Raw genomic sequence first — 72,089 nt, 5'->3', positions numbered from 1 at the left:
AATTCGTCGAATACAAGTAGAGTCGACGAGCTTTCACATGTGCCCGCAATATTTCTTGCCAGCCTGCTTCCGGACACAGGGATGGTGTGGCAGAGCTCCTCCCTATGCGCGCTCCGTGAAGTTCAGGAATAGTCAGGGCTGGGTCAGCTTATTCTCCCGAGCTTTAAAATCCAGCGCGCTTCATGTAGGTTCGAATAGTGCAGGGATTTAGGTCGGCTTCTTTTTTTAATGCGCCAGATTTGCTAAGCAGTCACAATTTTTATCACGAAATTTAGGACAGAACTTGAGATGTAAAAAGTTGAGAGCATGCGTATATATGTGTAGTTTAATTTTTTTATTCAAAGTGCATATGTGTGGTTCTTTTCGCACTGAGAATAAAGCCGCTGAGGTTGAAAAATGTTAGATGACCACTGCCTTCCGCTTCGCAGTAGATTAAATTTATGGTTTGGTTTACGGGGGTTTAACGTCCCAAAGCGACTCAGGATATGAGGGACGCAGTATATAAGGGTTCCGGAAATTTAGAACGCCTAGAGCTCTTTAACGTGCAATGACATAGAACAGCGCACGGGCCTCTAGAATTTCGCCTGAATCTAAATTCGACCGGTGCGGCTGGGATCGAACCCATTTCTTTCAGGTCAGCCGCCGAGCGCCATAATTACTGAGCCACCGCGGCGCCTTGCTTCGCCGCAGTGTAGACCACAAACACGCCCTGCTTGAAACAATTATTACAGTAATATGTGGGGTTCAGCATCATGGAGGGACCCATAGGCTATGGGGTTCGCGGTAGTCTATAGGTGAGAATCTATTTAGACCACCTGGGGCTCTTGGACGGGCGCTGACATACATCGCGCAGCACAGGGGCGTTTATGTCGCTTCCATCGAAATGCGGCCACCACAGCGGGGGTTTGATGGCAGAACCTTGGACTCAGATGCCGAACGCTGCAGCCACTGAGTCACCAAAGGGTGTATCTTCTAGTGTTACATTGCGTCATGGCCATCTACACTCGTCTAGGAGGTGTAAGATGAGTCATCTACTACTACCCACGGATACCCTTCACATCGACCTCGCATGTTACATAGTACTTGCGCTATGTCCCCCACTTGCTCTGTTCCCTTCGAGCCTTGCCTTTCGGTGCGCATCATATCTGCAAATAACAGCCGTCTAAACACTTAATTAACAGATGGGGGCGAAATGCGGCTACCGCGGCCTGAATTCCATGCTGTCACCATGAGATCAACAACTGGGCTCAAATCCATTGGCGCATCGCATAAGCTTGAAAGAAACCGCTTACACCAACACGTGCTCACCGAGGGCAGCGATGGTTCGGCGATTATAGCTGGAACTTCATGTTGGTAGCGTCGTGATGTCGATGCGTAAGCTTGATGGCCTTGAAATGCAAGAAATCTGTGGCATACGGTGACAGAGCGACGGCAATGTGGTTCTCCAGCAGCGTTCACGATTGTAACGCAGTGATTTCGCCGCTCACCGCAGAACCGTCATTCTGACCACAGGCCTGCTTGCTAATTGCGGCTTTGTGCAAGCGACGTCGTAAAGTTGGGACGGTTTGAGAGTGCTAACGTCCTAAGGCGGAACCACATAACGTCATCCATCCATTGAAGTCTCACGTTTCTTGTTTTTTTTTTTACAAGTCGTGAACCACTATGAAGTTCTTTTGAGGAACACTACTGAAGTGGGCATTTCTGAACATGCTGAATAGCATTTGCAACAAAGATTCTTTGAAATAATTTGCGACAGAATTATTTTATTTAGCTTTGTTAATTTACTAATCACGAGCTTAAGAAAGTTAACGGGAGGGGTGGGTGGAGGCCTCATGGACTGGTGCTCTGGTGCTTACGTGCTGCACCAAAGACAAGTTCGCTGAATTAAGAAATGAAATACAAAAACCATTTTTCTGCGAGGATTAATGAACCTACGAGGTCCTGTTCTGCAGCGGCGCGTATGAACGGCGGTGGGTGTGCCGCCACTACTTACAAGCTGCTATCTGAGCTGTTGTTTTACAAAATTACCAAATACCGCCGTTACCATTGTGAGTAGCGATAAATATGCGGTCCCTACTCCGAATGGTCTTTGCACCCCGCTGGCTCTCTATTGTTCTTAATGCTACACCTTACCACGGCTCAAAGTGCATTTGCTAGCATCGACACACATTGCTAACCATCTGGCATATTAAACAAATGGCCCAACTGCCTGCTCCTAATACATTACTGAGTCGCTCTGAACAAAGTGATATTGTTCCCCTCCACAGCCTGAAGCATCTCTCGTTCTATGCAGGCTACACGGCGGAAATGGCTCAACCACCCGCGGCGATTGAGGTGGCTCTGAGGTGACGCAGCGGACTGATGGTCCTGGTTTCACTTTCTTCCTTTGAGAAATTTTCAGTCATACATTTTATACATAGTTTAATAAAACATGTCAAACAACGCGTGTGTTGCCTTTTAACATTCCGATGGCCACATTTTCCGCACACGTACCCATACTGATTAAGTCACCCTCCAGGCGAATTCTCAAGGTTGACATTTATAGTGGATGTGTCTCGCTATCGTCGTACAGCGGCTTCCAATCGACGCTGCACTGGAATGTGTAGTTAGCGAATTTTCATTTAAAAAATTTACTCTAATAAATTGAATTTCAAATAAACATTCCTTCGCCCCTTCGTTCCCGCAATATTTATTTTATCGCCACACACCTCTTTACGCCAACGCAGAGAGCAGCCTGAGAATAGAATCAAAACCGTTGTTGAAAAACAAAACTATAAATTCCCAAAACCTCCTATAGAGGGAAATGTGTTTCCAACAGTGACGGAGATTGTTACAGAGCAATAAACTTGCACACGGGTCTCAGAGAAGTTCGACGCACTCCTTACACACACGCTCTTTCGCAAGGGTGTGCTCCAAGGACATCTAACTCGCGCTGTTACGGCTCGTGAAAGTCTAGCGTTATGAAAATGTTATGAAAGTGTAGCGCATAGGCAGCCTTAGATACAAGCGGGGAGGCATCCAAGCAGCGTAACCTTTCGTGCCGCACCGGGGCGTTTTTTCATGTAACTTCCTTTTAACGCAAGAGTGTTAAATGGCTCGGGAGGCGGAAATGACGGCGTCGCCACCTAGCCTTTAGCAGCTGTTCATGGCTTCACCGTCATCGCGGTCGACGCACAGTATCGGCGCCCCACTCCCTTCTCTTCCACGAGCGAAGGCGGCCGTTGGCGGCTGCTGTTGAGCAGCGAACCAGCAACACCCTCTCCACTGCTATGCGTACAGGCGTCTGCTAGTAGTTGCTTTTAAAAAGCGGGGGACCGATAACGCTATCGACTTCTACTCTCAACCTTTCTAGGCCCAGTTATTGCAATTGAAATAACCAAGTGTAGATGCCACCGGTGTTCAAGTTATCAAGAAAGTCCGACTACTTTTGCCGCAGTTCCAACACTGAGGCCTTCGTCAACTATTTTTAAAAGCCTCTCACCTCGCCGACATATGCAAGTAGTTAAGAAAGGCAAGTAGAATATGCGTACGCTTTGATGTTGTCATCGGCTGCACATCTTCATCTCTTGCATCGTGTAGAAGAAAGAAAACCATTTCTGTTTTTCTCTAATGATGTGAATGAGTGTAAGTAAGCTTCAGGTTCCTCCTTCGAAATAAATACTTTTTGTGAAAGACATTTACAAGTGCTAAATACTTCACACAAAATAATGATTCCAATCACTAAGACCTGGAGGCCGCATCGACTAGGCACCGCCGTAGTACTTGAGTTACATGTGACTGCTTGTGCCGTGTATGAACCGCATCTTACGCAGAATATATTTAACAATTAATGTTCCTTCCTAGAAACAAGATATCTATATTCTGCGCAAGAACTTTTCTACGAAAGTAACAAGTTTCGAGAGCGGTCCACCACACGTGTGGAGGTGTTCATTTATCCGATGGACAAGTAATAACTTTCTTTGTACAAACACGACGACAAAGAATAAGATCAAAGCATTGTACCTCTGGGAACACCTCCCATGGAAGCAAGTTGAAAACAGGACTATGCAGAACCTAGTGGAATTGCAACTACGCCGAAGGTTGAGAGACATCCAGCTTTCAACCTTCGAGAAGACAGCCAACGTGCTGTGAATCCAAAAAAGTCACCAAAGGAAGAAGTGTTTTTTGCGGGCAACTTTAATCCCCTGAACAAGATATAAATAAAAAATACGACCCCCACCTCCTGGGAGCACCTTCACTGAACAAACACATCGAAAGCTTCTGCACGTATCCAATCTATGAGAATTCCCCATTATAATGTTTGGTCACCCTGCTTCTTACTTGCTGCCTGCCAAAAGCACCATTGCTTGCTTTCAACCTATTCAAGAATTGCTCTTACAAAGGACCGCAGAATTGACACCCAGAACAAAAAAGAATAACAGAGGTACAGCCACCCTGATTTTTAATAATATAGCGCGAGCGTCGACCGAACTGCTGGTCAGCGCCTTATAACGGCGATAAGCGTGCAACAAGGCGAGAGTTCGCGCACGCGCACGAAGGCAGAGCGTCGTCTGCTACGCTGTTCCGAGCACGAGGACACACGCCCTGCCGCAGTATCAGTTCGCAAGATCCCGACAAGTCGTAGAGCGTATGCGCATGATTAGTATGTGAGACTGCAAGAGACGTGCCTTTTTATACCGTCGAGACACTGCAAGGCTGATTAAGGAGCTGGTTGGAACCCCGTTTATCGCGATCCAGGCAATGGTTTCGATATGCTGCTATATTTATTTCCTTTTATTTTTTCTTATCATAACTTTGCATCGCCAGGCTGGCCTCCCGTAATAGACAAAAAAAAAGAGAGAATGAAATCACGTCTCATGCAGTCTCACATACTAATCATGCGCATGCGCTCTACGGCTTGGCGAGATCTTGCGAACAGATATTGTGGCAGGGCGAGTGTCCTCGTGCTCGGAACAGCGTAGCAGACGACGCTCTGCTTCGTGCGCCTGCGCGAACTCTCGCCTTGTTGCACGCCTATCGCCGTTCTAAGGCGCTGACCAGCAGTTCGGTCGACGCTCGCGCTATATTATTAAAAATCAGGGCGGCTGTACAAGCTATGTGTCATGTTATTGCCGCGTTTTCTTTGTAAGAACTGTGACACACGCCCATTATACAGCAAAGACAACCGCGGTTCAAAAGCACATAATATTAAGTTCTCAAAGAAATCGCCCTACTAAGCATTTTTCAACCACTGAGCCCCAGGAATTCCATTCGGAATCATGCATAAAAACTTTTAAAGAAGTAAGAAAACTTTTATTTCCGGTTCTTGTCGAATGAAGCGCCTCCTAGATTTGCTAATCTCTGGAGATAAGCATGACCCTGTATAGATGGAAAAAATTTGATTCTGATAGAAGTCGCCTTAAGAGATTTCAAAAGGTATTGTTGTATTGTATGAAGCCAGAGCAAGACGCTTTAGAGCATGCGCCAATCAAAAGAAGTGTGAAAAATATGATTATTCGTAAGGAGTGTCGGGTAAATCTGAAGGGACAACCATATTGTGCCTGAAACTTTAACTAGACGAAGAGAGAGAATAGCTTTATTTCAAACACAAAGCAAGTGCCCGACAGATACGTCGCAAAGACTTATCGTCTAGCGGGCAACGGCCCGCTGGTCATTTCAGCGTAAGCTGTAGACATCAACAAAACACAGTTGAAGGTATATTGGTTAAAAGCAACGGACTTACCTAAGGGCAGATATTTTTAGTTAATTTTATTACAGCTTGAAAGTTATAAACATTTCTGCTGGAAAGAGGTATGCGCTCTGTAATAGCCCTTGTTGAGGTCAAGCGAAAGGTTCAGAAGACAAGAAAAAAAGTCCGACATTGTTGCGCTTGTCGTTGCCCTTTGTGAAATGAGACGTTGTAGCAATGCACAGATCCTCCCAGTCATCTGTAATCATTTCTTTCGAAATTTTTTTTTCCGTTTCGAAAGGTGTGTTGGTCTGTCTTTGATACCTGAAAGGATTCGTTGTTCCCGCTGCACAACGAGATGCATCTTTTTTTCGAGAACTTCTTGTTCCTTTTTTGGCCAATAACAAGTGAAACTTTCCGTGGAGTACCTCAAGGAAGTGTTGCTCATTTAGGAACATATAGTTTGCGAGGCATTTAAAAACGCGCCTGCGGAATTTAAATACAAGTTTGCCCTTTTCTCGCGTCCCAGCACTGAGATTATCCAGGAGAGAGCATCACTCATGGAAATAAAATTAAAACGCTCGCTTCAGCACCGCTGATAGATAAATCGGAACGATGCGGAATCGGAATGCGTAAAAATATTAAGGTTGAATTTCTTTACCTTTCTTATCGCTTCTTTCCATCGAGTGAAATGGCTTGTAATCAGTCGAGGACACAAGTCATCGAAAGATTTAAAAAAAAAAGCACTCAAAATGGCAGATTTGTAAAATGTGAGGCTGCTGCGGCGCATAATATGTTAAAGTTTTCATGTTTTCTGGGCGAATTTTCAACTGTAGGAAGACTCATTACGAAGAAGGTTATTTTGATTTTTACGTACATACGGAAAATTTTTCTTCTTCTATGCCATGTGTGGATTATTAGTGGGCGCATCTGTTTTGTTATATTTCGCGTGTAGTGGTGCCTCTGAAATTCTCCCAGTAGGATTCCCAGGGAAAGCTCCCCGAAGTAGAGTCGGAGCACAATGGAGAATCGCTGCCACATTTTCGTTCTGACTCCCTCCTACCCGTCTCTAATACGCCGAGAATTCTTACTTTCCTGATCAGTGGTCATGTATTGTGCGCCTCTCAGAGGTGTTCCCACTGGTCCTCCCCTGACCAAATCGGTCTAATGGCAGGGGTTTCTGCCTGCAGTACGTTGGCGTGAAAATGCCGAGCAAGGATTGGGGTCCTGATGCGGAAACTAAATCCCTAGCGCGGCCTCCTCGAACTGGTCAACCTCACGGTACAATTCATCAACTCGGCCAGGGGCGTCATTGTCTCAGTTCGGATATGCGACGGAGAACACGGAGGACAGGGAGGAGGAGAGGCATACTGGTGCAGCGCACTGGATGACTGCAAGCTTCCAGGCTGCAAGCGCGGGAAAGCGCCCATCCTGGCAGAGCCGTCACCCACTCTTCCTGCAACACACGAGGATTTGCCACCCAAACTTTCTGCGGTCAGTCTTCTGAAGGCTTGAGACTCACCAGCACGTTTTGACGAAATTGCGTCCGCGATCGTCGTTGTTGAGCCCGAGAGATAGTCCCAAAAAGATGACGTCGCCACAGCCGTCGTCTAGCCACCGAAGCGAGTGCGACGACGGCATGCGCAACAGATACCACGAGCAGCCACCGCTTCCTCTGTCCCGCTCCACCCACCATCTCCCACGCGCCATTTGCTCGTACGGCACAGCTGACGGACTTCCATGAGCCGCCAGTTGTCTCGACATTGAATCAATATTTTAACGGATCACTTCGTTGTACAGCGTTCCGAGTGATGTCATACGATTTTTGGTTGAGCATAGCATACATCTCCTAGGCAAGTTTCAGGCTACCTTTTGACAGGGATTCCAACGGACGACATCTCGGTGGGCGGCTGTGGTGCCCCCCGAGATTTGACACAGTTACTGCGCCATTTGCTTTCCTCAATAACCATATTTCTTATCAAAATCTTGATGCAAGCTTTCATCGTACAGTGTTCCGAGTGGTGTGATATGATTTCTCGTTTCATATACGATTCCTCACTTAGTCAATTTTCAGGCTAGCTCGCGACGGGAATTCAACCCGACGACATATGAACCCCCTTCGCCATAACTAACCTAACAGCAGGTTTTTTCTTGTGAACCATATAATGGAGGTTTTACGGCACCCCTAAAGACTGAAAGGTGTCAGATTTTGAGGACAAAGGTTCATCCTACTTTACACATATTCACAGCATAAGGGCTGCCATAAGTGCTTCGTTACGCGTCTAAAATACAAACCACCGTTGTCCAGTTTCTTTTGGCAAAGGCGTTAGCTTCAGGCATATGCCTTCTCCGACTTTCCTTTCACTATCACAAACCGTTCGCCATACAACAATCCAGCTCGTGTCAAACGATTTCTCGTTGCAGATAACATACAGCTTCTAGTTTTGTTGGAGGCTAGCTCGCGACAGGGATTACAACCAACGAGATAAAAACTCACGATGAGACATTTATGCCTTCGCCTTTACAGCGCAAGCTGCCCTTCGTATTATTTCTTAACGCGCACAAACATAAAGAAATTATTAATTCTGGTATTTTTGTGACAGAGTTTTCACAACAAGGCAAATTAATCTAAAATGCCAACATGCTGGAGCAATTAATACGTGTTCTGCTGTAGTGTGTTTTCTTGGTTTAGAAGCCGTTTCTGCTCCCTCTGATCATCCACAGATATGTTATAAGCACTCGCTTGTCTCCGTCAAACCGATGGCCCTCACAGACGGGCAAAATCTGATCGCTGAAGCCCTTTTTATACTTCTGACAGCTGCTGCTTTAAATAGTTTGCCCAAACTGTCGGCGTCAGCCTTTCATCTCTGACGCCACTGACACGTATGATAGCCCTCCGTGCATTTTTCGCGACTATTTCCTGGGTCTCGGTGACGCTCGTGACAAGAATCCTCCTTGTAGACTATCCTCGACTCAAGGAACCGCCTAACAGCGTAGTGCTGTCATCCGCAGAACGCATGCTGAAGCGCCCTCAGTTTGGTTTGGTTTATGGAGGTTTAGTGTCCCAAAGAGACGCGTGCTGTGAGGGAAGCCGCGGGAGGTGGGTAGTCGGGGTAATTTGGACTACCTGGGGTTGCTTAACGTACACTAACGTCGCACGGAACACGGGCCGCTAGCATTTCGTTGCCATCGGAACGCTACCCCCGCAGGAATGCTGGTCGCCCCAGGCGCCGTTGAACAATGGTGAAGCTATCGACGATCTCGACGGCATCGCGTTTGGATCCGCCACGCCCCAACCCCCAAGTACGATAAAAGTAGGTTTTTTGGGTACGAAAAAAAAAGAGGTAATGTGCGTGGAATGCGCTATTTTTATACAACCACTGATCCTAGGCAACGTTAAAAAAAACACAGCGTCGAAGCACGCCCGCCGAGCTAGCCGAGGAGGTCGATACCTCCTCTCTTCATCGACAAAAGGCGCTGAACAAATCCTGAGCAGGCTGAAAAGGCGCTGAACAATGCCCTCGAATCTGTTCAAAAAAGCGCTGCTCGTTTCATTCATTCGTCTTATTCTAGTGCCATCAGCGTTTCCTACTCAAACACAGCACCCGGATTATCACTCTCATCGCTCTGCGGTCGCGTTACCACCCTGTGTTTCATAAATTCTTGCAAGCACTATGCACATCGCACCTTACATTCTTCCTCCGGTATTCATATCTCATCGCACTAGCCGTAACCTAAGAGTTGCCTGTCCACGCTCACGCACCGTCACTTTTTCGAATTACTTCTTTCCTCGTGCAGCCGCAGACTGGAACGGCCTTTCAAACAACGTTGCCCTGATCACTTGCCGATGTCTTTTCGCAGATAATGAAAAAACTTTGCTGTTATTGTGAATTTGACCTTTCAATTCTTCCCACGCCTTATGTGACAGAACTTTTTGGGAGCCTTTAAGGTAATAAGATGAAATGAAACAAATGCCGGCAGTAGCCTAAGAATGACTGGATCGATTCGCGGCTGAGAGGAAGTGCACCCACTATTAAGGCCTGGGTGACGACCTCTGCTTCTAACTCGGCAGCCCAAGCTGGCTTTCTCCGGATGGGGGAGATCAGGGTAGAGTGGCTCCAGGGTATAGGTGTGACATAGCTTGCAGCTTTGTACGCGTGCGTATAGCTCTCTAACGTTTCCTTGAGAAATAGGGGATGAGGACGAGACGACGACGACTACACCAAAGAGAACGCGAAATGGGGAAGCTAGGTCACTGCAGCGACTCCCAAGAAGTATGAAATGCGATTTAAGCATGATATACGACGCATGCTGCTCCCAGAAAGCTCCGAGATGAAGCCAACACCATAGGTCTTTATCAGAGTTACACTCGCTGTACTCTTCGGCGTGTTTATTGAGCCACATTTCTACCTGCACTAATTTCAAACAATTAACGAGAAACCGACAATGAGGCGACGAGCAGCTGTGCATAGTGCACTACAGTATCTCCTGTTGTACCACCACTGTGGGATAAGTGAAAATACCTCCCATGGCAGCAAGTTGAAAACAGGACTATGCAGAACCAAGTGGAAATGCAATAACGCCGAAGGTTGAAAGACTTCCAGCTTTCAACCTTCGAGAAGACAGTCAACGTGCTGCGCATCCAAAAAAAGTCACCACAGGAAGAAATGTTTTTTGCGGGCAACTTTATGCCGCTGAACAAGATAGAAATCAAAAATACGCCCCCCTCCTCGTGAGAGCACCTTCACTGAACAAACAAATCGGAAGCTTCTGCACGTATCCAATCTATGAGAATTCCCCATTATAAAGTTTGGTCATCCTGCTTCTTACTTACAGCCTGCCAAAAGAACTATTCTTGCTTTCAGCCAATTCAAGAATTGCTCTTACAAAGGACCGAACAATTGCCCCCGCAGAACAAAAAACGAACAACTGAGTTACAAGCTATGTGTAAGGTTATTCCCCCGTTTTCTTGGTAAGAGCTGTGACACACGCCCATTATTCAGCAAAGACAAGCGCGGTTCAAAAGCACATAATATTAAATTCTCGGAGAAATCGCCCTACTAAGCACTTTTCAACCACTGAGTCCCAGTGATTCTATTCGGAATCATCCATAAGAACTATTAAAGAAGTGACAAAACTTTGATTTCCTGTTCTTGTCGAATGAAGCGCCTCCTAGATTTGCTAATCTCTGGAGAAAAGCATGGCCCTGTATAGATGGAACAAATTTAATTCTGATAGAAGTCGCCTTAAGAGATTTCAAAAGGTATTGTTGTATAGTATGAAGCCAGAGCAAGGCGCTTTAGAGCATGCGCCAATCAAAAGAAGTGTGAAAAATATGATTATTCATAAGGAGTGTCGGGTAAATCTGAAGGGACAACCATATTGTGCCTTTGTGCCTCAAAGGTTAACTAGACGAAGAGAGATAAGAAGCTTTATTTCAAACACAAAGCAAGCGCCCGACAGATACGTCGCAAAGACTTATCGTCTAGCGGGCAACAGCCCGCTGGACATTTCAGTGTAACGCACTTATTCCTCCTCCCCCTTACAATACAAGGAGCACCGATTAACGCCGCAAGTCTGGAGTTTCAACATTTAGCACCTTATCAGAATTTCAGTCCTTCTTGCCTCGTGCTTCATGGGAATAGAACCACCTTCCCGCTGAAACTGCCGACATCAATGATAACTAGCATTTTCGCAACGCATTAGGTAACATTGCATAAAAACAGCAAATTTTTGTAATACTCGTTTTCTTGTCCGTATGTTTCTTTTTGTATTTTTGTAGCCGGTGCCCTCCTCAATGCCTCTGGCACTTAGGGTTCAATAAATAAATAAATAAGAAATTAACGCAAAGCTAAAGAGGTACGGAAGTTTTTAATACTCGTGGAAGGGAAGAAGTGGGCGTTTCACACCTATAAGTTCACGGAGTTGATCTCACTGATGATTAGACAAGGCTTGTTGTTTCAACAACTACTTTCGATCTGTTTTCAGCGCTTCTTTTTGTGCAGAACTTCCTGAAATGACTCAGGTTACTTCTGTACCTATGCCACCAAACACATGCATACAACGGCATTTTTTAAGCAACTGCAAGCCCTTAATGTTCAAGCCGCTAATGATCTCGACTGTATCCCGCCTTTGGTGTTGGAAACATGCGGTGAAGTTGCAGCTAATTATTTGGTTACAATTATGCAAAATCGTTGTACTCGGGTTTCCACTCTGCGCAATGTGATTTGTCTGTGCGCAATTCTCGCTAGCAGTCAGCTAGCCAGGAATGCACTTCTCCGGAAGCGTCAAGAGTGGTGCGTTCGTGTTTTCTCTTCTCTTTGACAAAAGCAAGCTCCTGAAAATCAAAAATTATCTTCAGGAATAACAACATGAGGTACCCCACTGGGTAGTACCGCTTCGATCGGCGTTGAATCCAAAACATAGAATGAATATCTACCATAGCGTGCAAATACAATCATAACAGGTTGTATCTGTTACTGTCCGCGAGTGAAAAAGCTTTCAACAAGGCACAAGTCAACCTTCAGCACAATAGGAAATTATCTAAGCATGCTGGTACCTTCAATTCCTAGCGGCCAAGGCAGCAGATCGATCAGTTTACGGCCACTGTCTTCCGTTAACTTTATCCGGAGGCGTACGCACGTGGTAAGAAATCGGATCGAATGATTTACACAGGCGTAGCCATTATTTAGCCCCAAATGGAGGACCTGTCAAGACTGCAAAGGCTCTGTTAAGACTATCACTACTACTCTTCTCTATAAAAGTGGCGAAAAATGCATTTGTTTGTCTCCTCCTGTATTTCTTCTTTTTGTTGAATTCATGTTTTAACAGCTCGCGCTATCCAAAGGTATAAAAAGGCTGTGTTGCACATGCCAAACAATGAGAGGAAACACTGCCAAAAAGCAAGCAATTAACGCACCCGTAACTGATATGCGACCCTCTGCTCCCTGGCAGAGCTTATCTACAGGTTGTCATTTCACAGGGTAATTCGAGGACGAGAAATTTTATTAGGAATTTGTTTCAAAGGCAACGTTTCATCTCATTTTATTTATCATCAGAGATGTATTGATAAGCCGAATACAGGAGTGTGTTTCCCTACCAATACGGCGGAGAGTTTTAACCAAATACCGCTAGCCAGTTAGATAATAAGACAATTTCGCACTTTAATTTCGACAGGTGATGTTATCTGCCAGTGCGCGCTGTATATAAACCTTTACTGAATATTTCTCAAAAGGATCGTGTCCAGAGAAGTCGTAGGGCCAACCAAGGGCCACCAGATTTATCATTTCTTGTCCAGGGCTACTAGAGGTCGCTCAAGGTTCGACATAGATCGACCTCTTGCGTGCTCTGTAGAAGAAAAAGGAGCATGTGAGGCTGCAGAATAGGCCCGTGTTATGCAGGCCAGGTGCAGCGGAATATCTGGTTCGCCGCTGCCGTGGCTCAATGGTTACAATGGTCGGATGCTGGCCCGTAAGGCGCCGATTCGATGTCGCCCGTGGCTGTCGCATTTGGATAGAGGCGAGATAATAGAGACGCAGATACTGAGCGAAGTCAGTGCACGATAAGGAACCCCATGTGGTTTAAATTATCGGAGCTCTCTACTACGACGCCCTTCATAACCTGACTCGCTTTGAGATTTAAAGCCTCTAAACCATAACCAAATATTTCGCTCCAAGGGCCAGAATATAATGAGGAAATGCAATTAGACTCGTACACAACTGTGGACCCGCGAGAGCCAGCGTTAACTGGCGGCTGGCGGTCATCTTCTGCATTGCACGTGTTTATTGGGATATTATAAAACTATCTGGCTATTCGTTTGCATAGATAAGAGCTCGTAAGTACGAAGAGAAGTCCCTCAAACAAGCAGTGTATTGTGCCCGAACATGGGCTTCTCTTCCAGGATTCATTACCGGCGGTACCTCGAAACACAAGCCTTGAACACGCGACAGCGGTGGCGTTGTCGGACACGGATAAGCAGTATATCTCTTGTAAACGATAGAGTGCGTATCCAGGATTTACAACCGCACAGCTAATGTGCGTAAGGTATGGCCTTTGTTAAATGCGCATCCACTCACCCTGACTGAGGCTCAACAAAAAACGAAGCCTTCACTATCTGCTAAAAATTCAGCGCGAGTGTCTCCGAAACAATGCTGTTCATAGGGCGTCAGGATTTTGTCAATTAACAAAGCGTACTGAGAATGGGCGTATGAGCAAACCGACAAGTCGCCGTCAACGAAAGCGACCGCAAGGAACACCTTCCAGAAACACCAGAGGTAACGAGAATTAGCGCATAGCTGCGCTCATGAGAAACCAAGAAAAATTAACAGCCCAATTGCTGGGCTACGCAAGTTTCACGCAGTGACCGAGGTACCTACTGCGGCTGCGAGATATTGGCTTTTTTTATAATGGTGGAAATGGCATCATGCAGCATTGTTTGTTGTGTTGTGGTAGGTTTACTGGTGCATAAGCACCTAAGGCTACCATGCGCCAAACACAAGCATCATGAAGCGACCCTCTTGTATATACAATCTATTTCGAATCTGTTCACGATTTGGCATCCTAGCTTCTGAAGACCCTCAGACAACAGTGCATTGTTACCAAAGACTCTCTTACCAGACGGCCGCATTAACTAAGAAGCTGATATATTGATTTCCGAAACTGTGGTGACATTAGTGGAGAAGAACACAGAGGTACATAGCGCGTCCGTCTACTTTAGTGCGCATTCCTTGTGCAATCTGTTCTGCACGCAATGCTAAGAAAGCGACGAAGAGTCGTTATCCACTCGCCTCCGACTTGTGACAAAGAAGAGCGCTGCCATCTGCTAAGTACCAGGCGGTGCTGAGTTATTTCTCGAATTCCTGCTTCATTTCTTGTGTTCTCTTTCTATTTTCCAGGGTGACTGAACGCGGGAACGGGGACTGATGTCCACAAACTCTCCAGGCCAGGGGAATTCCCCCTGGTCAGCTTGTCTTTCCCCAGACGAGCTGCCTCTTGATTGTTTCTTCCGTGGCGGAGTAAGCAGTATACCGGTTGCTCTCGTCCCCGCGGATGAGGGCTCCATCAAGCTGAATAACCCCGAGGCTGTTCAGGGTGCTCTTAAATCTACCACCCCCCATTACATGAAGATCACTGACGTCCGGCAGTTCGGCCGTGGAGGGATCGTTTGCAGATCGTCAGACCAGGCATGCATCACCGAGCTCCTCAAGTGTTCGTCGTTTGCCAATCACGCGGTCAGCGCATTCATACCTCCTCATCTGGCGTGTTCGAAAGGGCTAGTCCGTGGCGTAGACGCACGGCTAAGCGCGTCTGAGACATTAGAAAAGTTCACTTCGCCTGGCGTGATCGCCATTCACCGATGCAGTCGTGTGGTGGATGGAACTAAGATACCGACGGAGACTGTTATTGCTACATTTGCGGGGCTGTCCTGTCCATCTGAAGTTAAGGTGTGGCCTTTGATTTTCCGTGTGGATCAATTTACATCTCGGCCCCTTCAGTGCCGTAATTGCTGGAGGTTTGGCCATAGCGCCAAGGCCTGTAAATCGAGTTTTCGTTGCTGTGGGTGTGGAGAGAGCCACGACCCCGCTGGGTGTTCTTCTCAACACGAGAAATGCTGTTTGTGTGGCGGTGAACACTCAGCAAGCCATTTCGAATGCCCAGCGCGCGCTGAGGAAGTTCAAGTACTAGAGTTGATTGACAAGCGCAGGTGCTCAAGACGTGAGGCAGTTGCAGTCATCAAAGATAGGACATCTGGCTATACAAGTGTGGCAGCGCGGCATGCAACCGTTGTGGATTCCTCCTTGTCGCAAGCGATTGCGGCGGCGGTGGAGAAAGCAATGGCAAGTGCCATGGATCGCATAGTTGAAAATCTGTCCGCGTGTATTTCGCAGGTCATGGCATCCCAAATGTCCACTTTATTGAAAGCTTCTATTGCCCCTCTTTGTGGCACAATCACTTCTCCATTGGTTGCACCTCCCCAACCTTCTGTGCCCGTGCCTTCCAATCCACTGAGTCAGACTCAATCACAGCCTTCGTCTATCCCTACAACCAGTTATTCACATCACAATGAGACAGAACTCTCATCTGAAGAGTGCGTTGATATGGAGACTGGGATGCGTGCTCAAAAGCGCAGTGCGTCTCCGTTAGGTGGTGCTGGTCCGTCTTGCTCTCAGTCGAAGAATAAAAAGAATCACCCTAGATCTACATCCAAAGGCAGCATTTTGGATCAGGCGGTCTCCGCTGCAACCCTTTCGGCGACATAGGGTGGTTGAAGGTGTTGCAGTGGAACTGCCGGTCTATTCTTTCTGCTTCAACAGATTTAGTTTGTTTAATCAGTAAATTAAGTCCAGATTTAATTGCTTTTCAGGAAACATGGCTCACTAAAGATTCTAGGTACAGTTTACAAGATTATCGCTATTTCAGGCTTGACCGGCCCTCAAGAGGTGGTGGGTTGCTATTGTTCGTATCCAGAAAATTTTGCCACAGGGCAACTGTGTCATTTCATTATATGGACAGGCAGTGCGAAATTCAGGCACTTGATCTCAATATTCCTGGATATCAACCACTCACTCTGGCTAATGTATATTTTCCAACAGGTGTGCATGACGTTCGGCCTCTTGACACGTTTTTATCTAGTTGCAAGAAACAGGTTTTAATTGTTGGAGACTTCAACTCGCATCATGTTTCGTGGGGGTTTCGAACAGATCGCTGCAGTACGCTCTTATGGGACTGGGCTTGTGTAAATAACCTCATCTGTTTAAATTCGGGTCTCCCCACATTTGTCCGTGGTCAGTCTCGCTCAGCGTTAGACTTGTCATTTTCGTCCCCCGGAATAACTGTGTCCTCTTGGGCGCCAGTTGACTATGCCTCCAATAGTGATCACCTTCCGATTAGCTTCCAAGTTATGTGCCAGTTGACCTCTCCTAACAGCACACGGCGCACATTCATAAATTACGACAGTTTTAAAAATGCACTCAAAGCAGACCTTCAGGAATTATCTCATTCCAACAGTGGAGATAATGCCATCCGCATTTGTTCAATTTTGGATGGAGCTCGTAAAAAATCGGAGTTCTTGGTTCAGGCACATAAGGGAACATCGCCGTGCCTTTGGTGGAACGCAGAGTCCGCTCGAGATTATAGGCGCCGAAAGGCTGCTTGGAAGAAACTTCTCCACAATCAGTGTCCCAAAAACTGGATTGATTATAAGTTCGTTGCAGCTACGTTCAAGCGCACCGTATCTCGTGCAAAGGAGTTGCACGATACTGAACGCTACGAATTCATTTCAAAATCTGGAAATAGGCGCGCTTTATTCAATTACCTAAGATCCAGGAAACTAATCTCGTCCACCATGAACGCTGTCTCCCTAGTTCAGTCACCGGCTGAACTTGCACAGTCCCTGGAAGAGATAGGCAGAGGCCTTGAGCGCCGGTTTACGGCTCTTCTTCCTTCTCCTCAGAGATTTCTTGCCACTTTGGACGATTTCGAGGAGGTCACCCTCACTGAGCTCTCGGACACTCTATCCGCCTTCCACCAGCGGCCCCTGGCCCTGATGGTGTGACTTCTTCTATGATTAAAATTTTGTTTGAGAAATCTCCCACCGACTTACTGGCACTTATAAATTACTCTCTTAAGGGGTCATGGATTCCAAATGAGTGGTGTCTAGCAAAGATTATCCCGTTGCTTAAAAAGCAGGGAGTTGGTTATGTGTTATACAATATAAGGCCAATTTCTTTAACTTCGAATCTCGTTAAGTTAATTGAGAGGGTGTTGCATGGCAGAATAATGTCTGTTATTTCATAGACTGGGTTGTTGAACCCTTGCCAGATTGGTTTCAGACCAGGATGCTCTATATGGTGTGCCCATACCGACCTGGAGAGCCGCATACAGTTAGCTCGTCACCGAAACCAATACGCAGCGCTTGTTACTTTAGATGTATCTAAACCTTATGACAGCGTTGAGCACAGGACGCTCTTGCAAAGACTACAGGCAGTAGGACTTCCGAGATACTTTGTGGCTTGGGTTGCTGAATTCCTTGCTGACAGGGAATTTTACTGCTTCCAGAACGGTGTTTCATCAAGCAAATTTCGACAAGCGAGAGGAATGCCCCAAGGGGCGGTCCTCTCCCTTGTACTTTTCAACATCTTACTCAGCAGTATTCCCTGCAGTCCTCAGGTGTCCACCTATGTGTATGCTGATGACATCGCCTTTTTTGCTTCAGAGAACGACATTTCCTCTTTGTACCAGTCCTTACAGTCCTACCTGAATGTCCTAGACCAATGGTTAGGAGACATTATTCTGTCCTTTAATGTCAATAAATGTGCTTTATTGGTTTTTCCGCTCTCTCGTCCAGTTAATATCTCTATTGTTTACAGGAGCCATGTAATTCCTCAAGTGCAAAGTGTCAAATACCTCGGAGTAATTTATGATCCTTCTCTTTCCTGGGGGGACCCATATCGAGCAGATCACTGCGAAAGGAGTCCGAGCAGTCGGTATGCTGCGCAGGCTGAGCAGTGTTCGTTCTGGCATGAGAAGGCACTCACTTCTTATGATTTATAGAATGTACGTCCGTCCAGTCTTAGAGTTCGGCTGTGTTTTATTCTGTGGTGCGCCAGCGTATAAACTTCGCCCCTTGATTCTCTTGGAGCGGGAGGCGTTGCGCCTTTGTTTGGGCCTTCCAAAATTTGTGGCGAATTCCGTTTTGTACCTGGAAGCGCGTATTCCATCATTGACTTCTAGATTTCGGCTCTTAACAGTGAAAACGTTCGTAAGAATGTGCGATTCTTCGCTTCATGCCTCCAATTTGATCTTCCTTCGTCAGCCTCGGCCATTTTTCAACGAATCCTGGTCTCGTTTCCGTACCCCACAGATATGTTTTGTGCAATCCCTCCTTTACCCCTTAAACGTCCGCATTTCGGACATTCGTCCGGTGTGCGCCAACTCTTCATCTATTCAGATTGTCTTCGATGACATCTTTCCAAAACATGCAAAGTTAATGCCTTTTCATTTGCTCAGCGGTTTATTGCAGGATTACCTGCTGTGCTTTAAATCTCATGTGTTCATAGCGACAGACGCCTCACAGTGTGAAGAAATGGCCGGTGTTGGCATTTTCTCCATCTCCCTTGACTGGTCATTCTCACTCCGTCTTCCCGATTACACCCCTATTTATTCGCCCGAATTTCTAGCAGTTGTCTTAGCGTTGCGCAAATTGAACAGCTCCTTGTCTTCTGTCATAATTATGACAGATTCATTATCGTTGTGTTCCTCTCTCACCGCGCCTACAACATCTCAGGCACTTCGGTTACTCAAATGCTTGGTTCCACCCCACGTGTGTTCATTACGGTTGGTCTGGGTGCCTGGGCACAGAGGAATCCATTTGAATGAGGTTGCCGATACCCTGGCGAAGGCATCTCTTCAAGGCCCAGTCTTATCTGTGCTTCCACCCAGCACATATATTACGGCGGCCAGGTTTCGCAGGTATCTGCTCTTGAAAGAATTCGCAGCATCAGCTCTGACCTCCTCTCCCGAATTCCGGCATCTCCTTTACCCGTGGTGCAGTAAAGGATGGCGATCACGCAAGCTTGAGGTTTCCTTCACGCGTCTACGTTGTCGCGTGCCTCACTTAAACTTCTACCTTTATAGATCTGGTCTGGCGGTCTCCACATTGTGCCCGTTCTGCGGAGAACCCGAAACGATAGATCATTTCTTGTTGACCTGCCGCCGTTTCTCATCTTTACGGAGCCGCCTGCTGGAGCTTCCGTACGACAACTTGGTCTAAGTCTGACAGCCGGGGCTGCTCTGTCTCTTGGCGCTTCCTCCCTTGGGCACAGCAACTGGAGTGTGCACTCCGCCATGCAAAACTTCCTTACAGACACTAAACGGCTGCCGTCTTAAGCTCTGCTCTTTCTAATGATCAATATTTCTCTGGAACGAAAGCTTTCTGAAACGTGGAATATTTAGCCCCGTTCTCTATTTCAGTCACCGATCTCACAGCATTTGTTTAGCCTATTTCAATTACACATCTGAGAACCTTTCATTTATTTCCTAATTGCTATTATTATCATAATTATTTTATTTTCACCACCATTATTTTCTTGTTTAACATTTTGTGCACCTATCAGTTGCCGCCTGTGTCTTGGCCAATCCCCCGCAGTGGGTACGCGCCATTATCTAGAGGACAACAACAACAACATAAATCGCCTGATAACCTCGAAAGAACCCAAGGGTGCATTCGAGTGGCTGCCATAAGGCTTAGCAGAACTGCACGTCTAACTCTGCAACTTGCCGCACAACACACATACCTTAAAGGGAGACTGGAGCAAATACAAGTTATCCTGTTTTCATCAGGGCATTCAACTACAAAGGCTACGCTCCAACTAAAACTGCTGCTTGATAAGTCAGGAAAGACGAAAGGATACAGTACAGTCTGGCCATTATCGCCAAATTTCGGAAGTAAACTATGGTGCCTGGACACAGTTCCTTGGGATCGGATCGCGGAGGCTAGGTCACACTGCCATTTACATCGTCATGGTGCTCACGGAATTCTTTTTCTGCAGAAACCGAAGCAGAAGCATTAAAGAAGCAGAAGCAGAAGCATAAAAATATATTCTTGTTACTTTAAGCCAATTACATTCTTGTTACTTTAAACGTTTAAACCAGATACTACGTGAAGATAGAATTTTGATAGCAACGATATGCATGGTTCTTAATAAAGAAAGTCGTCTTTCATTAACATTATTACCACTCCTCTTCGGCGCCCCCTCGCCCTCTCCATGAATATGTTATAACATTAGCTTGAGCTTGCAGGCATGCCTGCCGCGGCACCGGTTACAGCACTTACCAGCTCAAAGTTTTCGTTTTCACAGAGGCCAAATCTAAGTGATTGCAGTTTGGTCGCTGAAATAACCCCGGTTTCTTCCTACTTCGATACCTGGTTTTAGATTAAACTACGGTCTATTGGTGTTGCTGTGAAAGATGGCTGCTATGACCGGATTCTGTGCGCTTCATTTGAAAAATGACATGACAAGGGCGTGGTTCTGCCGGAAATGGTTCACAAGACTGAGCTAGAATACTGGCGTGCATTGAAAAACTACAATTACGAGATTGACGACCATGTGGTGCCAGCGTTGCAAACCGATGAAAACATTTTTTAGCCCCTGCTAAAGCAGTACGCTCCAGAGACTACTTTTTCGTGAAAGTCGCCCTGCTTTCTAATGTACGTAAACGCGAAGTTAGATTGCGGCATTGAAGCCTGACTTCCAACTGAATATACCTTTTTAAACTACAGTTGTCCAGAATCGTTTGCCTAAATATACATGACGAACAACTGGAATGTGATGCTAATCGGCTTGCAACCCCCATACTGAATGGTGCTTGTTTCCAAGCGGTAGCTTTATTGATAGTTAAAATCAAATTAAGACGATCAGTTGGATTGATGAGGAGCAAATGCTTTACAACTCTTTTTCCCCAATCTTTTAGTAAAGAAATCACAACAAATTAGTAAAATAGCACTGTAGAAAAATATTTTTATCACAGTTAATTACCTTGAAAGCCCGCCTGCATCGGAATTGCGGTACTAGTCTAAGGATTCTCTCTGCAGTGCGATAAAAATAGGCAAGGCAGCGAGAATACCATCATCACGGGAGTGGCGATATCCCGTGGAGCGACTCTTAAATTAGCAATTAGGTGCATGCCACCAAGAAAATTTTGCAATTTCTAAACTCGCTGCCCTAACTGAGCTCGTTTTTTTCAGTTATGACCAGGTGAAACTGTTGTCAATTGTTGTTGCTCCTTGTTTGAGAAAATGAAAGCAAATAAAATTCGTGAGCGCATTTTAGCTGAAACTTGTTTCCTACATGTTCGCAAAATGTTTGATGTTGCCATTTAAAAGTCTTGAGACAGCTGATAGCCGAATACGTAACTTTTATTCAAGTACATTTCTAATTAAGTCATGCTATTCTTAGCAGAAAATTAAAGGTTGCAAAAAAAAATTTCCCCAAAGTACCGCATTCACCACACGGGCGGTACGCGGTGGCCCGGAAGCCGGAGCGCCCTGCATAGGAAAAAACAAAAAACAGAACTGCATGAGACAAGGGAAACAGCCACTGCAAAATCCGCATAGCCTAATTCCGCAATTAGTATAGAGCCGCAGAGTCCACGACGTTTTTAATCCATTCTACAATCTTTGTGCTCTATAAATAGATTGCAGGTAGAAAGAAAAAAATATAGCACGGAATATTTCTTTACTGCGGCGTAGTTTTTCTGCGAGCATCGTGGACTGTGCGCGTACTCATCACCATTCGGAAATCTCATTCTACTTCAGGGAAAAGCGGATTTGAAATTCCCGGCTCCCATTGATCATGAAACATATCTATCTGTACCTTAAAATCTGGGGACCATCAAGTCTTAGTTGATGATGTGAACTGTTGACTGCAGAGACCTCCTCACCTGAATGCAAGAAACGGCTGTGTGGGAGGACGACACTTGCGAAAGCTGTTGTCTCCTCTTATCAGTGCAGAAACCCCGGAGGAGGATCTCATCTACGAACATTTACCCGCTTTGGGGCGTGTTTGCCTTAATATCATCCGGCACAGTATAATTTTCAATATGCAGCGCAATCGTTAATATTCTGAGCGTTTACACACTATTTGCGTAGTTAAAAGCCCACTATCAAACCCACCCCCCCTCTAAGAGAGCGTTATAATCAAATCAAATCAAATCAAATGCAGTTTATTTTCCGTCCGAAAGAAATCAACGGAGGAGGCTCGAGCAAAAAGTGAAACATGTTCACTTGATTGCGCTCAAGCCCCCTTTTACATGACATGCAGTGACGACACACGGGTGGACATTATTTAAAACATACTCGTGGAGTATGGAAATATGGTACAAAGAAAACAAAAACATACATGGTTAAGCAATATAGAGTGGTTTTGCAAAGCTCTCTTGCGGGTATAGGGACATACGTGACTCTGGAATGAACGTTAGCGCAATGCCGTATAGGTGACAGCATAAGACTGAATCTAACCGACGAGATGAAAAAAGTGTTTTCCACGTCGCTCAAATTTTGGCGCGTTTCATTGCCTATGTGAATGAAAAATGAAATACCTATTTCAAACTATCTCCGCCACTGCTTCCGCATAGCTTCTGAAGAAAGTGCCAGCCAATGGTAATAAAGGGACACAAAGCGAGGAAGCAGGCAGAAAGACAAGGAAGCCAGATAGCCACATCCGACCGAGACCCAGAAATTCAAAATATTGTTCAGCTTTGCTTTACTATTGTGTTTGTCTCTAAACTTACGTCCAAGGCGCCATTTTAAATGCGGTAAACATCTTTGCTAAATTGCGCTCTATTGTTCCAAATCTACTGCACCTCCTTAAATCGAAACAAAAAGAACTCGACGTCTTCGGCGTCGGCTACAAAGTCGTCTAAGAGAATGCGAATAGGATACCCCGAACTGGGGACAATGCGTATCGGTGCAGCCACTTACTGAAACATTCGGTGCAATTTTGCACATGCGCTTGGCGCTTCTTCAACTGTTAGCAAAATTTTCGGAAGCCACTGGCATTGACGAGTCGCCAGGCTGTCCAGGAGTGGAAGTGTTGTAAGGAGCTCCCTCTCTATATTTTTCAGCTGAAAGTTTAAAGTCGTGATCAGAAGTGTGCAGGCACCTGCGAGATGCCACTCACGCAGGTTGGCGGGGAAAAGCAGCCGAGATCACCGTGGACAGACTACCACGGGACCTCTCCACTGGGTTGTGCCCGCTGGAGAACCGCCAGCGCCGTGTCATGGGTGGCGGTGACAGAGGCGGGGCACGGCCCAGCTGATAACCCATTCGGCCTGGTGGAATACACAGCAACACCAACACAGACGTCGCTCTCCACGAAAGCCGGGGAGCCGAGCCTGGACAGCTGGCTGCAACAGACACGTTAGTAGATGACGTCCACTCAGGCATTTTCAGAGAGATATGCAAAGCAATGTCGGTATGCCAATCACTCTCGTGTCAAAAACATATTAGCCACTAAAACGTGCCGAAAGAAAAGGGTCCATGCAGTCACAACTAAACTCGTGAGGAATGTCGTGCTGAACTTAATATTAAATCTGGAATACTATAGGTAAGGGTAAAAGCTTGGCGCAATAAGCCGAGGACTAAGGCTACGCTTTTATCCTTGTACTATGAACCAACAATCCCAAACGTCTACCTTTCTACAGAGTAAACATAACGATTAATACCGGTTCCATATCCTTAACCGCGCAAGCCAGAATCCGCTAAGCGCGACCCCTTAATGATGGGCGCAGAAAAAATGGTGGTACCATTCAGTAGATTTCGCTGTAGCGGAAGCAGCGGAGCGTCCAGGTTTAACAAGCACCCTAGAAGACGCGCAAACTACCCGTACTGATCAGTTTTTTTGTTGTAAATCCGGCCCCACGAAACGAAAATCAACATTGCCGATATGTCACAGTGCAATTTCGCCATCATTCTTAAATCGCCTTTCCCAACTCGGAGCCATCGCTTTGCACATACTTCGCCAGTTGAACACTCATCGGTTGTCGCTTAACACTTGTTTTTATGCGAAGCATATTACTAGAGGTACACTACAGCCCTTCGCCGTGGTTACGCGCCGTGCACACCACGTGGTACAGTGACGTCACACCACGTGACATACCACGTGACACATGACGTCACGACAGAGGAAGACGGAGGTACACTACAGCCCTTCGCTGTGGCTATGCGCCGTGCACACCACGTGGTACAGTGACGTCACACCACGTGACATACCACGTGACACATGACGTCACGACAGAGGAAGACGGAGGTACACTACAGCCCTTCGCCGTGGTTACACGCCGTGCACACCACGTGGTACAGTGACGTCACACCACGTGACATACCACGTGACACATGACGTCACGACAGAGGAAGATGAGGGTCCACCTCGCGCCGTCGCTGTGGTTGCACGCCGTGCAGACCACGTGGCACAGTGGCGACACACCACGTGACATACCACGTGACACATGACGTCACGACAGATCGCCGTCACGCGCTGGGAGAGGGAGAACGATGCCATCGCACAGACACCGGAATGTCCTCGAGCGGCATTCCCGCGTATTTCGAACGCGCGTTCACACTCGGTGTAGGTGAAACGCTCGCTCCACCGGGCAGGAGGACGCGGCTTCCGTGCCAATCCAGACGCCCACCCAACGCGCGTCTCGGGGTCAGTCGGCGTTCCGCTGTAGCCATGCCGTTGTCTTCCCCCACGACGAAGGCTTCTAGTGGTTGTATTAAAATGACCAAGTATTCAACCAAGGAAAGCCATGTATTACCAAGCCTAGCCATCAATATGCTTCGCATCTGAGCAGGGTTAACCAAGTTAAGCCTCACACATTTTTTTTTGTTGATCAGTGATAGATTTTTTTTGTCATCATCTTCTTTTCTGCCATATAATCTAATAGGAAGTTATCCTCTCCACAGCTATAGGAAAATACTCCTCCTAGGCTATACTGCAGGGCCATATCAAGGCGTCATGCCCAAAATTTAGACCACTAGGTGGTCGGCGCTGTAAAAAACTTTTTTTCCGCTACTTTTGTGTGGTACTTCTTTCTTCTGGTCCACACATTCTTAGTATTGTTCTCACATTGCACGCGCAGCGCTTGCTATAACCCCCCCCCCCCCCCCCCTGAAACGTAAAAGGCACCTCAGTGAATATTCTCTAATCAGTCCACAACACAATGCAGCTGTCTCACTAGCCCCTCATCGGTTATTTATTGGTACGCATGTCGGCAGCATCGAGCATCACATTACACTGAACAAAGAAAGATATACATTTGCAAAAGTTCGCCGCATGCTCTGTCTTCAAGCATTCCGAGATAGGCGATCAGAGCGCTCGTTGACGGGCACACATAGGATTTTGTGAGTTGTCAGTCGCAGAGGGAAGTATTCCAGTGCATAAGCACGCAAGCGGAAAATCATGGATAAAATGAATTCTCACCACACTGCCGCGCAACTTCGAGTACGTTAGCCTGGATCTTCCGTGCTCCAGACTAGCATTAAGTGGGTGAAACGCCATAACATCCGGTTGCACTGGCTGTTCCGTGTACATCAGAGATTTTGGTTCCCGATACCAAGACGTGTACTTTCTGCGAGCGTGGCTGATCGGCCAAGTTGGTAATCTATTACAGCTAGGAATACAACACTAATTTACTTTAAGACACAGAAGAAGGGAAGACGGATCACCACCGCGCTGAGCGTGACATCTGATATACAGGAGGAGGATTGATAACCTTGTGCGAGCAGCGTCCTTTCGCCAAGTGCACGCAAAACCACGTTTCACGAGTCATTATTCGAGCGCACCACCCATGTCTGGAATGGCCTTCCCAACCACCTGGCCCTCACCAGTGATCGTGCACGACTCAATACGGCCATCGCAGAACCTATCTCATCATAACCTTGTATACCACAAGCCTGTCCCAATTTATCGCCGTCCATCCGCCCAGCTCTCATGTTATGTCGCACATCAGGAAATAAATAAATAAGTAAATAAATAAACAAGGTACGTGTCAACAATACCTGTTAGCAACACCACATGTGGAAGGTTCATATTTGATTCTCAAAACTCTAGGGCTCCTTCACAGAAGCATCGTGAATTCATATTTCACCAAGAACATATGCAATATCCCAGGTAAAGGTATTCGGGATTTTCTGGAAGAACGAGCGTCCTACACAATAATGACAACTGAATTTAGAGCGTCTTGGTCTATAGTTTTTATCTATATTTCGGTGTTGTCTAAGCATTGCAATAATTAACAACAGTTTGCTGGCTTTTGAGCTTATGGCTTCAGGGAAGCTTCTGGATTTAGTGCGCGCGCCTGTGTGTCCGTGTGTATCTTCGTGTGCGTATATATGCATGTGTGTGTGTGTGTGTGTGTGTGTGTATGCGTGTGTGTGTTTGTGTGTGTGTTTGTGTGCGTGAGTGTGTGGCTGTTTGTGCGTGCGTGTGTGAGGCCTCAACGCTGTGGAGAAATGTATCCCCCATCAACGAGCCCCCACCAACCCAAGGAGCTGCGTTCGCCAGCCCCACTTCCACCGATACTGAATCTCCACCCACCCACACTACCCGTCTAAAAGGCTCCATCCATCAGAATCGTATGTAGCAGCGGAGCGCAAAACCGAAGGGGAATCCAAGCCTACACCCATGACCCACGCAACCACCTCACAGCCTTGAGTAGCCATGACCCACCAGAAGCACTCGGAGCATGACAACAAAATCCGACAGCGAAAGCAAATTCAATGACGGCATAAGAGCCAATAGTTCGAAAACCGAGAATAAAGAAATGAAAAGTAAAACCAATGCTGCTAGAGCAAATTTGTCACATCTATTGCACCATGACGCGTCAGTTTCATGCTACACGGGTACTGAGGAACCTGACGCTAAGGTACGAAACTGCATTTTGGTAAACACATAGAGCTATTCCTAGTGCCTCGGAGACTACTAAGAAACTTCGCTTCCAAATTAGGGTAGTAACAAAGCTAGAACTAAGATCATGACCAAAATTTCAGAACAAATCGAATGATTTTCGATGCTGCTTTCTTTCTATAAAACTCACCGGAGAAGACTTCGATGTCAAAGCACCGCGATAGTCGATGAGTGGTCGGCTGACGGCCCTGCGAGGCTGGACTCTCCCGGACAAGCAGCCTCCGTGGACATCGACGCGCTGCTCGGTAGCAGCGGCCGGCACCCTGTCCGCCGCGTTTGCTGCCGCAGAGCCAGACCGATACGACTAGGCCCCTGTGGGACTCGGAGACCGGTGGCCGCTCAGCTGACCCCTTCGCAGAGTCCGCATTGCAGCCGCAGCTCCCAAGGCACGGGTCCAGTCCTCGCTTGGCGCCGCGACGCCAACAAGGAGGAGTGGGGAGGAGCGGCGAACCAAGCGACGTTCCGACTGATGGTCCAGGCGGAGCGGTCTCCGAAGAAGCACGGTGCATGGCGACTCGTCGGGAAATAACGAACGCCCAGTCCAGTGTCTGCGTTTGAATCACAGTATGCAGAACAAGGAAGGTTGTTGTTGTTGTTGTTGTTGTTGTTCACCTCATGGGATGGCGCATACCCACAGAGGGGGATCGGCCAAGAAGAGGGGTGCATAGAGAGATTTTGAGATTTTTTGCTTGTTTGTTTGGATTTGTTTTCATTGGAAAAATAAATAGATAAATTAAGTAATAAATAGAAATAGGTGCTACGCGTGCGCATGAGCGATTTTAATTGCTGTTCTGCCTCTTCTTCTTCGTGGCGCTTGCGCAAGGTGCCGCAGTGCCAAGTCTTCGCGGTGCTCATACGAGCGAGGACCTACGAAAGAGACGAGCCCACGGTGGAGAACATGGTGTAAGACAGTCAAGGTATTTTTGGAGATGTTAAAAACTACAATGCTGGCCTGTCTCCTGAAGGTGCCACCGTGCACCTGATAATAGCACCTCAAAAAGCCTTCCCATGAGCTTGTACACGAAGAAATCTGGCATGCTTTGCGTTATTTTTGTCGCTAAAAATATGTTGTGCCCTGTAGGATTGGAGAATGCCTCAGATGGTAGATTTTTCCGAAGAGGGAATGCTTGGAGCGTAATATTTGCGAGCAGAGTAAGGAAGAACAAGACGAAAAATAACTTACAGTAAGCTAAAGCTCCTTCTCTGCACACAGTATCGACCACACACTGAACCAGAAGCCTATAAGACAGATCAGTGAGAGAGGTCCGAAAGGTAAACCGGGCTCACGTCATGGTTGGCTATGCTGCGGTGGAGAAACATGAAAGGGCAAAAAAAAATGGCGTTTATGGCCGTTGCATAAACTGCCAAATTCAGTGATAGCAGTGGGTTGTCGGACCACACTATCGTCCGTAGGTCCCAGTTCTAGTTTCCGCTATGTATCTTAAGAGTACGCACGGCTTCAGCGTCCTCGCCTTGTAAGTCCAAGAGCAGCATGACGATACGCAAGACGTGCGCTCCCTCCGCCATCAGCCTAAGCAGTGGTCCTGCTGACCCAATCTTTAGAGAAATATAAAAACTACAGAGAAAGTTTACTACCTTCGAGTCGCAGCGCAAGTACGGATTCGTGCTACGTAGAAGACGACAGTAAAAAGGCAGTGCTGCGGGGCGGAGCAGATGGATTTTGATGACGACGACGGTCTCTAATGAGCAGCGTCAGAGTCTGGTGCAGTTTTGCGCTAGCCGTATTGGCTGCGGCGATGGCCTAGTAGTATCGCTGAGCGGCCCTTAAAGGAGATCTATTCGCGCTACCGCGGATTCTACTCCCAGTCATGAATATTCATTCATTTTTTTTTCTCTTTTTATGGTTGGCGTCTTACTCAGCTGAAGGTCAATTGTACACGGTCCGCGATTGAAGGCCCAGGTGCCAAAGTGAAGCTTTCGGTTCAAAAGCTAAGCATTTGCGTCCTTCAGAAATGGCCATATTTACGCAGGAAGGCAGAATAGATGAAAAAACGCAACGAATGAATTTAGTTAGCAAATTCAGGTTCATTAGCGCTAACTTGAACCATGCATAATGTAATACATTCGACACACACGAATCTGTCCGCCGGTTCCTAGTTCTGGTGCATGATTTTAACAAGAAATAACTGTCATCTCCCGGCATCTCACGGAGCACGACACATTACCTAACAATTTCGCGCATGTTTCGTGCAATGGGGCACACAGCCTTAGTATTTTGTTCAAAAAATTCGAAGAGACATTTAAGCTGCACCTTAACGGTATGACGCGATAGCGTTGACGGGTTGGTGCCCATATATGCGGAATTGACTATTCTGTACTTTACATTTATAGATCCCAGAGAGTTCTCATGCTAGTGCTTGCGCAAAGGTGTAGCGCTTAACAAGCGATGCACACTGCCCTGCGATGGACAGTGTTGTCGTCGGTGTAGACTGTGACAGCAAGGTTACCCTTCCTGCGCAAGCTCTAGCTACCAATCATTAATTAAAGGGTCATCTACCACAGTGGACAGGTCGTGATGACGCAGCATGGTTACGTGACGTGCCGACTTTAGTGCGAAAGCATCACTTAATATTGATAGAGCTTAGAAGTGGACGAAGAAGAAGTGGTCCGCCATCTCGCTTGTGACGAGGAAGAAGAAGTGCTTCGCCTGCTTGCTGGTGACCGCTCGGCAGACTGGAACAGTTCTTGGGTATCTAACGGTGTGCCGTGTAATATTCGTGACAAATCTGGTGGAGGTGCGGGGTACGCTTCCAGACCCGCGTAGGCTACCGACCAATACGGATCTCACCCCAATTCACCAGCGCCGCGGCCGCCGCCTCCGTGGAGCATCCCCTGAATTTGGACTCCTTCCGGCTGCAACCAGGGCGACGCAACCCCGGCCTTCGGAGGCACTAGCTGCCATGGCAATTGAGACCACGCTACCGGCGCACATCCTCTGTCATCAGCCACGAACACCTTGTCGTTTCATGGCGACGTGTTCGAGGACGCCGAGGATTGGCTCGAGATCTTCGAACGGGTTGCCCGTTACAACGGCTGGAGTGACAACCGTAAGCTCCACAATGTCTATTTTGCACTTGAAGAGTCGGCTCGGACATGGTTCGAAAACCATGAAGCTTCCTTTACGTCCTGGGAAGCTTTCTGCCGCAATCGTAAAGCCACTTTTCCGAATGCAGACCGTCGAGAGCGAGCAGAAGCTGCGTTACACTCGCGCAACCAGCGCCACAACGAGAGTGTACGCATGTACTACGAGGACATGACTCGCCTTTTTAAGCGCGCGGATCCCAACATGACAGAAGACAAGAAGCTTCGCCACCTCATGCGGGGTGTCAAGCAAGAGCTCTTCGCAGGACTCGTGCGCAGCCCACCAAGCACTGTGGCAGAATTCCTCACCGTGGCGGCAACTATGGAGAAGACGCTGGAACAGCGAGCCCGCCAGTACAATCGCGATGTCAACACCTTCGGGCCTGATCCCATCTCCATGCCTCCCGGTATCGACGCGGCCTTTCTACGCGAGCTGGTCCGATCTGTCGTCAGAGAGGAACTGCAGGCCTTCCGTACGCCGTCCGAGACGCCATCTTTCACGCCTCTGAGCGAAGTCATCCGGGACGAGGTGCGCCTGGCAGCACAACAGCACCAGATTTCTGAGGTTCTTCGCCAGCCTGATGCAAGGCCCACGTATGCGTCCGTCCTGCGCCAGGCCCCTGGGTACGACGTCACTGCCGCGACTCCAGCAGTGCTCTCGTCGAGCTCCCCTCGTGGTGACGCTCCGCCAGCCTATCAGCGACCGCGAAAGAGTGAAGTGTGGCGTGCCCCGGATCGTCGGCCCCTCTGCTATCACTGTGGCGAGGCGGGTCACCTCTACAGGGCGTGCCCATACCGCCGCGTGGGCCTGCGTGGTTTCGCGCCGGACGACCCGTGCCCTCAGAACGGGGAACGACCGCAGGAGATAGCATTCCATCTGTCGTCGCGCCAGAACCACATCACGTCAGGCCACCAGGAGGCTCGATCACCGTCGCCGAGACGCTACCGTTCTCCAAGCCCCCGTCAAGCCGCAGGCTACTCCGGACGCCGTTCTCGCAGTCCACGCCGGGAAAACTGATTCCAGCGGCCTCTGGAGGCAAGGCCGCTGATGCTGGTACTTGTGAAGATCCTCCTGCGCCACTACCACGCGACGATGTTTCTCCGGGAGCGAGTAGCGACAGCATCCGACGCGCTACCTCCAATTTGTGCGTCAAAATTGACGGAATCGACGTGACCGCTTTGCTGGATACTGGTGCCGACTATTCTGTCATGTGCCTGGCCCTTGCCTTACAACTGAAGAAAGTTTTGACGGGGTGGTCGGGGCCTAGCATTCGCACTGCTGGGGGTCACCTGATTATCCCCGCCGGCAGGTGCACAGCTCGTGTCGATATCCGTGGTTTTGTGTACGTCGGCGAATTTGTAGTCCTCCGTGAGTGTTCGAGGGACTTGATCCTCGGTCTCGACTTTCTCCACACGAACGGTGATGTCATTGACCTCCACGAAGCACGGGTCACGTTCTCGGCTAAACGGGCCGTGGCGCGCACTGACACAGACGACTCACGCTTCACTGCTCTGCGACTTGTTGACGACGACGTAATGGTGCCACCCCGGTCCAGTGTGCTAGTTCTCGTAAGGAACGATTTATTCCACGACTGCGAAGGTGTCGCTGATAGCCACGTACCCCTGCTGCTCGAGAAGGGAGTAGCCGTCGCTCGCGGGCTCGTCCAACTACAAGACGGTTGTCCTAGTGTGCTCCTTACAAATTTTGCCAACGAGTTGCAGCACCTCGCCAAGGGCACGGCTGTCGCCTACCTGCATGACTTCGCCGTGGTGCCTCAAGTGTGCGCCCTGGAGACAAGCCCTCAAGACCAGGCTCCACCATGTCCTGTCCTTCCGTCCGTAAGAATCAATCCGGATTTGGCGCCTGAGCAGAAGGCTCTCCTCTCGGCGCTTATAACCGACTTCGCGGATTGTTTTGCCACAAGCTCCAGGGTCGGTCGTACGCCTGTCGCAAAGCATCGCATCATCACCGACGAGACTACACCACCCGTATGCCAGCGCCCATACCGCGTTCCTTCGACGGAACGCGAAGCCATTAAAAGGCAAGTGGACGAAATGCTCGCCGACGATGTCATTCAACCGTCGGCAAGCCCATGGGCATCACCGGTGGTCGTCGTGAAAAAGAAAGACAACACCTTGAGATTTTGTGTTGATTACCGCAAACTGAACAACGTGACCAAAAAGGACGTTTACCCACTCCCCAGGATTGATGATGCACTCGACAGACTACGTGATGCCAGGTTCTTTTCCTCCGTAGATCTCAAAAGTGGCTACTGGCAGATAGAGGTGGACGTGCGAGACCGCGAGAAAACTACTTTTGTGACGCCTGATGGTCTATACGAATTTAAGGTGCTCCCGTTTGGACTGTGCTGAGCGCCGGCCACTTTCCAGCGCATGATGGACACTGTCTTATATGGGCTCAAGTGGCAGACGTGCCTCGTACACCTGGACGATGTCGTCATTTTCTCGCCCACCTTCGAGCAACACTTGGAGCGGCTGCGCACAGTGCTCCGGGCGCTCCAATGTGCGCAACTTACGATCAAGACTGAGAAATGCTATTTCGGTTTTGAGGAGCTTCGTTTCCTCGGCCATGTTGTCAGCGCGCGCGGTGTTCTCCCAGATCCCGACAAGACCGCTGCTGTCTCCAGTTTCCCGCGTCCCACTGACAAAAAGACTCTTCGACGTTTTTTGGGATTGTGCTCTTACTATCGACGATTCGTCCAAGATTTTTCCAAAATAGCTGAACCCTTAACAGCGCTGACCAGAGACGACACAGCCTTCTTGTGGGGAAGCGACCAAGAGGATGCTTTCGTGGAGCTCCGCCAAAGCCTGCAACGTCCACCGATACTCGCCCATTTCGATGACGCCGCAGCAACCGACATACACACTGATGCTAGCAACGTAGTCCTTGGGGCGGTCCTGGTACAGTGGCAGGATGGCGCCGAACGAGTCATTGCTTACGCAAGCCGTACACTTTCGCGCTCGGAATGCAACTATTCAACGACTGAGAAATAATGTCTTGCGGTAGTCTGGGCCATCAGTAAGTTCCGCCCATACCTATACGGAAGACCCTTTCGCGTTGTCAGCGATCACCACTCGTTATGCTGGCTGGCCAGCCTAAAAGATCCATCTGGGCTGTTGGCGAGGTGGAGCCTCCGTCTGCAGGAGTACGACGTAACGGTCGTGTACAAGTCGGGGCGGAAGCACCAAGATGCGGATTGTTGATCACGCGCGCCAGTGTACCTGGCTTCCCCGGAAATCACTGACGACTTCTCTTTCCTTGGTGCTGTTAGCGCAACCGATATGCCGCAGCTTCAAAGGGAGGACCCAGAGTTAGCGCCGCTCATCGCGTACCTGGAAGGCTGCGATGGTCCCCGCGTTCCTCGTGTTTTTCTTCGTGGGCTCAAATCTTTCACTCTGCAGAACGGCGTCCTCTACAAGCGCAACTTTGAGAGCAACACCGCAACATTTCTGCTCGTAGTCCCGTCCCAGTTGCGACCTGATATCTTGAGCGCTTGCCACGACGAACCATCTGCCGGCCACCTGGGGGTCAGTCGTACCTTAGCGAGGATTCGGCAGAGGTACTACTGGCCCAGATTACTTCCATCAGTGCGGACATACGTCAAAACCTGTCGCGACTGCCAGCGCCGTAAGTCTCCTCCCTTAAAACCCGCAGGATTTCTTCATCCCATAGCGCCTCCGAAGACGCCTTTCCAACAAGTGGGAATGTGCCTACTCGGCCCTTTCCCGAAGTCATCCACTGGAAAACGTTGGATTGCTGTCGCGACGGATTATTTGACGCGGTACGCTGAGACAACGGCGCTTGCAAACGGAACTGCTGTCGAAGTAGCTACGTTTTTTGTACACAACATCGTGCTGCGTCATGGGGCTCCGGCGGTTATCATTACTGACCGTGGAGCTGCTTTCACGGCCCGCTTGACTCAGGCAGTCCTAGATCTGACCCACACGAGCCATAGGCGTACAACAGCGTACCACCCTCAGACAAATATATTGGTGGAGCGCCTTAACAGAACCCTGGCCGATATGCTCTCCATGTATGTGGATGTGGAGCATAAAACGTGGGACCAAATTCTCCCATACGTAACGTTCGCTTATAATACGGCCCTGCAGGAGACAACGCGGCTCACGCTCTTCCAGCTTGTCTTCGGTCGTCCAGTTGTTACTTCCTTGGATGCCATGTTGACCGTCGACCCTTAGTGTGACCTAGAGCCAGATCTTGACGTCGCCACTTTCGTTGAGCAGGCTGAAGAAGCACGTCAACTGGCCAGGCAGCGAATACACCGTCAACAGCACGTCGACGCTGACCGCTACAATCTCGGACGGCGATTTGTTACGTACGAACCAGGCGACCATGTGTGGGTTTGGACACCAGTTCGTCGCCGTGGGTTGTCCGAAAAATTACTGCGCCGATACTTCGGACCTTACCGAGTTCTCCGCCGCATTAGCGACGTGACGTACGAAGTTTCACCGACAACCCCAGGCCACCCATCGCAGAGACCACCGCTTCCGGATGTTGTGCACGTCATTCATATGAAGCCGTACTACAACCGCCCTGCTGATTGTACTTCACGCTGAGTGCCACCGGTTCTGTGTCGTGATAGCTGTGTTTAACTTTCCGTGTCCAACCCATTTTCCCCTCTATGAAAGCGGCCCGCATCGAGGCGATGCTGCAGAGGAGGGAGCAATGATACAGCTTAGAAGTGGACGAAGAAGAAGTGCTCCGCTATCTCGCTTGTGAAGAGGAAGAAGAAGTGCTTCGCCTGCTTGCTGGTGACCGCTCGGCAGACTGGAACAGTTCTTGGGTATCTAACGGTGCGCCGTGTAATATTCGTGACAATATGGTTAAAACTAAATATCTTGTCTGAAGCTTGAACTTCAGAGTGACCATACGTAACACGGTACGAACCAAAATACTTGTGTGAAGCTTAGCATGGGAGGTGACCTTGGCCAACCTGGAGAAATAAAATAAAGATTGCCGCGACCGGGTTTTCAACTGGCAGCGGGGCGAACGGATCAGCTTGGCAGGCCACTGCCACGGCCGCTTGATGCAAAGCGCTAAGCGGGGTGTGGCCCGCCACGTCGCACAGAAACGGTGCCTTGGGCCTAGTTCTCCGTGCGCCCGCCGCGGCGCAACTGCTCGGGGACAACTGCTCGCAGGAAAACACCGCGATAGCGGCGTCGGTACTCCCGGTGCTGACTGTCTGAGGCCGCAAACAGTGGGCATTCTAGTTCTTCATTAAAGGCTTCATTTTTAAAAGCCAGTTATGCAACAAATCATCGCAGCAGGTGGGAATCGCTCTTCTGGTGTATGCCTGAACGCTGTCCATAACGGCCCCCTATACGATACACAATCGGGAGAGCGGCTCTGCCTCAGGTTGATGCGTTAATGCGCCTGAAGATTTCAATCTACTTTTAAGGCGAAAGCCTTTTATGGTTCATGACTCGTCAGCGTGTCCGTCCGTCCGCGGCAGCTGTCAGTAATCAGTATGATAGTAGGAATGGTTAATGGTTACTTGAAAAGTCAGTAATGATAGTTAAGGGAGTAGTAGTAAATGTATGAACAGTAATGATAATTACTTAATGATACCCGCTAAACGCGCACTCTGCGCATGTGCAGTGCAGCCATGCGCAATCCTCAGGTGGTATAAAACCGGCTCATGTTCAATGACGTCACAAGTTTGCGCAATGGTCATGCCACACAGAGCTTTCTCAGTTGCTCCCTGAACGTTGGTCGAGGAAGGATGCCGCCCGCGCGCTCCAATGTCGCCCGCTACGAAACGCGCTCTCGATGCCGAACAGAAGCGTTAAAGAGTCGCCAAACGATCTTCAAAAGTTGCCAAGCAGAGGGCAGCAACAGAGGCGGTTCAAGGATTTCGCCTCTTCGCAATTTAGATCGTCAAAGTGCTCGCCTGATTTTTATTAATTTCTCGCGGCCCTATGTAGACGGTGAATGAGACGGGCACACAAAGCTGGTCACACACAGTAGATTTCCACTTCGTGTCAGCCGCGAAAACCAAAAATATACTTAAACCAGCATCTTGAAACTTTTATTGCACGGTCATACAAAAAAGGAAAGAACCATTCACAGACAAAGAACCTTCCTTGACCTTCCTGTACTGATCGCTTCATGCAGAGACGCGACACATCAGTAGCTAGGCCAGAAAAGACGCCCGGTCCTTTATTGTGCATAGATTTATAGCTGCCGCGAGGGAAAGGGAAAGGAAGAAGGGGCCTTGGCATGTTATCAGGCCTCTTGCTTGATAGCCACTTCTGATACATCTTCTTTCCTCTGTGAGAAGATCAGTTTTGACAATGCTCTAAGAAATTTGCCGAAACTTGTGATCATAAGTCAGCCGTTTAGGTTAAAGGCGTGGCCGGGTTGTCCTGCGTGGAATGGGTGGCATACTTGATCCCGCAGCTGCACCTGATGCTGTGAGCTGAGTGCTTGTCGCAAGTCCATCACGTGGCTCACCCTGACTATCGTCGGTACCAGGACGTGAGGTTCTGCTAGCCTCGGAGTGGATGTCCGCGTGGTCGTTGCTGCCATCGATGACGTTGTAGTGCTCTTGGGTTCGCAGCAGATGTTGCCTATTCCGTCTTAGAAGAGGGTCGTCGTCCGTTCTCACGATGTGCGATCGTGGAGCCACCTTCTGGAGAACCATCGATTTGCACGACCACTGGCGGCCGTCACGAACCCGCACCCTGTCTCCTTGCTGCAGTGGAGGCAGTAGTTTGTCCTTGGACGACTGGCGGTGCTTGACTACCGGGCGCTCCTTTCCGACGCTGCATTCAGGCAGAGTAGTGCGCAGCCAACGACCCTGCAACAATTCTCCCGGTGATTGTCCGTCCTATTATAAGGACGCTCGATATGATAAAAGACCCGTCCAGAAGTCGTCACGAGACTCTGCAGTTTTCTTCATAATGCTCTTCACTATTTGTACTCGTTTCTCGGCCAAACCATTCGACCGCGGAAATTCAGGGCTCGAAGTAATATGGACAAAGTCATAGCGCCGTGCAAACTCCGCGAAATCTTGGGAAGCAAACTGAGGTCCGTTGCCGGTACACACTTGGGCAGGAATTCCGTACCGCGCAAAAATAGACGCAACCTTTGTAACGACTTCGCGCGCAGTGGTGACGGCGAGCTTCTAAACGTCTGGAAAGTTTGATTGCGCATCAAACACCACTACGTACATGTCCCCAGCGAAATGAAAAACGTCGATTCCCACCCGGTGCCATGGCACCCTGGGTATTGGCCACACAATGAAAGGCTCAGATGCTTGCTTGTAGGCGTACTTTTGGCATGCGCTGCATTTGCGAATGAGCGTTTCAATGGCACTGCCCATTCCTGGCCAGAAGATCTTGCCCCGAGCTCTGGCTTTACTTTTATTCAGCCCAGGATGTCCCGCGTGCAACTTCTGCAGCATCTCCACTCTCATTGTCCTCGGTACGACAATTTTTCATCCTTTCAGCAGTATTCCATCAATTTCCGATAGTTCTGCTGCAAATGGCTTTAACTCTCCTTCAATCTTAGTTCCTTGTGCCACCTGCTCTAAGACTTTGCTCAAGTATGGATCCGCTAAAGTCCCACTTTGCAGGCGCCGTTCTGTTGGTGTGCTTACTATGCTTGAGAGGACCTGTACAGCATGAACTTCGACGTCTTCGGTTGACTCCAGGACGGCACGAAGGGCAGGAGCACGGGACAGCATGTCCGCCAACAGCAGGTCCTTGCCAGGAACAACCTGCAGTTCATACTCGTAACGAAGAAGACGAATAAAGAAACGCTGCAGCCTTGGTGGCATATCTCCGACTGCCTTTTTCGCGATTGCCAGCAAAGGTCTGTGATCTGTTTCAATGACAATCCTTTGGCCATATACCAGCTGGTGAAACTTTTCGCATGCGAAAACAATGGCCAGGGTTTCTTTCTCGATTAGCGAGTACCGTGTTTCGCTATCGGTGGGCGCTCGCGAAGCGTACATGACTGGGCGCCACTCACTGACAAGCTTCTGCTTGAATATTAGCCAGTTTCTTCTGATATTCCCAGTCAACTGAAGTGGACCCGGCGGTTTCACGATGTCCATTGCTTCTGCTGTTTGAATAATCCAGCTGGGCACACCGGGCCACTTCTGACACCATGGATCAATCGCTTCATGCAGAGACGCGACGCATCAGTAGCTAGGCCAGAAAAGACGCCCGGTACTTTATTGTGCATAGATTTATAGCTGCGGCTGCAGCGAGGGAAAGGGAAAGGAAGAAGGGGCGTTGGCATGTTACCAGGCCGCTTGCTTGATAGCCACATCTGATACACTTCCTTTTTGTAGTGATTCTCTGTAAAATGCAAGGAACATAGCAGAGGCGTGTCGCTTGGCACAAACTTGCTTCCTTACCCGGAGAGTCCTTGGCGTGCGATATTTTAAGCCGCGCTCCTCGACGCTATAATTCCGAGGGAAATTTGTGATATCTCACAGTTGGATGATTTCTGGAGTTTGGGACGCGCAGTGGCACACAGCATTTGCGCGGCATCGTGCCCCATACACGTCACTGACTTCCACACACACGTGCACAAAAAGCACAAAGCGTGCACTGCAGACACGAGGCAAACACTCACTCACGTGCACACAAAAAGTCCAAATCCAGCGCTGCAGACGCGAGGCAAACGTGCTCACTCACACGCACACCAGCCAGAAAACCCAAAGAAAGCACTGCAGACACGAGGAATATGAGGCAAACACGGTTTTACACGAGGCAAACGCGGTCGGACTCGACGAAGCAAGGAGCGCCTCGGGCGTCCACTCCCGGGAAACCGGGCGACTCGTCCCCGACAGTGGCGCCCTCACCGAGAACACCGGTCCCGACTTTAAACTCCGCCAGAGCGCGCTCGCCCATTGTCGGCGGCGGCTGTCTGGCTGCGCCTTGCTGTGCGCTTTGCATCAAGCGGCCATGTCATTGCACGCGATCAGTTTGCTATCGCCGAAGCCCATCACGCATCGTGATAAATTAAACATAAGCTAATCAAAAACCATAACCATGACCCAACCAGGCTGAAAAGATGCTTTTGCACGTCTACTCGGTTTAACCCGGCTAAGCCCCTACGATCTTATTCGCTCACAACGACGCCGATAACGATGTCGCCGGATTTGCAGCAGAACGGGAGCGTTAGCCCTATCGCGTTAAAGAGAGCAACCCTCATGTCCCCTAATCCACCTCATTGAAGCGTGGGGAACACAGTGGTGGCCGCATCTCCGGAGGCGATGTTCACCGGGACACACTTTTCGGATGATCGGCAATGGGTACCGCGTGGTCACGTCGTCAGTGTCTTCTTATTGCCTCGTTTTTCTTTCATTTGGTGCATGCTACCTCTGCTTTTGAAGTAATAATAAACTTCTTTATGATATGCATTCACAAGACTAAAGGTTGTGTCATTTTTATTCAACTTTTAATATCAAGGTTCCCAATGCAGTCCCCGCATTTTATCTGCTTTCTTGTTCGTGCCATCCCAGAAACCCGTTCAGTACTTCTCATAAGCACACCTCATTTGCTCTGAGTTGCTTGTCCGCATGCAAATGTCCGTTTTCAGTTCACGCATTCAGGTGCACAGGAACACCTCTGCAAACGTTACCACATTGCTGCCCTCCAAGTGACTCACGCGCTGCGCCTGCACTGCGGATGCCTAACGTCGTGAAATGGGCCAACGTCCGTCGTACACCTACAGTGCTGCAATGCATTGACTTTAGTGGGAGCCATCTTTGCCAGTATAGATAAGCTAATGTGGGTAACTCAGGATAGCCCTTGTATAACTACCACAGATAATAGCAGCGACGATTGCATAGGCCTAGAGCTTTCTTAGGCAGCGCAACGATAAAGTACACCCAATGCAGTTTAGTTTAGCTTAGTTTAGTTTAGTATATGGGTGTTTAACGTCCTAAAGCGACTCAGGCTATGAGGAGCACCGTAGTGAAGGCCGCCTCTGAATTTTGGCTCCCATCGAATTTCTCCCCCGCTACAGAATCGAAGCCGTTTTTGGGGTCAGCCCCCGAGCGCCATAACCACTGCGGCTCCTCTTCACCCATTGAAAGTGTAGAGGCGTAGAAGGATTAGCCTGCAGGCCTGTACAAATGGCTTATTTGTGAGAAACTTTTTGCTGCGCAGTCTGAAGTGACCGCGATGTACACTTTTTAGGTGGTTCAACGGGCTTAACTTTCCATGGAACAAGATGAAGACACAACAACACATAGTGCTTCTTCGTCTCATTCTGTAAAAAGTTAAGCGCGTTGAACCACCATGAACCACCTTGTAGGCCCAATTGCCTGTATTTTGCACCTTTAACTCACTCCGCCTTATGATTATCTGCGCACATGATATAAAACGGCGGGTTGATTCGAACCGGAGCGTACTCGATGTCTGCAATCCATTGGAATGCCGACTCAGGATATCCGGATCATCTAGAAAACGGCTTATAGAAACGGGATGTCCGCCACAGAGCGATCTTGACAGAAATACAGAAATAAGCACCGACATGAAATAGCTGACAAACCGATAGCTTACACGCCCATAAGCAGCGTTATTAACTCGAGAGCCAGTTCTGCAGCTGGCTTCGTGGGTAGTGTTGCATGCAGTCGTCATCGCCGGTAGCAGCGACGTTGAGAGCAGACAAGAAGGTGGTCTACCTGCCATATAAGTCACGTGGCATTGTGACGTCAATACTACCTTCCCACCGTAGCAGGTGACGCGAAGGCGATTGTTTTCAGCTAGAATTTTTATTCCAGTAGCGTACCATCATCACTTAATTCGCTATCCGAGTGTGAAGTTGATCTTAAAAGAGGTCCAAGCTGGTGCAGTTCCGTGCATGACACAACTCTAAAAGCGGTCAAGGCTGCTTACTTCTTTTCCACGTGCATTGTCCTTGCTCTGAATTCTTTCAATCTTTGCTAACGTAGCAAGCAAGTCGGCATTCGGTGTTTATATTACTTTTGTGGGCATTTAGCAGATGCATACCCGAGCCACAGGTAAACTATCGAGGGTGAAGCCCTGTATCTTGAATTACCTCGGTATGCAAATAAACTGTTTCCGTCTTTGACTGTACCTTCGAATCTAAAGTGTGAAAAACAGCATATAACGGTGTAACACCATTATACCGCTAATTACAATCTCAGTGCGCGTAAACAGCGATATGCACGAATGTGGAAGTAGCTTTCTAATTTTGCTCTTTTTGAGCGTTGGCTGAAAGGATGCTGACATTACATGTGATCTAGTTTAACTTTCTGTCCTCAAAAAGGGCGAGTGGGTAAAAAAACAAGTTTTCACTGCTGCAATGGATAAACCTCCTAGAGTCGCCGGCGCTATTCAGCTCCGCTGTTTTCTATCCTAGGACACTGCAAAACGACAGAGAGGAGGCATCCGTTATCCACATTACCTGGCATTCGTTGGCGGGCAATGTTGTGTTCTGGAACGTTTTGGCGGGCTAGTTGGTCAAGCATCTTGTATTGAACTGCGTTGTGTTCGTCTGTCTCCTCGTTTATTGCGCTTATTTGTATTCGCACTGTTCGATATAGGATTCTTGTGTTCTGCGCATGCGAAAACGGTACACTTCACCAATTTTCGGTGTCATTCTAGATCTTGTCAAACTATGAAAGCGGGGAATCTGACAATTATCGGTTGACAAAGAGATGCGAATCAACAATTGATTTCAAGTTAGTAGTTCTAGATCACTCATTTTGGCTCAGACCCATCTCATAATGGAAGCCGGATGGGAACGCATTACTAGAGGTGAATGGTGAATAATTTTCGAGCGCTTAATGCTTGGTAAAAAAATAAACTAGAAATACTGGCTGAAGAATGGATTCGAACGGTTGCCTCGTGCTTTGTAAAAAACAACGCTAATCGCCTTAAGCACAGGCGTAACGAAAATAGGAATTTTAAATGCCGTCCTCACCATTCTCGCAAGTATTCTCGCATTTTCACGCATGCGTAGAACAGAAATTTGAGTTCCAGCGAATTTCTGGTAAGCACACCGGCTCCTAGCGTGCAAATTGAACATGAGGGAGCCCGAATTAGTAGACCAAGAATAAGGACAAATGGTCGGAAGAAAACAAGCCGATTGGAGAAAATCCGTCTCACAGCTAAGATATTTTAGCAAGCATAGATAGAGTGTCGACTCTAAGTGGGAAAATTGATCTAAAAAACTAATGCGTAAATTTTCAGCAGAGTGGTTTGTTGGGCGAGTTGGTTTGCCATATTGAAATATACCTGCGCTTAAAAGACACGGACTGAAAGATAGAGACACACACACATAGCGTTGGACTTACAACTGAATTTTTATTCGGGAAACACTGCTCTTTATGCACACCAGCAGCTGATAAAAATGGAAGATGGTAACACCCGGATGATAAAAAATCGACAAACTGTCTCGTCACATGTCCAGTCCTACCTTCCCTTTTGCAAAAATGCCCTTTCCTTTGATAGTAGTGAAAGGGACGTGCTACTCACGCGTGCATCCCCACTGTCCGCTATGCTCATGGCTTCAATTATTTCACGCGCCGTTTGGTCCCGGTTACTGCTTACTATCTTCGTCTCGTTATAGGAAGGTACACATTTACACTCTTGACAATGAACCACCAAATTCCCATCGCCTTTCCGTTCCAAATTGGAAAACAAATTGGAAAACGTATGCAAAATAGTAACGTACCCAGAAAGAAAAACTAAGGGGTGTAAAAAGAAACACCAAGTCCCCATGGTCGCATGCGCAGGAGTGGTATACAGGTTGCCGCTTACATGTGGCAAAGCATATGTAGGCCAAACGGGGCGATGTTTGAACGAGCGGCTCCGTGAACATCGGAAGAACATGGAACGGAAAGGCGATGGGAATTTGGTGGTTCATTGTCAAGAGTGTAAATGTGTACCTTCCTATAACGAGACGAAGATAGTAAGCAGGAACCGGGACCAAACGGCGCGTGAAATAATTGAAGCCATGAGCATAGCGGACAGTGGGGATGCATGCGTGAGTAGCACGTCCCTTTCACTACTATCAAAGTAAAGGGCATTTTTGCAAAAGGGAAGGTAGGACTGGACATGTGACGAGACAGTTTGTCGATTTTTTATCATCCGGGTGTTACCATCTTCCATTTTTATCAGCTGCTGGTGTGCATAAAGAGCAGTGTTTCCCGAATAAAAATTCAGTTGTAAGGCCAGCGCTATGTGTGTGTGTGTCTCTATCTTTCAGTCCGTGTCTTTTAAGCGCAGGTATATTTCAATTCAGTAAATTTTCAGTTTTTGGAGAAGGTGCTTTTTGACCACACTGAGCATGAACCCCGCGCTTGGAGTCCGCAATTCAGGATTCCCTTTGCCGAAGCTGCTGCGGCCGCTGGATACCAGAGTGGTGCAATAAACACTGCAAAACAGAGGGAAAAGAATTGGAGGGGTTAATGTTGGTAAAAAACGTGGAAAAGAAAGCGACTGTATACCTGTTCATAAGGAAAAATGTCCAATCATGTAACAATCTCTTTGATATCATTCAACGGGCAGTACCACATTGTTGAAAATTGCGCTATTGATTGGAAAGTGGAAAAAGATGGAAAGACAATGAGTGCCTTCCGCCTCCCTCCAATGCCTTTCTCTCCGGTGTAATCAGAAGTGCTATGAATAATGTATTTTCTTCAAGGAAACTTCGAGAGAGTCCTACTCGTCGTAATGTCAATAGGAGCCCATTATAGTTTTGAGAATGTTTTGAAGCCGCGGTAGTAATATAGTTCAATTACCCCATGGGGGGAAAAGAAGATTGGGGTAGTTTCCGCTGGTATATGACATAAGGGTTTTGTGTTGTATGTTCTTGGAAAAGGAGCGTATTCTGATGGCTTTACTGTGAATTTAGCTGTTGCATATTTGTTCTGATATGAAAGTGAAATTTAAATGAGAATAAAAGTGAAGCTTAGAATCGACCCACGACGCACCGCATAGCTTGGGATAGGTTGCTAGTGTAATGTATGGGGAATTTGTGCCGCTATATGTGGTCGCTTCGACGCACTTATTCTTTCAATGTTTCCTTTACCTACTATTTCTATCAGCTCCTTGGTGCAGGAACGAGGCAGTGATAGTGGCCTGTATGATGATGTCCTCCGTGTTAATGGCACATACCGACGGCGGGGAATTGACCAGGGTGCATAGCGGATACAAACGGACTCATGTACAAGGAGTGGAGTATTTCGATAATTTTGGGACTTAAAGCTAGAATTTGTACGAAATAAAAATACGGAAAAGAAGAAGTGGTCCGTTTGGAGCCAGACCAGGGGGCCGCGTACTTTCCTTCTCTTCCTTCTTCCGTAATCTTTTCATGCACAATCTAGCTTTTACAGGAATAATATCTATCAAGTGTTCTGGATGTCATATTGCACTTGGTTACAGAGTGCAAAACACAAGCCAGCATCGGGCCGCCGCGGTGGCTCAGTGGCTATGGTGCTCGGCTGCTGGCCCGAAAGACGCGGGTTCGATCCCGGCCGCGGCGGTTGAATTTCTTTGGAGGAGAAATTCGAGGCCCGTGTACTGTGCGATGTCAGTGCAAGTTAAAGAACCCCAGGTGGTCGAAATTTCCGGAGCCCTCCACTACGGCGTCTCTCATAGCCTCAGTCGCTTTGGGACGTTAAACCCCATAAACCAACCAACCAACCAACAAGCCAGCATCACAATTGGGAGTGATGTGTGTGTGGATGCTGATGGTCAATAAGCATTACAACGCCTCTGGAAGAATCCTAACCAATGCATTTCAGAATGACATCTCCCGAATTATAGCGAGGGCGATGGAGTTTATGCCGTCTGCAAGGTGTCTAGTCGAAATATTTTGCAAAAAGATGCAAAAAGCACGTTAGAGAGAGCTATTGAGATTAAATATCAAGTATGAGTTCGCAAAGGCTCTTCATGGTAAAATGTTTAGGGGAATCCCCCAAGGTGGAGTAGATTTTGTAATAAGGGAGTAATAACTCATTGACATCCACTCAAGCGCAGCCATGCGGCTACTAAGGAAAGCTATAAAGCTTTCTCAACTAAACTAGGAGCTAAACTATGACTATGTGGGACGCTTATGTAGAGAGTTCTGGGTTATATCCGCTTCAGGTAAGCTTTTAGCTTTAGCCAAAATTTACGCAGAAAGCTGTATAGATTTTTTGTGTAGCCATACGGCTGCACTTGGGAGGACGTCAATGAGTGATTACTCCCTTATTACAAGGCTCTTCATGCTTCCGTATCGCATTATGTCATAACCCTTACTTTATACCGCAGGGGCTAAACGAGCACTATGGGGGATGCCTATGTGAGAGTTCTTGGCTATATCCGCTTCAGGTAAGCTTTTAGCTTTAGCCAAAATTTACGCAGAAAGCTGTATAGATTTCCTGTGTAGCCATACGGCTGCACTTGGGAGGACGTCAATGAGTGATTACTCCTTTATTACAAGGCTCTTCATGCTTGCGTATCGCATTATGTCAGAACCCATACTTTATACCGCAGGGGCTAAACTAGCACTATGGGGGATGCGTATGTGGAGAGTTCTTGGCTATATACGCTTGAGGTAAGCTTTTAGCTTCAGCCAAAATTTACGCAGAAAGCTGTATAGATTTCCTGTGTAGCCGTACGGCTGCGCTTGGGAGGACGTCAATGAGTGATTACTCTCTTATTACAAGGCTCTTCTATGCATGCGTATCGCATTATGCCAGAACGCATACTTTATACCGCAGGGGCTAAACTAGCACCATGGGGGATGCCTATGTGGAGAGTTCTGGACTATATACGCTTCAGGTAAGCTTTTAGCTTCAGCCAAAATTTACGCTCCTAAATTAGTCACCACCTAAATATGCGTAGGTAGCGCTTTCGCCACAGCCATTGACTCATACTGCGAGATCCTACTCCTAACCGCTACGTTGGCCCTGGCTGGTGAACCGAGGCTGCCAAGTATCTCCTAGCTGTGGTTCTTCGAATAACGACTGTGGGGTTGATTATAGATAAGAATCTGCCACCACCACTCATTTCACTACACTAGAGAGCCAGCATCAATTTTTGGAAGAGCCTATGGCCTAGAGATGTAAAGGAGAATTTCATTGAACATTTTAATTCGAAAATATCGGGTTCACCATGAATGTTTATGTAAATTATCTAACTAAGTTTGGGATTCGGCTACCCTTCCACACCCACCCTTTAATTTCGCCCTTGGCAAGATGCTGGAAATAATGATATGCGATTTCCAGGCCACAGATTCTACGCATATTTACTTCAGACGTGTAACAGAGACAGTATATTTTGGTTGATGCACTTTTTTTTTAATGTAATAGCCTTAGGAGCGAAATAGCGGTGAAAACTTTCCAGTGTCGCCGTCTGTCTAAAGCCTCCACCTGCCAGCTGCGCCAGGTGGTGTCTAGGGGGATTTCCTTCTCTCATCCTGCCACCTAGCAACCGACTCCTCTCCACCCTCTCCCCACGCCCTCTCTACTTGGAAGGAAGCAGATAGAGATGCCGGACTAAACATGACTGACCAACAATAACAATGAGTAAAAAGAAAATTATTCAGACCACAGGACGGCTATATGCAAAATAGACAGCCTATAGAAGAACCCTCAGTTCAAAAAAGAGGCTTGCGGGTGCTACTCGATATCCACTTTGCTCGGGAATAGCAACCTTGGTCTCACAAGCCCATCCGGCGGAGGTGTTTGAAACATCCACCTACCTGTGGAGTGGCTCATCGCTTACCCGCTGCACCACTGGACGGGTAGTATATATCAGGACTCGCCCCGATCTATTATTGTGACACGCTTTGAGTAGCTACCGCACCTGGGTTTAAAAATTAACTTGAGATGGTCAGATCACACATATTTAGCACAGAACCAAAATTAGAATAGACCGGTGAGTGAAAGAAGAATGACGTCACATTTCTTCGGCACCAATCCATCAATTATTTGCAGCTGAATTTTCTTCGTTTTTTCGCAGAGGACACTAGGATGATCTGGCATGCCTGAGCGTTCCCTCGACTCGCGTTCTTGGTAACATTGGTACTTTATAGTCCCTCGTACTGGAACCTTCAAGCAACAATGAAAAAAATGTGCGTTTTTATTATGACATTTGTGAATGAAATTGATTTATAAGGCTATTAGTCTTCCTGTTCTTTTTAACCAGGAATTTAGAGCCAGTTCTTGAACACATAGCAGCCTTATTTCGCTTTTTTCAAACAGAACTAGGGTAGTTAGCGTCATCGGCTGGCAATGAGCACTCGTATTCTTTGGGTAAACACGATGGAAATAAAAGGAGGCCTTATAACACAAAAAGTTTGCGCTTTGAAAGAGGAGGAGCGCGTATTGTAGTCTGGTGGTCGGCATAAAAAAAAATCATTTGTGATCCGAGAAGGTGCGATCCTGTCTGTGCGCCCTCCGCAGTCTAAGCATTTGGCCGAAGCGCGCTTACCAGGTGCACCCTTTATAGCTGCGGTGCCATTTATTACACACCCTTTATCGAAACTGCCATATAGGTAGCCGGTAATCATAAGCCCCGGCATACGTCTTCCTATAGCCCCCAGCTTGTTTTCGTCTTTGTGAATGCTGAGGGCCTAAAAAACAAAATTGGATGATTTTATGAGGGGGACTATGCCTCGTTATATCGCGATATTGTTTCCTTATTACTCATCCTTTCAAACATCAGCCACTCACTGGACTGTGAGAGCACTTGGGGCTTCTCTAAAAGCAAATCAGAGTCCCTTGTTGACATACATGGCCCGTGAAAAGCAACCGCAAGCACTTAATGTTCAAACCGCCAATAGGCCTGTTGGTACCACATCCTTTTTCGGTAATATGGGGACACAAGCTCCACAAGCACACGGACACAAGCTCAATTAGTTTACGGGAACCGTGCTCGTTTCCTTTTATTCGGAAGCGTACGCCCTTGGGAACAAATTGGATCGATTCACTTACAGAGCAACGCCATTATTTGGTGAGAAATGACGGACATGTCAAGATGCAACGGCTTTGTTAGGACAATCCTACTACCCTGCTCCGTGCAGCATCATGCAGCATTGTGTGTTATGTTGTGGCAGGTTTAGGCATCAGCATCTAAGGCTGCCGTGCGCCAAACACAAGCATCATGAAGCGTACCTCGAGTACATCCAACCTATTTCGAATCTCTTCACGACTTGACATCGTCGCTTCTGAAGTCATTTAACGACACTGCACAGTTACCTCAGACTAGCATACCAGACGGCCACAATAAGCAAGGAGCTGATATAGTGACCTGCGAAACTGTGGCGACATTAGTGGAGAAGAAAGCAGTGGTACATAGCGCGTGCCTCGACATTCGTGCGCGTTCTTTGTGCAATCGGTTCTGCACGAAATGTGAAGAAAGCGACGAAGAGTCATCATCCATTCGGCGCTCACTTGTGACAAAGAAGAGCGCTGCCATCTGCTAAATGTAGCGAAACCAGGCATAAATCGCCAGATAACCATGTAAGAACCCAGGGGCACTTTCTTGTGGCTGCGATAAAGCTTAGCAGAACTGAACGTCTAACACTGCCGTTTGCTGCACAGCATTGACACCTTAAAGGTACACTGGGAGCAAAGAGAAATTATCCTGTTTTGACCAGCGCATTCAAATAAAAAGTTGACAGTTTAACTAAAACTGTTGCTTTATAAGTCAGGAAACACCAAAGCTTGCAATACAGTGTCGCCATCATCGCCTAATTTCGGAAGTAAACTACGGTGCCTCGACACACTTCGTCGGGATAGGATCCCGGACGCTAGGTTACATTGTCATTTATATTGTCATGATTCTCACGGAATCCTTTTTTTTTTGCAGAAGCCACGTGTTTGAGTTGAGTGACAGGAAAATTACTAAGTGCAGTTTTATCAGCCATTACTGGATTTGCTATTGTCTGGGAAGAAATCAACGTATCCAGATGATAAAAAAAACAGTTTGGTAGCGTTGTGCACCGCATCGAATGGAATAAAGATTCACGATCTTGCCAGCGCAAAGAAATTGAACATGTAATTCTCTCTCTCTCGCTACACAGGTATTGAAGTAAAGTGCAGCATGCAAAATCCAGAAAGCGCGTAGACTTGATCGACGAGCGCATGTTTCATACAGATAGCTAATAAGTGTCCCAACACTAATATTGCAGAAGATTTAAAGATATATTCTTGTTACTTTAAACCAAATATATTCAGGCTACTTTAAATACTTAAATCGGATACTACGTGAAGATACAATTTTAAGGCGGAAGCCTTTAATGCCTCATTGTTGCAAGCAGACGTTGTCGACAGAAACGTGACGCTTTTCAATTGGTCGAAATGGTCGTGACGTCACAGTGCGCGAATTTCAAACAGGGCCAATTATACTTTGCCTAGTAACCATGCAACCAATTAAAGGGATGGATGGTATAGTGATGCTCCATGTAAGTGGAACTGTGTTTAGTTAATTAACCAATTAGCGCTACTAACCTTTCCAGTCAAACCAGATAAATAAAACCGAGAAGGAAATTAGTCGAGTTGGGGAATCGTGTGGTCCTCTCTTGTGTTCGTCTTGGTTGCGCTACTGTTCTTTTCTTACAAACATGCACCATCTAGCCCAACAAAAAGTTTTTAAATCGAACCAGGGTTTCCGGAGTGCGACGTGAGCACGCTAACCACTCCGCCATGTCAGCTAGACTGTTCGAAATGAACAAGGGCGCGCCTAGTGAATACGGTGTCTTCGTTCACTCCCATCTTCCTCCCTTCCGGTTACGACGAGGTTCATGTATCCGCCAAGATATGTGAGACAGATACATTTCCTTTCCTAAAAAACCAAGCGGTGCAAGACGCTGTCGCGTTCCACTGTTACAGGCAAAGCTTAACGTCTTAACCCCACATAGTGACACACGCAGCAACACCGCGCTTAAGGCTTCCGCCTCAACGCACTTTGGGTCAACAAAGTGCCCCCTGAATTTTTTGATGGCAACAAAATGCATGGTTTTAATGACGAAAGATTTCTTTCACTCACATTATCACCACTTACCTTTTGCATCATCTCGCCCTCCTCATGAAGATGTTATAATATTTTGCTTGTGCTTGCAGTTCTTCCTGCCGCGGTACCGGTTAAAGCACTTAAAAGCCCAACGTTTTCGTCTTTACAGAGGTCGAACTCAAGTGATTGCAGTTTGGTCGCTGCAATATCCCCCGTTTTCTTCCTGCTTCGATGCCTGGTTTTGGGTTGAAACTACGGTCTATTGGTGTTGCTGTGAAAGATGATTGCCACGGCCGGATTCTGCGGTCTTCATTTCAAAAATGACGTGAGAAGGGCGTGGTCTGCAGATTCTGCAGGAACTGGTTCACATGAGAGAGCTAGAATACTGGCGTGCATTGAAAGTCTGCGATCTACGAGACTGATGACCACGTGGTGCGTACGGTGCAAACAGGTGAGAACATTACGTAACCCCTGCTCTCGAGAAAATACTTTTTCGTCAAAGCCGCCCCGCTTTCAAATAAACGGAAACGCTAATCTTGATACTGACAGTGAAGGCTCAGTTCCTACTGAACATAACTTTTAAACGCCAGTGATCTAGAACCGTTCGCATAAAAATGCACGACGAACATCTAGAATCTGATGATAATCGCCTTGCAACCCGCATTCTGAAATTTGTATCTCTTGCCAAGCGGTAGCTTTAGTTATAGTTCAAATGAAATGAAAGTTTTAAGGCGATCAATTGGAATGTTGGTGAGGAAATGCGATACCACTCTTTTTCTTGCCTAATCGTTCAGTAAACAAATTACAACAAATTAGTAAAACAGCACTGCTGAAAAATATTCTTTTTTCGCATTTACAATTTCCTTGGCGTGCCTGCATCAAAACTGTGGTGCCAGTGTAAGGATCTTCTCTGCAGTGCGATAAAAATGGAGAAGGATTGGAGAACGTCATCTCCACGGGAGTAACGATATCCTGTGGAGCAACTATTAAATCAACAATTTGCTGTATTCCACGAAGAAAATTTTGTAATTTCTAGTTTCGCTGCCGTAATTAGCTTGTTTTTTCTGTTATCAGCAGAGGAAACTGTTGTCATTTGTTGTTTTTGCTTGATTGAGAGAAAGAAAGGAAATGAAATTCGTGAGCACATTGTGAGAGATATTCTCTGCATGTTCACAAAATGCCTTGATGTTGCCATTAAAAGGTCTTGAGACAGCTGATAGCCGAATATGTTACTTTTAATCAGGGACATTTCTAATTAAAACATGCTATTCTTAACACAAAATTAAAGGTTGCAAAAAAAAACCACCCCAAAGTACCGCCTTCACCATACGGGCGGTACACGGTGGCCCGGAAGGCGCGGCGACCTGCGTAGAAAAATAAATAAACAGAGAACTGCATGAGACGAAATAAAAAGGGAAACAGGAACTGCTAAATCCGCATCGCCTAATTCAGTAATCAGAATCAATAGAGGCAAAGAGGTCACCACCTGTTTAATCGATTCTAGAATATGCGTGCTGTATAAATAAAGATTGCGAGTAGGCAGGAAAAAATGTTGCACAGAATATTCGTCTACTGCAGCGTAGTTTTTATGTGAGCCTGATAGATAGTCTGCGTATTCACTACCACTCGGCAATCTCATTCGGCTTCATGAAAAAACTTCGAAATCCCGAATCCCACTGGTAACGAAACTTTTTTATCTTTAGCTTAAAATCTCTAGACCATCAAGTCTTAGTTGATGATGTTAACTGTATACTGCAGCCACCTCCTCACCTGAATGCCAAATAAAGGCTGTCTGTGAGGACGACACTTGAGAAAACTATTGGCCCCTCATACCGATGCAGAAACCCACGAGGAGGCTCTCTTCTACAAAAATATTGTGACGAAGACGAAGCCCGCGCTAGGCCAGCGGCCATTAAATAATCTCATAGGCATCGTTCACCACGCCTCATTCTTCGGCTGGCCGCCGCGTTACATTTGGTGTGAGGTGCTGGGGTCCCTTCATCGCCATCGTGGTCACGGAGCTTCGGCGTCCTGGGCCTGCCATGGACGTCGGCCGTGAGTACCTGGTCATCGCCGCACGGCCGTGCCCCAGCCCGCCTGACCTGAACCGACCTCGCCGCTCACCCCAGCCCCGTCCCCCGCCCGGACCACACGACACGACGACCCAAGACCGAAGACCCGACGGACCCAAGACCCGACGGACCCAAGACCCCACCGACCCAAGACCCTGCCCACACATCAGGACACCGCCCCCCTGCCCCTGCCGTTCGGTGCGTCCAAGGACCTCGGCCGTCAGCTCCTGGCACCCTAGGGCCCGGATGCTTAAAGGACCGGGACTCATTCTCTCATCTTTCTCATCGTGGCGGCCAGCACTGCACCATCTTCTACATATTGTTCGATCCTTCACTCAAGACCATCGCCATTTCGCCGTCTGTTCGTCACCGATCGGGACGATCGCTCGGAGGCCCCGGGTAGAGTGACGAAGACGAAGCCCGCGCTAGGCCAGCAGCCATTAAATCATCTCATAGCCATCGTTCACCACGCCTCATTCTTCGTCTGGCCGCCGCGTTACAATATAACCGCCTTTTCGATATGTTTGGCTTAATTCCAACCGGCATAGTATAATTTTCGAAATGTAGCGTGAGCGTTGATATACTAGGCGTCTACACACTCTTTGCGTAGTTAAACAACGCACTAATACCCCCTTTAAAAGACCATTATAGGGACAAATGCTACTCTGGAATGAACGTTAACGGTATTCCGTATAGGTGGCAGCATAAGACGGAATGTAACCGACGATAGGACAAAAGTGTGTTGCATATGGCTCATATTTTGCCGCGTTTCACTGCGTATGGGAATAAAATACCAGTTCAAAACAATATCGGCCCCTGCTTCCACATAGCTTCTAAAAAAGTGACAGGCAATGGCACTAAAGCGTCAGCAAGCGAGGAAGCAAGAAAGAGAGACAAGGAAGCAAGCAAGCCATATCCTACCAAGAACCTTAGGTTCAAAGTATAACTCAGTTTTTTTTTACTATTCTGCTTTCTTCAAACCTACGTCTAAGGCGCCTTTTTAAAGATCGTAAATGTGTTTACTAAATTGCGCTCTATGGTACCAAAACTACTGCACCTAGCTAAATCCAGACAAAAAGAACTCGGCAGGCTCTGCGTCGGCTACTCAGTCGAAGAGAATGCTAATATGATACTCGGAACTGCGAGACAATACGTGTCGGTTCAGCCGCATAGTCAAACCTTGGGCGCAACGGAGCACATGCGTTTGGCGCTTCTGCAACTGTTAGCAAAATGTTGGGTAGCCGCTGGCGCTGACGAGTCACCAGGCTGCCCAGGAGTGGAAGAGTTGTCAGGTGTTCCATGTCTAAATTTCGCAGGTGAAAGTTTTAAGGTCTTTATCAGAAGTGTGCAGGCGTCTGTAAGATGGAACTCACGCATGCCGGCGGGGGAAAGCAGCCGAGATCACCGTGGGCAGACTCCCGCCAGACCTCTCCACTGCTTTGTGCCCCTTTTAGTGCTGCCAGCACCTTGGCAGTGGTAGCAGTGAAGGAGGCGGTGAACGGCCCAGCCGATAACCCTTTGCGCGTAGTGGAGTACGCGGGAGGCCAAACACAGACGTCGCTGTCCACGTATGCCGGGGAACCGAGCCTGGGCCGTTGGCTGCAACAGACGCGTTAATAGACGACGTCCACTTAGGCATTTTCAAAGAGAAATTCAAAGCAATGTATGTATACCCAACACTTTCGTGCAGAAGATAGATTAGTCACTTAAACGTGCCGAAAGAAAAGGATCCATGCAGCCACAATTTGATTCGAGAGGAATGTCGTTCTGAACTAAATATTAAATCTGTAATCCTAGAGGTAAGGGTAAAAGCGTAGCGCAATAAGGCGAGCACACAGGAAGACAGACCAGCACAGCTCTGTCTCTCTAAGTCCTCACCTTATGGCGCAATGCTTTTACCCTTTCAATATGAGCCAACAAGCCCGAGCGTCTACGCTTCTACCGGTAAGCATAACGATTAAAAGTTGCTCCTTTTCCTTAGCCGCGGAGGCCGGATTCCTCTCCGCACGAACTCATAAAGATTGGCTTAGTAAAAACGACGGTACCATTGCGTGGATTTCGCTGTAACAGAAGCAGCGGAACGTCCAGGTTTAACAAACACGCAAAAGGAATGAAGGGGCATTGCCCGTACTAATGGAGTTTTGTTGTAAATCGGGCTCTACGTAACAAAAATAAGCATTGCCGATATAACAGTGCAATTTCGGCATCATTCTTTAATTACCGTTCACAACTCGGAGCCATCGCTTCGCACATCGCTTTCCAGCTGAACACTCGTCGGTTATCGCTTAACACTTGTTTCTTTGTTCGTCAGTGATAGATTTTCTTTGTACTCATCTTCTTTTCTGCCATATAATCTAATAGGAAGTTATCCTTTCCACAGTTGTAGGAAAATACTACTCCGAGCCAATACTGCAGGGCCATATCAGGGTGTCATCACCGCAATTGGTACCGTCAGGGTGGTCGACGCGATAAAACACTTATTTTCAGCTACTTTTGTTTGGTAGTTCTTTCTTCTGGTCTACATCTTCCTAGTCTTGCTCTCCCATGGCATGGGCAACGCTGGCTATTATTCCCCCCTCTTCAAACTTCAAAGGCATCTCAGGAACTTTTTTTTAATCTGTCCACAACTCACTGCAGCTGTCCTACTAGCGCCTTATCGGTTATTTTATCGGTATGGATATCGGCAAAATCCAGCATCACATTACATTGAACAAGGGAAGATATGCACTTGAAAAAGTACGCCGCATGCTCTGCCTTCAAGCATTCCGAGATAGGCGATCAGAGCGCTCGTTGATGGGTACAAATTAGATTGCATGAGTTCTCAGTCGCAGAAGGAAGTATTCCGGTAGATCGCGGGAGATTTCGCTTCTCGATGCCAAGACGAGTACTGTCCGCGTGCTTGGCTGATCGGGCAAGTTGTTAATCCATTTAAGCTAGGAAAACAACACTACGCAACATTAAGCCCCGGAAGAAGGAAACCGGAACACGACGGGGGTGAGCGTAGCTTCTGACTTGCAGAAGCAGGACTGATAACCATGTGCTAACAGCGTCATTTTGCCACGTGGCCGCACAACTACATTTCACGAGTCATTCTGCGAGCGCACTGCTCATGACTGGAACGGCCTTCCCAACCACATGGCGCTCGCCGACGATCCTACACGACTCAAGACCTCTGTCGCAGAACCTATCTCATCATAACCTTGTACACGACAAGCCTGTCCCAATTTATCGCCGTCCATCCGCCCAGCTATCATGTAATGTCCACATCGGGAAACAAATAAATAAACTAGGCACATGTCAACAATACCTGTGGCAAACACCACACGAGGAAGGTTCATATTTGACTCTGAAAACACTAAGGCTCCTTCACAGATTCATTGTAAATTCATATTTCACATAGAACCTTTGCGACACCCCAAGTAAAGGTAATCGGGATTTTCTGGAAGAATGAGCGTACCCCACAACAGTCACAACTGAATTTAGAGTGCTTTTGTCTATAGTTTTCATCTATATTTCGGTGTTGTCTAAGCATTCCAAAATTTAAGAACAGTTTGCTGGCTTTTGAGCTTCTGGCGGCAGGGAAGTTGCAAATCCTTCAAAAGCCCAATGGGGCTTTTGCAGCAAGGAATGCTTTGATACAGGCCGCTTTCTATAGGTGTTAGATAAAAGCATGCGAGTTACAAAACTGTCACGCTGCAGCAGCGCTCCCCTACGCGCTCTATAATAAAAAGATTATTTCAAACAGAATAGCGCCCCCGATGGGAACAGGAGTTTGCGGTATTCGCAAAGTGAAAAGCTCACGAGTTCGATCTCGGGCTAATTAGCCCAAAATTATTTTAGCACAACTCCTTTTCTTCATATACCTCCATATCCTAATGGCATTTGAGTCATGTTGCCATCTTGTAATTACCAGCTTATCTAATGTTTTATGGAATATACAAACACACAGCTTCACAAGTGACGCAACCACCTTTCCACCAATCCGGATTTTTCGGTGGTTTTCTACAGAACGGAAGCCTTAAAGCACACAAATTACAAAAAAGTATCACGCCAATTAAGCACATCCGTACGCGCTCTAAAAACTGAATTCCTTAAAACAGATGCGTTGCCCCCGATGGGCGTGGGTGCTTGCTGTGGCCGCAAGATACGTGCCATCCACTGGTGCTGCGTCGTGCAAAGCAAGCAGCAGCCATTTCTAAAGTAGCAAGCTCTGAACATCAGCCACCATTCCTCTAAACATGAGGACTGGAGTTGCCCTTCCGCACGAAGTTTTAACTGGGAGCGTTTGATCACGCGCTAGTTTGAAACCAAAAGTTTTAATTGGCAATGACGGCGATTTCGTGTCCGTAAAACGTGTGGCAGCGATTTCTTCGTTCGTGTGCGAGTTAAGTAAAAAAGATTGATTTTGTGTGTCAGAGGATAATTTTAGGATAATGCACGTCAATAGTGTGCTCTAAGTCAATTAATGAGCATTCAAGATGTCATTTACATGTCGAAATAGAATCGGACGTCGATATAGTTCGAGGGCATGAAAACAGTACTAGACGTAAAAATTGCGCGAAAAAATGCCACCGACGTGAGAGGATGATAAAATGTCGTTTAGGCCAAATTTTATTGATCTGGAATAGCTAGTTCTTTAGTTAGAGGCAAAGAGGTCATTTAGATGTCAAAACACACCCGGGGATGCACACAGCGCTAGTACGTGCAATTAGTGTTAGACGTGAAAATTGACAGAAGTAATAAGAGAGAAAAACAGTGAATTGAGAAAAAGGCAAAAAGAGAGTCAAACACTGTAAAATGAAGCAAGAAGAGGCGACGAGTGTGAAGGAGGCATCCAAGCTTTCGAATTCTTCCAATGCGGGTGCCGCAGTGATCTCTAGCGTTTTTGTGTGTATGCGATCGTTTGTGCACTTGTGAGTTTGCGTGGGTGTGTTGGTGAGTGTGAGTGGGCCCGTGTGTGTGTGTACGTCTGTGTGCGTGCTTCCGTGTGTGTGGGTGCGTGCGTGTGTGTGTGTTTGTGCGCGTGTGTGCGTGTGTGTGCATATCTGCAAGTGTGTGTGTGTGTGTGTGTGTGCGTGTGTGCGAGCGTGCGTGCGTGCGTGCGTGCGTGCGCGCGCGTGTGCGTGTGCGTGTGCATGTGTGTGTGTGTGTGTGTGTGTGTGTGTGTGTGTGTGTGTGTGTGTGTGTGTGTGTGTGTCTGTGTGTGTGTGAACATTACACGCTGCGGAGAAATGTGTCTCCCACCAACGAGCCGCCATCTACCGAAGCACCCGCATTCTCCACCACCGCGCTTCACCCCTCCAGAAGCTCCTGCCACCAACTGTACTCGTCTAGGTGCCTCCATCTATCAGAAGCCTACGAAGCAGCGGAGCAAAAAAGCGAAGGCGAGTCCGAGCCTGCCCCCATGACCCCCGCAGCCACCTTGCAGCCTTCAGGAGCCATGACCCACCAGAAGCACTCGGAACATCACGACAAAATACGACAGCGAAACCAAATTAATGACGCCATGGGAGGTGATAATTCAGAAAGCGACCATAAAAAAAATTAAACGTAAAATCAATGCTAGGAGACCAGATTTGTCACATCACATTGCACCATCACCCGTCAGTTTTTTGGTACGCGGATACTGAAGAGGCTGAGCCGACAGCACGAAACGGCATTTTGCTAGACTCATAGAGCTGCTTCTAGTGCCTCGCAAATCTCTAGGTAGCTGCGCTGCTAATAACGAAGCTAAAAATGTGATCATGACAAAAATTCCAGAAGAAATGGAGCGATTTTCGATTGATATTTCTTTGAATGAATCTCACCGGAGAAGCCTTCGATTTGAAAGCACCGCGGTTGTCGATGGGGGGTTGGCTACAGGCCCTGCAAGGCTGGTCTCTTTCCCCGGCATACAGCGTCTGTGGACACCGGCGTGGAGATGGGTAGCTGCAGCCGGCGCACCCTCCTCGTCCTCCGTGCTTGCAGTCGCTGAGCCAGACCGAGACGAATTGACCCCTCTGGGGCCCGGGGACCGTTGTCCGCTCAGGTGGCCCCTTCGCAGAGTCCACGTAGCGGCCGCAGCTCCCGAGGCAGGAGCCCTGACCTCGCATGGCTGCGCCGCACGAACAAGGAGGAGTCAGGAGGCACTGCGAAACAAGCGACGCTCCGAATGCCGGACCAGGCGAAGCGGTCTTCGAAGAGGTACTGTGCATGGCGACTCGTCGAGAAAGAAGGAAGGCCCAGTGCAGTGTTTGCGTTCGAATCGCCGAATGCTGAACGAGGAAGGTGCTACGCGTGCGCACGAGCTATTCTAATTGCTGTTCTGCCTCCTCTTTTTCTTGGCGCTTGCGCGAGGTGCCGCAGCGGCAAGTCTTCGCTGTGCTGAAACGAGCGAAGACCTATGAAAGAGACGTGCTTATGTTACAGAACATGGTGTAAAACAGTGAAGGTATTTTGTAGTTTACAAACTACAATGCCGGCCTGTCTCCTGAAGGTGCCATCGTGAACGTGATAAGACCACCTCAAGAAGCCGTCCCGTGGGCATATACACGAAGAAATCTGCTATTTTCTATGTTATTTTTTGGCTAAAGTATGTTGTGCCCTCTACGAATTGGAAATACCTAAGATGGTAGATTGTTCTCGAGAGGGAAAGCTTAAAGCGTGGTATTTCCGCGCAGAGTAATGAAGAACAGCAACACGAATATATAACTTACAATAACCTAAAGCGTTTTGTCTGCACACAGTAACGACCATGCACACTGAACCACAAGCCTATACAGAGAGGACAGTGAGAGAGGTCAGAGGATGGCAGGGAGGTAACACATAAGGTAGGCTACGCTGCGGTGGAGAGAGAAAAAAGGGCAAAAAAATTCAAGGGGCCTTCTGACATTCTAAAGTGCGTAGAGGCGAAAGCGTTTTCCGCACCGCTTTACCTCTGTGGCACTGGGGACGTCACCACTCGATGACGTCACACATATTTAATGAATATTATCTAAAGTAATGACATCATACATGTCAATTGCTAATTTGTAAATATTGTCTGAATACTAATGTACTGCTAACTAATGACGGATAAGCTTTGCCTTTAGCAGTGGAACGCGACAGCGTCTTGTAGCGCTGCCAGGGAGTGCACGGAACGCCACCACTGGTTCGGCGCGATGCCTTGCCGGTTGGAAACACCTTTGAACGCAACGCTTTTTGAGGAACGAAAAAGTCGGAGTGATTCTCTGTCATCTCGGCGGACACTCGAACCACCCCGTAGAGGAAGGGAGGAAGTTGGTTTGGTTGGTTGGTTTATTGGGGTTTAACGTCCCAAAGCGACTAAGGCTATGAGAGACGCCGTAGTGGAGGGCTCCGGAAATTTCGACCACCTGGGGTTTTTTAACGTGCACTGACATCGCACAGTACACGGGCCTCCAGAATTTCTCCTCCAAAGAAATTCCAGCCGCCGCGGCCGGGATCGAACCCGCGTCTTTCGGGTCAGCAGCCGAGCACCATAACCGCTGAGCCACCGCGGCGGCAAGTGGGAGTGAAATGTGAAAGAGGGGCCGTAATGAGGAAAATGAAAATTTTATTTGAGGAAAAGAAATTACGCAGTAACTGTCTCACATATCTCGGTGGATACCCGTCATCCTTTTGTAGAGGAAGGGAGGAAGTGGGAGTGAAAGAAGAAAGAGAAAAAGAGGCCGTAATGAAGAAAATGAAAATTGTGTCCGTGGAAAGGAACTTACGCAATAACTGTCCAATACATCTAGGAGGACACCCGTCATGTGTTTGATGACTTCCGCTGCGCTCGTCGATGAGTCACCCCAGGCGCTGGATATAACGTCGGACGGATGGGAGAATCAGCCATTAAAGGCTTTCCCCTTTAGATATCCGTTTGTGCCCGTTGCATAAATTGCCAAATTCAGTGATAGTAGTGGGTCCTTGGACCACGCTGTCATCCGTAGCTCACAGTTACCTTTTCCGCTCGGGGGCACGCACGGCTCCAGCGTGCTCTCCTTGCATGTCCAAGAGCACAATGACGATACGCAAGCGCTGCTCTCCCACCGCCGCCAGACTCCGCAGTGCATCTGCTTACCCGAGCTCTGCGTCCTCATTGCTTTAATGACGCAAATAAGCAATTACGCCTTAATCGAAATTCTCTCCACTTGGGGGGGTTTGGACTAAGATCCTTCCCACCTCGAGTTGTTGATCGATTCGTCCTCGCCCTACAATCAGCTGGCTGTTCTGATAAGCTTGGTTGGCGGACCGACCGCCTCTTACAGGCCATGGCCCCGTGTTCCATTCCAGAACCTGGACGAATTCTTTAAATGTGAAGCTTCTCGGAAAGCTCTAAAGCCTGACTCGCTTCGCAACATTAAACCGGATAAGTCGAAATAACTTTCTTTTGTAGCTGTATCGTTCCGCTTGTACGGACACTGATGAGTAATTGCTCAAAAACAATCGAGGTTCCGGGAAAAGGTTTTACATGGAGGCGAAGTGAAAAACTACAGAGAAAGTTTACTACCTTCAAGTCGGAGCGAAAGCACGGATTTGTGCTACGTAGAAGACGACAGTGAGCAGGCAGTGCCGCGGGACGGAGCAGATGGAAGTTGATGAAGACGACGCTCTCCAATGCGCCCGAGGAGATCGTCATCATCATCAGCGAGAGTCTGGTGCAGTTTAGCACGAGCCGTGTTGGCTGCGGCGATGACCTAGTAGTCTCGCTGATCGGCCCTTAAAGGAGATCTGTTCGCGCAATCGCGGATTCTACTCCCAGTCATAGATATTGATTCCATTTCTTTTTTCTGTTTTTCATGGTTTGACCCCTAACTCAGGAGAAATTCAAATTTACACGGTCCGCGATTGATGCCCGAGGTTCCGTAGTGAAACTTTCGCTTCAAAAGCTAACCATTTGCACCGTTCACAAATAACCACATTTACGCACGCAAGAAGAAGAGAGGATTAAAAGCAGCGAATAAATGCAGCCAGCAAATTCAGGCAAATTAGAGCTACCTTGAACCATGCGTAATAGATAACAATCGACACAGACGGATCTGTCCGCCGGTTGCCAGTTGTGGCGCTTGATTTTTACCAGCCACAGGAGTGGTCTTCCGCCTTCTCTCGGAGCACGACACATTACCTAACAATTTTGCGGATGGTTCGTTCAATTAGGCGCACATCCTGAGTATTTTGTTTAAAAAATTCTAAGAGACATTTATGCTGCGCCTTAAGGGTATTACACGATAACGTTAATGGGTTAGTGGCCGTATATGCGGAATTGATTATTCTCTTCTTTACATTCATAGATCCCTTGAGTCCTCATACTAGTGCTAGCGCAATGGTGTAGCGATCAAGCGATGCGCCACTGTCCTGCGACGGACATTGCTGCCATCGGTGGAGACTGTGAGACCAAGGTTACCGTTACCGCGCAACCTCTTAAGACCAATCATTAATTAAAAGGTCATCTGCCACAGTGGACAGCTTGTGATGACGGAGCATGGTCACGTGACGTGCCAATTTTCCTGCCTGGCGGGGTGCGCGGGGCCGAGCAGAATCTTCTGCCCCAGGCCGGACATAGGTTGGTCACCCTGTATGGATAGGGTGGTCATCTGGACCGCCCTATCCTGGGGAATTTAGTGCGAAGGCATCACTTCATATGGTTCAAACAAAAAACCTCGTGTGAAGCTTGACCTTGAGGGTGACCTTACTTAATACGTTACGAACCAAGATTCTTGTGTGAAGCTTAGCTTGGGAGGTGACCGATCCCGCATCGTCTTAAACTAAACACAACCTTAACGCAAACCAAAACCATGACCCAACCAGTCTGAAAGGATGCTTTCGCACGTCTTTTCAGTTTAACCCGATGAAAACCCTACGAAGTTTTTCGCTCACAACGACGCCGATAACGACGACACCGGATTTTCTGCAGAACGGGAGCGTAAGCCCTATCGCGTTAAAGAAAGCAACCCTCATGTCACCTAGTCGGCCTGGTTGAAGCGGGGGGAGCACAATGCTGGCCGCATCTGCGGAGGCGATGTTGGCCGGGACACACTTTTCGGAGGATTGACCACTGGTCTCACATGATCACGTCGTCAGTATCTTCTTATTTCCTCGTTTCTCTTGCATTTGGGGCGTGCTGCCTCAGCTTTTCGAATTATAATAAACTACTTTATGATACGCATTCACAAGACTAGACGTTGTGCCACTGGTATTCAAGTTTTAACAACAAGGTTGCTCCATTGTAGTCCCGGCATTTTTTCTGGTGTTCTTGTTCGCTGCATCTAAGAAACCCGTTCAGTATTGCTTATGAGCGCACTTGATTTGCTATGTGTTGTTTGTCCGCACACCTCCGTCTGTTTCAGTTCGCGCCTTCAGGTGCACAGGAACACCACAGCAAACGTCACCACATCGCTGCCCTCCTGCTAACTCACGCGGTGCACCTGTACTGCGGATGCCTAACGTCGTGAAATGGTCCAACGTCCCTCGTACACCTACAGTGCTGTAATGCATTGACTTTAGTGGGGGCCATCTTTGCCATCATAGGTAAGCTATCTTGGGTAACTTAGAAGCCCTTATGTATAAATAGCTCAGATAATAGCAGCGACGAATTCATTGGCCTCTGTGGGAGCTTAGTTAAAAGCAGCGCATCGATAAAGTACAACCAAAGCAGTTTAGTTTCGTTTAGTTTAGTTGAGTATATGGGTGTTTAACATCCGAAAGCGACTCAAGATCTGAGGAACACCGTAGTGAAGAGCTCTGGAAATTTCGACCAAATGGGGTTCTCTAACGTGCACTGACATCGCATAGTGCAAGAGCCTCTAGAATTTCGGCCTCTATCGAAATTTGACAGTCGCTACCGCGATCGAAGCCGCGTCTTTCGGGTCAGCAGCCGAGCGCCATAACCACTGAAGCACTGCGGCTGCTCCTCTACACCCAATACAAGTGCAAAGGCGCTGCAAGGATTAGCCTGCAGGAATATACAAAATGTTTTATTTGTGAGAACCTTTTCCGTTGCACAGTTCGAAGTGAATGGGAAATGCACCTTTACGGTTGTTGAACGCGCTTAACTTTCCACGGAACGAGATGAACAAACAACACAAAGTGCATCATCGCCTTGTTCTGTGAAAAGTTATGCGTGTTGAACCACCATGAACAACCTAGGAGGCCAAATTCTCTGCATTTTACACCATTAACTCACTCCGGCTTACGATTATCTGCGCGCCTGAAACGATACGGCGTGTTGATTCGAACCGGAGCGTGCACGATGCTGCAGTCCATTTGCAGGCCGACTCAGGATGTCCGGATCATCCATAAAACGGCTTATGGCAATGAGACGTCCGCCACAAAGAGGTCTTGGCAGCAAAGTAGAACATGAACAAAAAGCAAACATGAAAAAATAGGAGTGGCTTAGCTCTGCTATGCCAAGATACACGTAGCGTAAGCGGCTAATTGCCAAGCGACAACCTCGGGGTCTGAGGAATTAAGGTTTTGCAGTCTTCTCTGCCGACTGGCAGCGATCGACTGTCTTTAACCTCTATGAAGAGCGCACTGCATCAACCGCATGTCCCGCGCGTTATGCGTGGGCCCTCGCGCGAAGGGCCCTCCTCGCGCATACGCAGTAGCGGGAGGCGCGGCAGTCGTAACACAGCGGCAGGCACACGCGGCTCCGGCGATCTGCCGAGACTGTGACGTCACGCCACAAGTATGCGTCGACGGGCGAAGCGTCGGAGAGGAGCACGCGCGCCGGCGGCCGCGGCGTCGAGGGGACGCAGTTGCGCCTCTCGTGACATCACGCGGCTACCGTGCCTGCGCAGTAAGTTCGGCGCAGAGGGCACGCGGAGCTCCTTCCAACACGGGTAGTGTAGCTTACACTACCATGGCCGGACTGAGCGCGCCTCCCTCGAGACCGGCCGTGACGGTACAAGTACCTTACACACCGGTAGCTTACAGGCCCATAAGCAGTGTTATTAACTCGATAGCCCGGTCTGCATCCGACTACGTCGGTGGCGTCGCATGCAGTCGTCGTCGTCGGTAGCAGCGACGTTGAGAGCACAATAGCAGGTGGTCCACCTGCCACTTAAATCACGTGACATTGTGACGTCAATACAACCTGCCCACCGTAGCAGGTGACGCGAAGGGGATTGTTTTCCGCTAGAATTTTTATTCCTGCAGCGTACTATCATTACTTAATTCGCTATCCGAGTGTGAAGTTGAAAATCTTGAAAGATATTCAAGCAAGTCCAGTTCCATGCATGACACATATCTAAAAGCAGTCATGACTGCTTACTTCGTTTCCACGTGCATTGCTATTGCTCGGGATGCTTTCAGTCTTTGCTGACGTAGCAGGCAAGTCGGTATGCCATGTTTATATTACTTTTGTCGGCATAGCAGACGCATACCGGAGTCACAGGTTAGCTATTGAGGGTGAAGCCCTGTATCTTGAAGCACCTCGGCATGCAAATAAACTGTTTCCCTCTTTGACTGTACCTACGAATCTGAAGAGTGAAGAACAGCGTATATCGGTATAACTGCATTATACCGCCAATTACAATCTCAGTGCGCGTAAACAGCGAGATGACGAATGCGAAAGTAGGTTTCTAAGTTTTCTCTATTTTGAGCGTTCGCTGAAAGGGTGCTTACATGACATGTGGTCTGGTTGCACTTTCTGTCCTCAAATGGGCGAGTAGATTAAAAAACAGGTTTCCACTCCTGCAATGCATAGACCTCCTAGAGTCACCGAAGTCCTTCAGTTCCGCTGTTTCCATCCTAGGACACTGCAAAACGACAGAGAGGTGGCATCCGTTTTCCACATTACCTGACATTCGTCGGCGGGCAATGTTGTGTTCTGGAACGTTTTGGCGGGCTAGTTGGTCAATCATCTTGTATTGAACAGCGTTGTGTTCTTCTGTTCCCTCGTTTCTTGCGCTTATTTGTATTCGCACTGTTCGATACAGGAGTCTTGTGTTCTGCGCATGCGAAAACGGTACTCTGCACCAATTTCCGGTGTCATTCTAGATCTTGTCAAACTATGAAAGCGGAGAATCTGACAATTATCGGTTGACAAAGAGATGCGAATCAACAATTGATTTCAAGTTAGTAGTTCTACATCACTTATTTTGGCTCAGATGGATCTCGTAATGCAAGCTAGATGGAAACGCAAAACTAGAGGTAAATGATGAATAATGGGCGAGCCCTTAATACTTGGTACAAAAATAAACTAGAAATAGTGGCAGAAGAATGGATTCGAACGGTTGCCTCGTGCTTTATAAAACACACCGCTAATCGCCTGCGCATAGACGCAACGGAAATAGAGGTTTTAAATGCGCTCTACACCATTCTCACAAATCTTCCCGCATTTCCACGCATGCGTAGAACAGAAGTTTGCGTTCCAGCGAAATTCTCGTAAGCACAATGGCTCCTAGCGTGCAATTGAACACGAGGGAACTCGATGTGGTAGACCAAGAACAAGAACACAGACTCGGAAGAAAACATGCCGATTGGAGAAATGCTGACTAGCAGGTAATATAATTAGGCGAGTGTACAGATTAAGTGTGGCTCTAAGTGGGAAAAGTGATTTAAAAAAACTAACGCGTAAATTTGCAGTTTTTGGTAAAAGTGCTTATTGACCAAACTGAGCATGAACTCTGCGCTTGGAGTCCGTAATTAAGAATGGGGTAATAGACACTGCTACACAGAGGGAAAAGAAGTGGAGAGATTAATGTGGGTAAAAATCGTGGAAAAGAAAGGGACTGTAGGCCTATTGTTGAAAACTGTGGTATTTACTGGAAAGTGGAAGACGGTGGAACGAAAATGAGTGCCCTCTGCCTCCCCCCAACCTCTTTCCCTTCCGTGTAGTGAGAATTTCTATGAATAATTGATCCTCTTCAGGGAAATGCTTGGATTTAAACTTCGAGGGAGCCCTGCTCACCATATTGTCAATAGGAGCCCATTATAGTTATAAGAATCTTTTGAAGCGGCGGTAGTGATATAGTTGACATACCCCATGTCAGCAAAAGAAATTTGAGGAAGTTTCCCCGGGTAAAGAGGTAATAGTTTTATGTTGTATGTGCTTTGAAAAAGAGCATATTTTGTTGGCTTTACTGTGGATTACTCTGTTCGATATTTATGTTCTGATTGTAAGCAGAATTGAAATGAAAATAAAAGTGAAGCTTACAATGGACCCAGGAGAGACCGCATAGATTGGGATAGGTAGGTAGTTCATGTGTGGGGAGTTTGTGCCGATATACAAGGCGGCATCGATGCGCTTATTCTTTCAATGTTTGGCTACTATGTCTATCAACTGCGTGCTGTCGGAATGAGGCAGTGATAGTGGCCCGTTTGATGATGTCCTCAATCTTAATGCCTAATACCCACGGCGGTGGATTGGCCAGGGTGCATAGCGGATACAAACGCCCTCATGTACAAGGAGTGGAATAATTGAATAATTTTGGGACTTAAAGCTAGAGTTTGTAGAAAATAAAAAAACCGGAAAAGAAAAATAGACCGTTTGGAACCAGTCCACCGAGCAGTGCACTTTCCTCCTCTTCCGTCTTCCGTAATCTTTTTATGCACAATCTAGCTTTTATAGGAATCATATCTGTCAACTGTTCTGGGTGTCATATTGCACTTGGTTACACAGCGCAAAGCCCAAACCAGCATCACAATAGAGAGTGATGTTTGTGCGGATGCTCATGGTGTATAGTCATTATAACGCCTCTGGAAGAGAGTTTGAGAATGACGCTTCCCGAATTATTGAGAGGGTGATGGAGTTTATGCCGTCTGCAAGGTGTATGGTAAAAAAAAAGTTTTCTTTTTTAGCTTATTACCTGTCTCAAGGAAGGCTATGTAAGGCTGCACGTATTTGGGCACATAAAGTAGTGACTGATCACAAACTTTGTCATCTGCCGTCTGGAGAAGTCGTTCACGCGTTCTGAGGAAAAGTGAAGAGTCATGAATCCGAATCTATCAGCACAAAATCAAAGACGAATTAATCCCGAAAGTGAAAATTCAGGGAGGCACTTTGTTAGCCTAAAGTGCGGTCAAGCGAAAGCCTTTAGCGCGGTGTTGCTGCTTGTGTCACTGATGGGTGGTTAAGATGTTAATTAAGTACACAATTGTTTGTGAATCTCAAATTGCTGAAGATACTGGAGGGCGTTTGGGAGGTATCCATCTGATTCGACGCCTTTCTGCAAACACTCTCCAGCGTGGTAGACAAGGAAAACTTCATATGCGTTGCCAGGAAGTAGCGTAGCCATTATAGCACGCTCGGCTGCGGAACGGAAGGATGGTGGTTCCAATCCCTTCATGCAAAATGATTTCTTTTTTGGTGTGACTAGAAAAAGCGTAACACCTCTGTTGACAACCTTCTGCTCACAACCTTCTGTCGACAACGATGAGGCATGAAAGGCTTTCGCCTTAAAATGTTATGTTATGCAGATGTAACAAGCTCTGAAGATAGAGCTATTGCGTTTAAATATTAGGTATGGGTTCGCAAAGGCTCTTCATGCATGCGTATCGCATTATATTCGAACGCATACTTTATATCGCAGGGGCTAAACTAGCACTATGAGAGACGCTGATGAGGACAGTTCTGGGTAATATGCGCTTCAGGTAAGCTTTTAGTTTTAGCCAAAATTTACGCAGGTAAAATAGTCCTCACCAAAATAGGCGCAGGTGGGGCTTGCGCCACACCCAGTGACCCAAACCGCCAGATCCTACTTATAACACTAATTTGCCCTCGGCGGGTGAACCATAGCTACCAAGTAGCTTCTTGATGGGTGGCAGTTGCAGCTGTGCGAATAACGGCTGTGGGGTTGATTATAGATAAGAATCTGCCACCGCCATTGATTTCAGTACATCCGAGAGCCACCATCAATTTCTGGAAGAACCTACCTCCTGTAGACGTAAAAGAGTATTCCCCGAACATTTTTGTTGAGAAATATTGGGTTCACCATGGTTTTTCTGGATAAAATATCTAACTAGCATTGGGAATCTGTATCCTTCCCTCCCTCCCCCCCCCCCCCCACCCCTTAATTATGCCCTTGGCAAGGTGTTGGAAATAACGAGATGCGATTGCCAGGCCAGAGATTCTACGCATAATTACTGAAGGCGTGTAATACGGATCGTACGTTTGAGCTTATAAATTTTACTTTTTTTTTAATGTGATAGCGTTAGGACGCAAGTAGCGGTTAAAACTGCCAGCGTCGGCATCTGTCTAAAGCCTCCACTGCCAGTTGTGCCAGGTGGTGCTTCGGGAGATTCCGTTCTCTCATCCTGCCACCTGCCACCTGGCAACCGACTCATCCCACCCTCTCCCCATGCCCTCTTTCCTTGCAAGGAAGCGGAGGGAGACGCCGAACTAAACGTGACTGAGCAACAATAACAATGAGTAAAAAGAAAATGAAGCAGACCACAGGAGGCCTATGTGCCAAACAGACACCTATAGAAGAACCCTCAGTTCAAAAAAGAGGCTTTCACCTATTATTCGATATCCACATTGCTCGGGAATAGCAACCTTGGTCTCACCAGCCGAACCGGTTGCGGTGTTTGAAACGGCCACCTGTCGGTGCAGTGGCCCATCGCTTACCCGCTGCACCACTGGACAGCTGGAGTATGAGAACTCGCCGCGAACTATTATTGTGACAAGTTGTGAGTAGCTACCACAGCCGTCGTTAAAAGACAACCGGAGATGGTCAGATGACACACAGTTTGCATAGACCGGCGAGTGAAAGAAGAATGCCGTCGCGTTTCTTCGGCATCAATCTATCAATAAATTGCAACTCAATTTTCTTTTTTTTTCGCAGCGCGCACTAGGATGATCTGCCCTTCCTGAGCGTTCCCTGGACTCGCGTTCTAGGTAAAAGTGGTAGTTTATAGTCCTTCGTACCAGAACCTTTAAACAACACCGAAGAAAATGTGCGTTTTCATTGCGACAACCGTGAATAAAATTGATTTGTAAGGCTATTAGTTGTCCTCTTCCTTTTAACCGCCAACTTATAGGCACTTCTTGTACAGGTAGCAGCCTTCTTTCGCTTTTTTTCAAACAGAACTGGGGCAGTCAGTATCATCGGCTGGCATTGAGCACGCGTACGGTTTAGTTAATCACCATGAAAGTAAAAGGAGGCCTAGTGTACAAAAATTTTGCGCTTTGAAAGAGAAAGAGAGCGTCATGTCGACTGGTGGTGGGCTTAAAAAATTATTTGTGATGCGAGAAAATGCGACTCCGTCTGTGCGCCATATGGTCGTTTCACATGATGCGGCGCGCACGAAAAAATTCGGTTCAGTCGCAGTGTCGCAGCGGCGCCAGTCGCAACAGCCCTTTCACATGCTTGCGGCGCCTGCGGTTTCTGTTGGCGAGGCATGAGCGGCACCGGCATAATTTACCAATAATAAACTTAGAACACGCTTAAGTTTAATTTTTTTATTGAATTAATGTATTTTTATTAAAATATCAAGTACTTTATGCAAAGAAGGTATTCTTAAGTTTTTGCTTCTGCACGCAAGTACGATGAGCAGCTCGTTAAATAACGCACGCGACATGTTGAGAAATCAACAGACCCGGCAGCCCTAAAGTGAAAATACCTGCGGCGCAGTTTCGACGGCTTCCGCTACGTCGTTTCCTGTGATGTCACACCTCTGACTTCTATTGGCTGACGGCCGCTTCGTTCGCAACGATCGCTGCGACTGTGCGGCGTGCGACCAACTGGTTGGAAGCCTGCCGCAGCCGCTCTGCGACGGGAGCGGCGTGCCCTTCTGTCGCAGTGCGGCTGAAATCGCAGTGCGCTGTGGCAAGAATCGCATCATGTGAAACGGGCAATACGCAGACTAAGCGTTTGGCCCAAGCGCGCCCACCAGGTGCACGCACCCTTTATAACTGCTTTGCAAGTGCTAGAACGCCATTTTCTAAGCCCCCTTGAAAAAAGTTATCGCAATTGCCATATAGGTAGCTGGTGATAAGCCCCAGCCTACGTCGTCATATCGCCCCCATCATCGTCGGCGAAATCCGGCAACCGATGAATATCTTTTCCTCTTTGTGAATGCTCAGGGCCTAAAAAAACAAAATTTATGATTTTGATGAGAGTGACTATGCGTCGTTATAACGCCAAATTGTTTCCGTCTTACTCATCTTTTCAACCAGCAGTCAATCACTGGACTGTGGGACACTAGGAGCTGCAAGTTCTTCATCTTCAAACCGCTAATGGGCCTGATGGTATGCCGTCCTTTGTATTGGAATTAAGGGCTGAATTTGTAGCCCATCATTTGGTTATAATTATACAAAATTGTTACCCACGGGGTTTTCTCCCTGCACAATGTGTTCTCTCTCTGCAAATCCTCCCTTACAGTGAGCTAGCGAAGAAAGCACCTCTCTTGATCCATCAAGAAAGGGGCATTCGTGTTTCCGCTTCTGCTTGACAAAAGGTGAAATTCAAAATTATCTTCAGCAACTACAACATTAGGTACCCCACTTAATACTACCATTTTAAACCACGTTCAATCAAATACGCGGATTAAATAATATCGCAGCGTGCGAATACAATCATTACAGGTGTAGTTCACTGTGGTTGACTGACGAGATTCAGAAAGGTTACATCAAGGGACAAGTCAACCTTCAGCAAATATGCGACTGTCTAAACATGCTCCGATCTTCACTTCCTAGCGCCACGGACGCAAGCTCAATTAGGTTACGAGAACAGTGCTCCTCTCACTTTTATCCGCAGGCGTGCGCACGTTGTAAGAAATTGAATCGAATGACTTACAGAAGCATCGTAATTATTAGCGCCATATCACGGACCTGTCAAGAATCCAAAGGCTCTATTAAAACAACCGCTACCACTCTGCTCCAGAAAAGAGAAGAACGCATTTCTTTTCCTTTCTTGTATTTTTCTGAATTTTTGTAGAATTCATGCTTTTACAGCTTGCGCTATCTAATGATACACAAAGGCTGTGTTGCACAAAAGTAAACAATCTGACGAAACAGCGGCATTCTTGGGAAATTAGCGCACACGTAACTTAATTCGGCACTGTGCTAACTAGTAGAGTTTCCCTACAGGTTGACATTCAACAGGGTGATTCGAGAACGAAGTAAGTAATAAATTTTTTAGAGCGAGAAATTTGTTTTTAGGAAATTGCTTCATAGGCAATTTCTTCACTTTTCATTTACCAGCGCAGATAGATTGACAAGCCGATGACCATAGTGTGCTTCACTCCGAACACGGCGGAGAGTTTTAACGAAAGACCTCTAGCCAGTTTGATGATACGAGACATTGTCGCACTATAATTTCGGCAGGTGTTGTTACCATTCGGTGCGCGCTGTATACAAACCACAACTACAAATTTCTCAAACGATCGTCTCCAAACGAGTCGCCGGGCCCCTCAAAGGCCTCCAGGTTTTCATTGCTTGTCCTTTGCTCTTGGGGTCGCTCGTGGCTGGGAAGAGATCGACCTCTTGCGTCATCTGTAGAACAAAAAGGAGCACGTAAAGCTGCAGGAGAGACTCGTGTTATGGAGGTCAGCTGTAGAGTAATAGTTGGTTTGTCGCTGCAGTGGCTGTGTGGTTATGGTGGTAGGCTGCTAACCCGAAAGACGCGGGTGCGATGCCAGCCGTGGTTGTCGGAATTGGACAGAGGCGAAACACCAGAGGCGCAGGCAATGAGCGAGGTCGGTGCACGTTAAGGAAACCCAGGTGGTCGAAACTATCAGAGGCTGCAACTACGACACCCTTCATAGTGTGAGTCGATTTGGGACGTTAACGCCCATAAAGCATAAGCCAATATATGGCATAAAAGGACTGAATGCATTGAGAGAATGCAATTATCGCGTGCGCAAGTGTAGACCTGCGAGAAC

The 72,089-nt window shown here is 47.6% G+C and overlaps 1 protein-coding gene across 1 annotated transcript; it reads left to right on the top strand.

Annotated features, from left to right (window-relative positions):
* Nucleotides 1–14,589: 14,589 nt before the first annotated feature.
* LOC149353956 (uncharacterized) lies at nt 14,590–53,897 on the top strand. Its single transcript, XM_089575890.1, has 2 exons — nt 14,590–15,572; nt 53,735–53,897. The coding sequence occupies exons 1-2, from the start codon at nt 14,590–14,592 to the stop codon at nt 53,895–53,897; spliced, it is 1,146 nt and encodes a 381-aa protein (XP_089432016.1).
* The last annotated feature ends 18,192 nt before the right edge of the window (nt 53,898–72,089 follow it).

The sequence above is a fragment of the Amblyomma mixtum genome, chromosome 3 (genome assembly GCF_055824585.1).
Source record: "Amblyomma mixtum isolate Tamu chromosome 3, ASM5582458v1, whole genome shotgun sequence".
Taxonomy (NCBI): domain Eukaryota; kingdom Metazoa; phylum Arthropoda; class Arachnida; order Ixodida; family Ixodidae; genus Amblyomma; species Amblyomma mixtum.
This window is presented reverse-complemented; position numbering and strand designations above follow the sequence as displayed.

Bases quoted from the DNA above. Each gene is read 5' to 3' on its own strand.
- LOC149353956 (XM_089575890.1), top strand. From the start codon at position 14,590: ATGTCCACAAACTCTCCAGGCCAGGGGAATTCCCCCTGGTCAGCTTGT. The intron at 15,573-53,734 runs GTCCACTTTATT...TGCCCCTTTTAG, and splicing joins CAGGTCATGGCATCCCAAAT to TGCTGCCAGCACCTTGGCAG.